A 68472-nucleotide genomic window follows, 5' to 3' on the forward strand; every position below is an offset into this window, starting at 1 on the left:
AGAGGTATCAAGTGAAATATTTGCATGTGCTCCTTCAAGGAGGTTTAGCCATAGCTCACCTATAGCAGTTAAGGTAGAGTTTTCAAATATAGTCACTCCTTGTCTTGTAAATTGATATTCAAGATTGATCAACTTTTTTTGTGTTGCTTTTTTAGGTTCTATGGTATCTCTAGCTCTAAAATTAATAAGTGGCGGAGTGCGGGCTCATAAGATAATAATTAATCATGGGGCTGCTGCGGCTGCAATAGTAGCCATTTCCGCGTCATTGTTGTCTTGCTCTTTGGCAATGCTGTCGGAGCCAATCCTTACTTTCGATTTACTTTAAATGAGTAAACTAGCCAAAGAAAAAAACACAAGGAGGAAAATTTCACTTTAACCCTATACTTTAGGATTTTAAACTTCCAAAAATAACAGGTTAAAACATGAATTTTCAAAATGCAATAAATCAAACCTTGAAGTCTATCAAACACTTGAGCAACTAAAATTGATTGCGTGCTTTGTCTATCAATTAGTTTCATTCCATTTAATTAGCAAAGCAGGACAATTTTTTCCTTTTCTTTTTGAGGACTAATATGTTCAAAAGAAAGATAATCAATTGAAAAAATGTCAATCAAAATACCACATCAACTTACTGTTAGCATCTGTCTATTGTAATGGGACAAACTAATGGATCTTATAAAATCAATTTAGATTTTCAAATCAGTAAAATGGATCTAGATCTTCATCATTGATGTTAGAAATTGGTGAAGCTAATGGAGGTTTATTTTTGATGCCTTCTCAAGCAAATGGAGGTTTTTCACTAAGTAAAGCTAAGTATTTCTTCTTCTTCGTTCAATCAAGTAAATAACATGCAAAATAGTTTAGATACAGTGAAGCAAATGGCATCATTTTGTTCTCTCTCTCTTCTTTTTTTTTTTTTTTTTTTTATCCAAACAAGATGATGATGTGGCATTTTTGACAAGTAGGATTAATATGTGCCAGGTGGCAAACCCATGTAGTGGTAACAGAGTTGGATGACATGATGCTTTCGAAAGTGGAACCAAGCATTAAGGGCCAAAATTAAAACAACTACAAAAACATTAAGGGCTAAATTAAAGTGAACTTTAGTCTTTATCAATACATCAATGTTTGATCATAGACTTAAACATGGCTCAGTTTCTTACAAGCCTTCTAAATCTTTATGTTAAAAATATTAAAAATTTTGAGGCTGAACAAGGCCTGTATATTGGTTCACATCGATAATTGCACATCACATGCATCATCGAAAAGTATGTACCATCAAATATAAAAATGGGAGTATGAGATGAGTAAATACAATATAACATTGTACCCTCAAAAAAGTTTCTTGGTTGTATTTTTTACCAAACTCTAATCTTTTCCTAATAAATTATCTATTTACTGGGGAAATGTACTAAAACGTTTTCTTTATATATTTTTTTGCTATTATTAAAAAACTAGTCGCAAATTCACACAATGCGTAGGAATAGATAATTATTTTGTATTATAATATAATGTATAATTTTTTTCTCTAAATTTTGTTAAAGATAATTTGTTCTTCCTAAAAATTAAACAATCTCTATTCGATCCAATTAGGTCTACCTTGGCCCCATTCGGTCCACTTAGGTCTACTTCAATCCAATTTGTTTCACTCAGTCCACTCAGTCAATTTCGGTTCACCTTCAATCCATTTTAGACTAATTGGGCATTAAATTGATTCCTTTTGTAGATTTTATTTTCAACTAAATCCATTTTTTTTCTTCATTTTTGGGTTGAAAAGTAAGAAATTTTATTATATTTGGGCTAAACTCTTTAGTTTTGAGTTAAAAAAATACAAAGAAAAATACTAAAATAGAAATTAGAAATTAGAAAATGAGCCCTAAAAATGAAATAAATTATAAATATTGAAAAGTCTTATTTGGCCCACACTGGTTCTATTCGGTCCATTATGTCCTCTTCGGTCCAATTTGGTCCTATTCAGTCCATTCGGTCCTATTCAGTCCATTCGGTCCTATTTAGTCCATTTTGTCTACTAAAGTTCTATTCAGTCCAATTCGGCTCATTCGGTCTTATTCAGTCCACTTCGGTCTAATTCACTTCATTCAGTCCACATTGGCCTTATTCGGTCCACATTGATCCTATTTTGTCCACTTCCATCCTATTCGGTCCATTATGTCCACTTTGGTCCTATTCAAACCATTATGTCTACTTTGATTCTATTTGGTCATATTCGGTCCATTCTTCAATTTTGATCCACTTCAGTTCAATTCGAGCCATTCCGTCTACTTTTGTCCTATTTGGTCCATTTTGTTCACTTTGGTTCTATTTGGTCCATTCTGTCCACTTTAGTCCTATCTAGTCCACATTACTTCTATTCAGTCCAGTCTGTCCACTTCAGTCCAATTTGGTCCATTTGGCCTATTCTGTTCACTTCAGTCCTATTCAGTCCACCATGTTCTTAATTGGTATATTTGGTCCTATTCTCTCCATTTGGTCCAATTCAATTCATTCAGATCACTTCGGTTCATTTTTGTCCACTTCGATCAATTTTTGTGCACATGGGAAAAGACATGTTTGGGTTGAAAGCACCTAATCTAAATCCAAATTTATTTAATATATATATATATATCTCAAAGTGATAAAGGGGTAGATGAAAAATGATATTAAGGTAAATAGTAGTGGATAAACGAAAAGATAAAAAGGAGGGGAAAAGTTTGAAAAAGTATAACAATAAATTGAGAAATTAATAAGAAAAAAAATTAAAAATAAGAGAGAGAATGTTAAAAATGGGTGGATGATATGGGTTAATAGGAGCATAACAATAATAAATGCTACGCTTCAGCTTTTAAATATATAATATATATAGATAATGTAATTGGGATAAATTCGTTATCTTGGTGTCATCCTATTGTTGCAATCTTTTATTTGTTTATTAATTGGCCCCAAGCTTGATTTAGAAACACTTTGAGCATTGATGCATGCACCATTTCACTTCCCCTTCCTCTATGTCTATGAAGGAAATGTTAGAATTGATGTATGATCCTGATTTATTTGTTTATTTTTCCTTTTGAATATTCACCAAGTGTAGGCAAAATGAATCAGTTTCTCATATGTTTTCATAATGCTGATAAATTGCACATATGGCAAGCAATAGTTACATAGACTAGAGTGACTTCTACAACAAATGGCCCAAAGAAAAAGGAGCTCTATTCAAATTTGAGAACAAGGATTCATGATTCCATTAAGCATCTTGCTCCATTGACAGTTAGAGATCAAGCATAAAGATCAAGCATGTATGAGACATAATATAGAAAGCAGAATATCTTAATAAAAGTAAAACAGAAATATAATGGTAATATTATTATTATTCAAATCTAGAAATCACATCTCATCAATGCACACCATATCAAACTCATCTGACCCTTTTGGAACCAACATCCACACCCCCACGTTGCACACCTAAATCCTCCTATGTATAAACTTCACAGAGTTTCCTCCATATATGGACCATTTCATATATAAGGCATATGGAAGAATGCTGACATGGCTCCAAGTACTTACATTGTCTACCTTCGAGATTTCAAACCCATCCAAAGCCTTACCTGAATCAAAAACATAATTAAACTAGAGAAATAGAACTAAATAGCATACCCAACCTTGAAACAATGCAACCTAAATTAAAAGGCACCCAAAAGGGCCAAAACTAAAACCCCTCTTCTAGTATCACTTCATTCATAAATTAAGCTCTATTCCTCAATCTTCTCAACTGGGACTTCAGTGCTAGGTTCCACTGCTGCTTCAGCTGGCTTCTCTTCCTCAACTGGTTTCTCTACCTCAGCTGGGGCTGCTGCTACTTCAGTGGCTTCAACAGTCTCTTCTTTGGTCTCCTCCTCAGTAACAGGTTCTGCTTTCACTTCTTGAGTCTCTTCCTCTGGCTTCTCTGCTGCTGGCTCCTCTGTCTCAACCTTGGTCTCCTCAACCACAATATCCTTGGTCTCAACCTCTACTGGAGCTTCTACAGATTCTGGAGCAGCTGGTTGCTCCGCTGCTGGGGCTTCAGGTGCTACTTCTTTTGGTTCTTCAGTGACTGGTTCTGGGGCAGCAGGTGCAGCCACTGGCTCTACCTTGATTATCTCCTCTGTCTTTGTCACCTCAGTTGTCTCATTGATCTCAGGCAATGCTGATGGAGCTGATGCTACCTGCAATACCCGATTTATCTTAAATGAACTAACCAATTGAAAAAGGATCTGAAACAACTCTGTGCTTAGTTTGATCAATTACTTACAATACCATTATAGCAAAAGATTTAGGATTAATACATTGAAGAGAAAGACAATGATTAGTAAGCAATAGATAATATAATGCAGCCAATTACATCATAAATTTTTTCTAATAAATCTGTTCAAATTAAATTTACCATTTTGTAATTGCTTAATTTTTAGGCCAAGTGGTAATTTATAATGGTAGTAGAGTATAGGTGATCATGAGTTCAAACTCACCTTTTCCTGATAATATAAGCCTTTGTGACAAATGATCATTTATCAAAATCATTGAAGCCAAAAAACAAAAACTTGGATTGATCAAATTAATGCTCTTGTTAATAAAGTTCATGAATTGATCTATCAAAAGAGCTAGATTTAATTAGTTTGATATAAAACATTGCCGAAGCTCAAAGATGGAGTTAGTGCTATAGCTCATGCACTAATATCATATATAAGGTGGCAAAAAACCTTTTTTTTTCCGTAGGCACCACAAAACTAGATGAAGATTGATTGATCTGTTACTCGTGAGAGACCTAGATTGTGTTCAGTAACAGACCAAAAGGATCATACTTTTTGTGTGATCGTTGTAAAAGCAAGAACAACCATTCCCATTTCTGACACTATATATATGGTCAGGTTAATCAGATGATGTAAACATAGACAAGGGACTCTACGTGCGAAAAAATATGGTTGTCAATGAGAAATGGCAAATGGGCTTGTTGAAAGCATCAAATATAACTCCACAAATACTTTAAGCTGTCAAAGATGGAATTGTAGAATCATCTATATCAGAAGATGCAAATGGGTTTTTCAAAAGCAAAGCAATAGACAAAATATCTAAGCAAAAGTGAAGAAGACATTAGTTGATGAATACCTCAACTGTGGCCATTTGGGATGCAAAAAGTGAAAGTAAAAGAAAACTTGAAGAGAGAAAATTGAAAGAGGTGAAATATATGGGTAACAAAGGAATGAGAAAGAGTGCTTGTGAGTGAGGAGCTGATCAATGAGAGAGCTATATATAGAGATGGTGCGGAGAATTCTAGAATTAATAAAAGGAAATGGGAGTGAGATTGGTGTGAGGGCATAAAAGAATCTTTGGCAAGAAGACGCCTCACGAGTCACGACACTGACACAAATTAAAAGAAATTGGTTAAGTCTAGCTGTGAATGTTTTTTTTTTTTTTTTTTTAAGTGTACATTTGGATACATTTTATTTTGCTGAAAATTGAAAACTAAAAACTGAAAATATTGTAATAAAATAATTTTTAAATGAGTGAATAGTACCGTGAGACCTATTTTTAATGAAAGTTTTGTTAAAAAAAAGATGTTTGTAGGTCTCATGAACAGTGCATAAGATCCCCTGAAAAAGCTGTAAAAAAATAAATAAATAAATAAAAAGACGTAGACGCGTGAACGTGGAACACAATCCAAACGGAGCTAAAGAATAAAAGTTTGGGATTCGCTTATTTTCGTGAACAGTGCATGAGATCCCCTGAAAAAGCTGTAAAAAAAAAAAAAAACAGATGTAGACGCGTGAACGTGGAACGCAATCCAAACGGAGCTAAAGAATAAAAGTTTGGGATTCGCTTATTTTTTTGAAACCAAAATTTTTTTGCTGAAAGTAAAATAAATAAAAGTAAAAGTTAGCTAAAATAATATAGTGAGATCTATGAATAGTATCAAAAAGTGTAGTGAGACCTATGAATAGTAGTAAAAATAAGCTAAATAGTAAAATAAGTTAGCAAAAATAATTTTTGCCAAACATACGCTTAGATAAGTATTTTTTTTTTCTTCATTATCAAAATTAGAAGAAAATTTTTGCCTAACTCTTCCAATGATCTGTATGAACTAATTGGAAGTCATTCTAGTTAATATCAAACGTGATAACACATTTTTTACTATGGTTTATTTATTTCTAATCTTTTTATTTAGCACTTTTTTTTTTACCTCTAAACTTTACCTCTTTTTACACTTTTTGAACTATCTGAATGTACACTTACTCTTCTCTAAATTATACATTTTTTTTACACTTATCTTCCTAAACTATACATTTTTACACTTACTCTCCTAAACTATACCATCTTTTACACTTACCTTCTTAAACTATAAGAATACACATTTACTTCCCTAAATAATTACGCATGGGATGGGTTATAAAGTATTTCACAAGTAATAGTTTAGGAGGATAAATGTGCATTCTCCAAATTTAGGGGGGCAAATGTTACATGCGTAATAGTTTAGGGGCGTTAAGTGTGCATTCTCATAATTTAAGGAGACTTTTTTGAAAGATTTTCAAAACATAAGGGAGATTATTTTAAAATTTTTGGAAAAAGGGCCATTACGACAGTATTTTTCAACAAGGAGGGAAAAAAATTGAAAAGGGTATGTGGATTTTGAAAATCGGGTATATTTTTCAGAAAGGTGAGAATTTTTTGAAAATGAGATTTTTTTGAAAAAGGGTTAAGAACTTTTGAAAAGATTTTTTTTTTTTTGAAAAATGGACGATATGACCACGTATTTTGAAAAACACATGCTTCTGAAAATGGTGAGTATTTTTTAAAAGAGAAATGATATGTCTACAACATTTTCACAACATTTTTACAACAAATCTTAAGTGACAGGTTGTTATTGGTTGTTATTGTTGGGGTAAAAAAGTAATCTTAGTGTTAGGTTCAAATTTGAACTAATAACAACTAACAACCTATGATTTGTTGTAAAAATGTTGTGAAAATGTTGTAAACGTAGCATCTTTCATTTGAAAAATATTTTTGGAAAAAGGGTATATTTTTTTATGGTTTTTTTGAAAAAAAATGCATGCATTTTTGGAAAAAAAAAAAATATATATATATATATATATATTGGGTGAAAATGTTATTCTATGAAAACAAGCATATATGCACTCGTATATACCTACATATATCAATATACACGCGCGCGCGCATACACACACACACACACACACACACACACATATATATATATATATATATATGTATGTATGTATGTATGTATATGGATATATGAGTGTATATATGGGTGTATATACTTTCTTTTTAAAGGTTCATTATTTTTTAAGGTTATGACACATGGATTTTGTAAAACTTACTCCTTTTTGGGTTTTTTCAAAACATGGGCTAAAGACAACACCAATATTTGGGGTTTTTGGTACATACGGAGATTAAATCTTAGATCTCTTGAAAATAGTTTTTTTTTCTTTTTACTTTTTTCTTTTTTCTTTTTTCTGGATTCCTCTTAGAAATGAGAGAAGGAAACCCCTCTTTTTTTTTTCTTTTTACAACACCAATATTTGAAAACGCATTTTCTTTTAACCTGGTAAAAATGTTTTTTGAAAACATATATATTTTTTGAAATAAAGCCATAAATTTCGGATTTTTAAAGAAAATATTTTTTGGTTTTGAAATTTTTTTTTTCTGAAAAAGAAGGGTTTTTTTTTTGTTTTTTTAATTTTAGAAAAGAACCTTAAAAGAAAACTTTCTCTCTTTTTTTTTTGAAAGGCTTCATCATTTAGAAAGAGGATAATTTTATTTTATTTTTAAACATTTTCTTAGAATAGTGTGTAAAGAAATGTTTTACCCAAGCATATTTATTTTATGGCAACTTTATTAATGAGAAAAGTAAAGGGACAATAATAATAAAGTGCAGAAAATGAATTTCAAGGAAAGTAAAGTGTAGAAATTTAAATGACATTAAAAGTAAAGGGCTGAAATTTAACTGACATAAAAGTAAAGAGCTGAAATTTAAATGACATAAAAGTAAAGAGCTGAAGTTTAAATGCCATAAAAGTAAGGAGCTGAGATATTGTAAAGGTTGATTTTTTTTTTTTTTTTTTAATGTCTCTTTTAAATAGATTTTAATCTCTTTCAAACCTTATGGGTTCTTTATCATAAAGAAATGGAAGTTCTAAGCCATCAATCATTCTTATAAGACATACCCATATTGTGTTTTATTTGAGTTTTAAGAACCGTTTAAGAGAGAGGGAATAAAAATCTTATTTATTTAGGTGTCTATATATATATATATATATATTGTGTAAGAGCCCAAAAATGCTAGGCTCACTTAGAATAGTGGAATTAGATTTACAAGCCCAGTGCAACTAATTTGTTAGAGTATGGACTTACAAGGTAAACTTTAATGCTCTTTTATGATCCAAATATTTGGTTAGTGGAGTTAGGGTTGAGTGAATATTAAAAAGAAGTACTAAGTGTGTGTTTGGCTCCAGCTTAAAAAGCTAGTTTATTTTATTATTCAGCTTCTTTTTGCTACTGTTCATAAACCCCATTACAATTTTTATACTATTCATGGGTCCCACTGTACTATTTTAGCTAGCTTTTAGTTTTACATTACAAGAAATCTGTACTATTGCGGCAGGTGCAAAAAGCGCTACTATATGTCACATATTGTGACTTTTTTGGGACCACCGTTATAGGTATAGTCTTTTGCGGCGTCCTATAGCGGTGGGACATAAAACCACCGCAATATGTGTGTATTAGCGGCGTTTACATAGATAAAGCGGTGCTCCAAAATCCCGCCGCAATAAACATATCATTTTCCGCAAATACTATAGTGGCGGTAGAGAAAAACGCCGCAATATTCGATCTATAGTGGCGTTTGTATGGCCGCCGCAATAGGGACTCCTTGTTGCGGCACTTTTGCTTAGTTATAGTGACAGGTTGGACCACCACTATAGACCTTCTAACTCCCCGCCTCTCCCCAAATCTTCCCTCTGTTTTTTTTTTGTACTTTTCATTTTAGCACCTCTTCATTTTTTGCAAAAAACATTGTTTCTCTCTATCTCTCTCATTCACTGTATCTATCTCATTCACTTTAGAGACCCAAAATCCTAGCTCTCTCTCTCTCTAGCTCTCACTCTCCCTCGCAGACCCAAAATCCCACCCAAACACTTTTTATCTCTCTCTCTCTCTCCCTTGCAAACCCAAAATCCCACCACCACCTCCACCTTCACAACAACCCCACCACCACCACCAAACCACGTCGACTCAGTGACCGCCACCTGGCAACCCCAATCCACCTCGTCGGCACCATGTAGCAACCCCAATTCACCTCGTCACCGCCACCTCATTTCAACCCACCTCGTGAGTTTTTTTTTTTTTTTTTTTTTATTAATGTTCAATGTGTTATGTTATTTGTTTTTTTTTGTTCAATGTGTTATCTATTTTGTTGTTGTTTGTTTGGTAATATATTAGGATGTTTTCTATTCAAAAACCAAATTAATTTATGAGCCAAAGCTGTTCAATTTCTCTCTCTGTGGGGAAATTGTGAGATTATCATAATGTTTAGAATATATTAAATCAGTCACGTAATTTGAGATGAATGGGGAGTGAATGTGCTTATAATCTTCTCAAACTAATATGACATTCAAAAGGTGGAAGCACTCTCCTTCAACTTAGAGCATTATAGTACATTTATCATAAATTATAGGGGTTTCTTTAGCTGCAAATTCTATTATGGGTCACTTGTTACTACTCTATTGTATTCTACAATCTATCTTGGGCATTGTGTTTTAAATTTATTGTAGAGATTTATGCCATTAACAGATTCACCATTAGTTGTCTATTTTCATAGAGATGGCTATGCAATTAGCAGAAAACATGGTCCCTAAATATTTAAGCTATTCCTGAAAGGAAAACAAATTGATTCATTGATTGTAGCAAACATTGATAACAATGGTTCTAGCAATCTAATTGTGTAAGCATGTTTAAACCATTTTCTGAAACATAGAAGCAACATAAGAAGTAGATTGAAGCTGAAAGTATTTTTGGGTTTGCTTTTAAACAAATCATTGGAGGACAGAATTTGCAATGTTTTAAAGCAAGAAAAGTTCTTTAAATAAAGTTGTTAACAGGATAGTACCCTATGTTAAGTGGTGCAAGCTGTAAGGAATTCAAATTGTTTTCAAAAAGGATAATGGTTCTTCTGTCTCCTTTTTGAAAGATTTGAGTGCTTGGGTTGGGGTGTGTATCTTGTTAATTGGAGGTATGGCTCTTGTGTACTCTTGTAGTCATTTCTGTTTCTATTTTTTAGTTCTTTATGTATAATTAGTTTGAATCTACTTAATTTCAGTAAAATCATCACTTATTGGAAAAGGATTTTTTCAACTCTTCACTTCTAACTATCCATCCATTTTATAATTTTCTGTTGGAGATATCATGTTCACTATTGGCAATTCTTGAGCATCTTCATAATACATATTTTATCAGGGATACTTTATTTCTATTAATCTGTCTATATCACCAAAATTTTCACCCTCATTTCTTTGTCATTTTCTTCACTTTCTTCAGCTTCAACCAAGCAACCAATTCCTCACAGTTGCTCGACATACCCCCACCACTACAAGGTAACAAATATTTGTCCTTGAACTATTTGTTTCGCTATATATTTTCTTTACAAAACAAATTTGGTGTTTGATATATATAAATAAATATATATATATATATATTAATTAAATTCTTTTGGTTTTATCTTAAAGGACTAAAATGTGATTTAGGTTTTGAATTTGATTAGCTTGGTTAATAGTTATGATGATACTTGTTTTTATTTTATACTTTGACAGTTGAAATGGCAAGGTGAAAAGCAAATTTGAGCGCGCGTTCCAAGAGCGTAACTGTGGAAAGAGCTTCTACAGAACATGTGGATCAAGAAACGAACCAAGAAATTCACAAAGCTTCTACGCAAGGTATGGGCTTACAACATAATATCAAATTTGCTATTAGTTTGCTTAAAAATTCTATTAAAAAAAAAGGGTGACTAGTGCATACAAGATACAATTCTGGCCTCATGCATACAAGATTTGCATATTGAGAGGCATATAAAATTTTATGAAAATGATTGCCTTTGGTGCTTTAGTTATTTTGTGTTGGGATTTAGATTTTGTTGATGAGTTTCTGTCAAAATGGGTGTCAACAAGGGTTGTAATTGTTGCATATTAGTTTAACTAAAGTGTTGAATTAGGAATTGCTTGAAGATCTAGAGTTGAAGTATATTAGGACTTAGACTCCCTAGCTAATTAAATTTCAAGCTCCTTATAATGAAGAAAGGAAAGCATCATTTGATCTGTACTCTTGCATGAGAAAACAAAAAAGCTTAACAATCAGAAAACACAAAGTTGCCTAGCTAACATGGGTCTCATGTTGCTCAAGAAAGTCAATCTTTTCTTCCTCATTATTTCAGCACCACTCTTATCAACTTGTCTTGCAGGTGGGTTTTTTTAACTCACTTGCTGCAGCCTTTGGTGCAAATTGTACTCACTGTCAGAGCTTTTATAAAGGAAAGTGTTCAACATTTATCAATAGCTAAAGTTTGCTTATTAGACATATAAAATTGAAGAACAAAAATCTAAATAGATTATGTTTCTATCTCTGACACCCACCATGTTAGGGTGTTAAGTTGTTCATAAAAAGTTTCATGGGCTTGATGCTAATCTTCTTTACATGACACTACAAAAAAACTGTTCATGAAAAGTTTCATTAAACACTTACTTTTTCTAGTAAGAATTCTAGCATAATATTAAACACTATCTCTTAGCAAAATACAACCTATAATATATTACTTCGTTTGCCACCTCACTTTCCTCTTTTTTTAAAATTTTTATTTAATTTCATATATATTTACTTACTTTAACGATATTGTTTCCTTTAAATTTCAAATGTGCAACCACCTATATGTGCCACTCGCGGGCCAAGCAAGTACTTGGATGTTTGGGATCTTCCTAACGATCAAGTAATTGATTTTTTGCTAAATAGTATGCATTAGCAAGTTGATGAAGGGGCGAGGGCTTTCACTGGTTTCTTGGGGACGATTGTGCGGAAACCCCTCATGTGGCCAATAAGATATCTGAATTGGAGGGACATGCCAAAAGAACTTAAAGAAGAGTGTTGACGTCTTGTAGAGGTAACCAGGAACTTATAATAATTGTAATTATGATATTTTAGCATGCTTCTTGTAGTTCTAATTCTAACTCAACTACTTGATTGTAATTTGCTAACTCAACTATTTGATTGTAGTGAAAATACGTCGTCCCTACTAATCCTATTGCATATGCGGGTTTGAAGACATTTACCTTACAAAAAATTGGGAAGGCTTAGAGGAATCACAAGTGTAGGCTGAAAATAGCTCATTACATACCGCATCCAAGAAACAAAGCACGAGTGAAGAGCAACCGACCCAAGGGATGCATACCAGAAGATTAGGATGTTCTTGTTGACCATTGGTATACTGAGGATGTAGTGGTATGTTCTTTTTAATTTTTAATTTTTTTTTATTTTTTTATGATGTGCTTAATCTGTGTTTTTGGTTTTCATTATTGCCATGTTGTAAATGTGATGGTTATTTCTACCCAAAGAACAAGTGGTACTTTACTAATTGTTGCTTGAAAGTTGTGACTCAACAAAGTTGGTGATCTGAGATAGGTCATGTATTATTCATGAAGTCACAAACTCTATTTTTTTTAAGTTTAAAATGTAATGTGAATAATGTTGAAGTTTTGTTGATTTTATAAAATATGAACAGTATACTTTCCTATCTAGTCATTGTTAGCATTGTCATGATTCATTAAGTTTCTCCAAATTATGCTTCGATTAATAACATGTCCTGATGGTCAAGTATTTTTAAACTGTCAACATGCACTTTCCTATTGGTGACCTCACACTTGCTAGCATATTTCAACTCCATACAAAGTTGTTCTGTCTCCACTTCTGAGGTCATTTTCTTCCTGACAAAGAAGCATCAGGCTACCCAAATTTAAGAACTATACTTTTTACAGATTTTTGACAACTCTACTTAAATCAATGTTCATTGTTTAATATTACAATACATTAGCAATTTCACTTCCACAGTCACAATTTACTGCTTTAACAAGGTCCCCTTTTCTTTGTTTTCCAATTCTTAAGTTTCTCTTGAATCCTATGCAACTGGTAGGAAAACATGTATGTAACAATCATTGACTCGAAACCTAGTGCCCCATTACATCTTATTAAATGATCATATTCTTCACCCAGACTTACCTTACAAAAACAAACTGAACCTCCAACTGCCTTACATGTCTTACCCTCTTTTTTTTTTTTTTTTTTTTTTTCTTTTTTTATAGTTATTTTTTCAAAACTGCCCTATTGAGCTTATGGGTTGAATCCCATGTAGCTGTGTGAGTTCTAGTGACCCATATAAACAAGTGTTTTCCTTTTCCTTTTATGTTAGTTTTTATTTTCCCAGTCCAAAAGATAATTTTGTCTTGCCCTTTGGCTTATCAAAGATTTTGTCTTGCAATTCTAATGGTATTCTCTGACTCCATAATTTTGTAGATAGAGTCAGAGAAGAATAGGGACCGTCATTCTAAACATGAGAACTTACATACTGCTGGTTCTTGCAACTTTGCCGTGCACACTACAACGAAGGTAATAAGTATTATGACTAATTTTTAAATAATTTGACTTATCTTAAGTTTATGTGGAACCAATATTCATCACTACATAAATATGCCGTTCATATTGCAGGCAAAAGCGGATGGACGTCTTGTAGAGCGTATAACATTATATTCAATACTGCATACTCGTAAAGATGGATCTGCAGTTAATCCTGTAGTGCAAGCAAAAATGGTGAGTAATCCATTTCTGGTTTCATTTTCATTGTCAATCATTACATTTACTTCAATAGAGTAATTTCACAATAACAACATTTGCTTTTTTACCCACCAATAGTAACCAATAATAACCTGCCACATAGTATTTGTTATAAAAATGTTGTGAAAACATTTCTTAATAAAAGGGTTTTTTTTTTTTTTTTTTTTTTTTTTTTTTTTTTTTTTTTTTTTAAGAGAGAAAGTGGATTTTTTTTTTTTTTTGAAAAAGTTAAATTGGCTTTTTATTTTTATTTTTATTCCGACTTGCCTTCAGTTTCTAGTAAAATGAGTTAACTGCTGAACTAGGTTTGGGTTTTGTTTGTATTTAATGTAAAAAAAAAAAAAAAAAAAAAGTCTATTACTTGCTGCCAAAAACTTCAATTTTTGACTCCCTTATAGTTGAGATGGTTTACAAACTTAGCTAGTTATACCTAATTTAGGAAAGCACTAATCCAACAGATGCACTTTGAATGCGCTGTTTTTTAAGGATTTTCAAGTAAGTTCTTTGTTGTGAGTTGCTATATTGGTAGATTAGGAGCTCCCACATATTAAAATAAAAAAGAAGGAAAGAAATAAACCAGAAAGCTAGAGAGAACTAGGAGGAACTTTTTTCTCATTCTTAATTCAGAATCTTGTAAAATAGTTCTCTGTTTGTAGTTTGTATACTATTGTTTGTTTTATACATTTAGATTATTGGTTGCATATAAACTATATTTGAGGAGCATCTCATAGGCCTTCTGTGTCAATGCTGTTGTTGGCAATTTTCTTGTATCAACAGAGGATTCATCTCATTATATAATTTGAAAGTTGTGTCATAACTTGTAAAATTAATGGGTACAGAACACAGCAAATAATCAATTTCATCTATTTTTTTGTGTACTTCTATCATATTTAGCCATTTCTAGTTCCATGGATTCAATGCTGAACTGGGTTTGGATTTTGTTTGTGTTTAATGTATTAAAGTTGACTACTTTTTGAAAAAAAAAAAAAAAAAAAAAAAAACAAAAAAAAAAACAAAAAACAAAAAAAAAAAGTAAATTATTATTTAGTTTTTGGGGTTTTTTTTTTTTAGAGGCACAACATCTCCTTGGGATAGGGTTAGAGTTGGACAGACTGGATCTATTCGATCTTATTGCTAGTGAGCACGAATTGCCTCAAGTGGGAGCTTAATTGTATATTCTTGATTCTACTACCATACCTGCTGTTGGAGCCTAATTGTATATTCTAAAAGTATCTGATAGAACTAGTATCAATCTCAGATTAATAAGGCGTGTTGTTGTCAATGAGCCCACTAGATTCCTAGTTTCTACCTTTGACAAGTTAAACTATGCATTGGTGACATAAGATGAAACCAAGAATCTAGTTATAAGTAGTAATTATGGTTTGTGCAATTTCTCTAATGTCTATGGTGGTGTTAGGTTCATAATTCATTCTAAAATTTTCACCAAATAAATTTGATTGGCCATGGGCTTAATGAGCTTTTGCAATAATATACTTAAAATTTTGGCCAGAATGCCAAATGCTGGTAAGCTACTTTCAAATGCTGGTGAGGTATATTTTCATTATAATTTTTGTTGTCTTCAATCAAATGATGTTGCTAATTTCTAATTATTTTGTTTTGTTCAAATCTAAATATTAGGATAAAATGAAGGAGTTGTTGGTTGAACCTTTGAATCAATTGCAATCAAATGACACAAGTGGTAGTATTGCATGGGCACTTGACGATGTGTTTGCCAAAGTGATGGGTAAGGAGCGCAAAGGTCGTATTCGTGGGGTAGGATTTGGTCCAAGCCCAAGTGGCCGAAGAAGCAAGAGTGCTCTCACAGTCCTTCAAATACAATCAAGTCAATCAAGGGACAATGAAGTTGCCCAACTAAAGGCTTCATTGGCTAAGATGTAGGAGAAATTGTCCTCTTTTGACGAAATGAAGGAAAGACTTAGCCAATTCGAAGAGATGGAGCAAAGAATGGCTCGCATGCTTCAACAAGTGCAACAAATAACTTCACAATGCATTCAGGTTGGCATTAATGATTTTGATTTTGGGGTTTCTAATGGTTAATTTGTGTTTTTGGGTTAATTTGTATTTGGATAGTAATAAGGTTTGTTTTGTGTTATCAACTAGGTAGTAAACAATGACAGTAAACAAAGTCTTTTTGGTCTTATCTTATTAGCTAGGCAGCCGTTTACTTTGATTTGAAGAAGCATATATTATGATGAATGAGACAGAACTAAGAAACATAAAACAGTCATAGATTTTGTTCCTTGCTTTAATGAGAGCTTTTGTTTACTGTCTACATGGAACGAAGTCTTAGGTTAATTAAGCTTTACTCCACGTTATTTCATTTAAGCCATTTGCACAGAAGTGTGCTCTTAGGAACCATTTGTAGTGTGTGATAATGAAAGTAGTGAAAGTGAAATACATGGATTTTGTTGGGAAGGAAGCACTTAATCATTCAGGCATCTAACAACTAAACTATGGTGCTTCTTTAGGTAATAGAATGGTGAAAATTACCCTTAGCTAAATATACATTTCTTCAAAGCATGAATTTGAGAATCCACTTGATGCTTTTCTTAGTGTTGTTTGATTCAATGTTTTTGTGCTACTCACAATTTGGATGGTATGGAATCAATGATTCACATATTTTGAGTTAGTACTATTCTAAGTTATTAAAGAAAAGAAAAAAGTTGATGGGTTATGAATCTTTTGCATAGAATCAGTATCTTATTAATAGTTTTAACTAATATCAATTTAGTACACAGACATGAAGGTGGAAATGAATGTGCTTGCGCGCATTCTCTGTGTTCTTGCTATTGGTGAGCACTATTAGTCACCAGTATCCTAGCTCCTTTGCCTTGAGAACTACTTCAAGATAGCTTCCTGATGTACCAACATTATGGAATCAGCTTTGGAATTGTTCTATCCCTTAAAGATTCTAGTCCTTGCTATATTTCAGGCTTTAAATGTGTCTCGTCCATTTATTCTTCTTGTGTCTTGCCCCTGCAACTTTGATATAATACTGCCATTATTATATTGACATTGACTTTGAAAGTCTAGTCTTTGAAAATTTGATGAGTAAGGAAAGGGGAAATAGAAAAAAAAAATGAAGGGAAAGGAGATGGAACAAGAGTTCATGTTGACAAATGTTATCATCTAAATGCCTCGTGAATAAGTAATTGTCATCCTTCCTAAGTTCCCATGTCAACTTTGTAATAGTGTTCTTTATCTGTGGGAGCTCTCCTCGTATATGGCAATGTGTGATGTTGAACATTGGAATGATTTCCAGTGAAGTACAATCATCACTCATCACTTGCCTGGTCCGAATAATGGACTAGCTAACTACTTTCAAAACCTTTGCAAAAGTGGGGTATTGTTTTTAGGTTTAAACTTAGATACAATTGTTTATGGATATTGTATCTTACACTCTCTTAATGAACTTAACTACATGATTGTATTAACCAGTGCAGTAAAAAAAAAGTTATCTTTTTCTAGGAAAATTAGATTCAACCTTGTGTTTCATTGATCAATGTAACCATGTGGTTGAATTTAACTAGGGAACTTAAGGTACAATATATGTGATTTCCATATTGTAGTTGCGGCCTTTTGAACTCCAAATTTCCCTTGTAATGCTCATGCATTAAGCAATTTTGAATTCCAATATTTGATATCGTTGATATCCCAATATTTTGTATGTAGGACGTTCCTTCGATCCTACAATCTCCAGCTCTCCAAAAATCATCAATTGCATCCCATCAACCAAGCAACTTATAAATTTTATGTTGGTGTTTGAGGACATTTTGTGTACAAAGAACCACATTTGAACAAACACATTTTTTGCATGTGTTGAAAAATATTTTGAAACACTTTGGAACTTTGATTATGGTATTAGTTTAATTTAAGTGTTGAAGGACTTTCTGTGTACAAAGGACCACATCTTTTCTTTTGTTATGTATTTGATAATATATTTCTATGTTAATATTACATTAATTTGGAGACATGTGTGGTGTTGTTAATTAGTTTCATTTGTGGGATTGTGTTAGTAGAGCTAAAACTATTACTTGTAACAGGTTTGTAAAAAAAAATAAAAAAAATAGTGGTCTTAAAACTTGCTAAAAAAAAAAAAAAAGACCTATAGCGGCAGTCAAAAAGTGCCGCTAAAGGTGCATATATTATGATTTAAATGAAGTCCTATAGCGGCATTTTTACCCCACCACTAAAAGGTTTACAGATATAGCGGCATTTCTCCCCACCGCTAAAAATGCAATGAGTTCGTTTTAATTGGTTCCCTATAGCGGCGGGCATAATCCGCTGCTAAAAGTCAATTGACACGAATTTTGACCTCATATGACAGCGGTTTTTGCCCGTTGCAAAAAACCAAAAAGGCCACTAAAAGGTGCATTTATAGCAGCGTTTTTTGTTATTGTCGCAATAGAGCTATTATGGCACCGCAAAGCTGGCGGGTAGAACTACCACAATAGGCCAAATGGACCTTTAGCGGCCGTTTTTTGGGCTTTTGCGGTGGTTTTGGCCTGCTGCAATAGTCCCTTTTTTTTTTTTTTTTGTTGTGTTATCTATAATACTTTCAATAAAAAGTTTTCAGTTTTAGCAAAATAAACAGTCTCAAACATATCCTAAATGTGGAAATAACACTTTCTCGGGTCTGGCCGAAGAGACAATGTTCTTAAAAAGTGTTCAAGTTCTTAATACAAGATGGTGTTCTATAGTTTCTATTCTTTTCACAATTTCTCGTACACTTCCTTGGAGGGATTTCTCTCCTTTATATAGTCCCTCCCATTGCATCTGAGACCTCCACCTATACGACTCAAAGCATTAGTTTGAATGTTTGTCCTATTAGGGCTCTGCTGGAGGTAGTAGAGTGTGCTGTAAGCTGTGAAATTACTATTTAGGGGTTATTTCTTCATTAATGCAACTAACTGAGTTGGTACAGTGCATTGAATGTGGAGGTAATGGCTACTTTACCTAGATATTTCCTCTCTTCTTTACTTGCACATCTTTAATGTCTTCCTCGGTATCCTATCCTTTCATGCAAGTGGCTAGCTGAAGAATTCTCGAGGATTGCTCGCTCTTCGTTCTCCTCGGATGATGGGCCTCTACGTCTTCCCTCCTCGGGTTCTTATTCACGTGTCCAACCCACACTGGTGTGCGAACGGGTTTTTTTCCATCCCCAAACTGGGCCCATGTTCTTTATTCTGTGTTTGGATCCTACCCTCACATACACACACACGCAAGTGCAATAAAGTATAGGGGGAAGGAGATTGTGCAAGAAATTAAAGGGATGACATAAATATAAACGGGAAAGGAGGTTACTTGGAAAATAAAATGGATGACATGAATAAAAAGGGAAGGGGATTGCTCGAAAAATAAAAAAGGATGACATAAATTAAAGGGAAAATGGTGTTGCTTGGAAAATAAAAGGGATGACATAAATTAAAGGGAAGAATAGTAAAAATCCCTAAATGCCTAGGTGGGATGAGATTTCTTCCCCCTAAGGGTACTTCCCATGTAAGTCCTAGGAGATGGTCCAATACCCATCTAGAGAAAAAAGCACAACAACATAAAACAAACAATAACAATATGAACATAAAGATAAAGAGAGAGATATATACACAAAAGTATAGGAAAATAAAGCAACAATGAACAATAAACAAGCTAAAGAAAATGAATTTATATATGGAAATGATGTTTACAAGATAATAAAAGAGGATGGGATGGGTGTACCCCATCCCTACAAGCTTACCCACAAAGATTACAAGCAAAACTAGATGAGGCTTTTTTGTGGTGGAATTTCTATAGAGAGAGAGAGAGAGAGAGAGAGAGAGAGAAACTCTTTTTTTTTTTTAATTTCTAGGGCTATTTTTTCCAGAATTTTCTCACTTTTTTATGACTTTCCTCATATTTTTTTTCTCCCTATTTCTCTATTTTTCACTCATTAAAAGTTCCTTATTTTTTACAAAAAATGAGGGGGTATTTATAGGGGGTGTGGAAAATGGGAGGCTAGCTTAGGTGTAAGCTTCCCATTTTTGCCACCTTATCAACCTATTTCATATTTTTCTGATTTCTGGACCACTTTCGTGTAGTTGTTTGGAGGCCTTCCTGAGCTCCGTTTTCTTCAAGCTTTATATTCTTGGAAAGATTTGGATGTCTAGTTTCCAAAGGTCCTATCCTCGCTTGATTTGGAGCTACAGTCATCAAGATATCATGCTTGGAAGGAAGGTGACGCAGTGCTGAAATATTCTGTGACGTTTTTTCTTAAAAAATTCATATCTTCCAATCCAGGGCAAATATTGTCGAGCCCTTTTGATGAAAAATAGCTAAGACCTTGTTCTTCAATATGGTCCAGCCTGTTCGTTCCATTTCTTTCCCAAACGATACAGTTTATTGCGCGAAGTTGGGTAAAAAACTGCCAGTTTTTCCTTTAAAAAAAAATGAAGATTTTATTAGGGTTTTCAATATTTTGGTGATATATCATCCGTTTTAACTCCAATTTTGGCAAATAAACTATCGTTTCAAAGGGAAAAATATTCCCTACAATATGGTCCAAAATTCAATATGATCCAATGGTCGGATCAAAAAGTCAACTTTTTTACCATACCTAGTTAGTGTATTGGTCTTAATTGTTGTAAAAATGGTTTTTAAATATTTTGACCTTTTGATCCACCATCCAATCATGTTGTATTTATTTTTTACTCGTTTTGGCTTTAAAATTCATGATTTTTCACCATTTTCAATTTTTTGATTTTTTTTTTTTTTTTTTGGTTGCGTGAATCGGGGCTTGACAAAATACAATATTGACAGGCGGCAGATTAGGGCTTGGGTTAGTGGTGAGTAGAGGAATAGATGGGTCGGCAGCTGTGCAGGGGAAGATGGATCGGCGAGGAGTGGAGGAAGAGAGAGAAAAAAATGAAAGGAAGAGGAGAAGAGAAAATTGAATGAACACGATGTGGGATGAAGAGGAAATAGGAAAAAGAAAAAATGAAAAGAGAAAATATTATTTAGTTGGAGGATGAAATAAAGTATTGATATTTTGGTGTAGTTTTGAGCTACAGTGCACTGCTATAGATGGCAGTTCATTGTAGCTCAAGTGGTAAAAATTTTAGCAATAACACCACTATTGTAACCTCATTTTTGTTATATTGGTTGTTAAAATATCAATTTAGCAATTTAACACCATCAATACTAATGCTTTTAAGTGCTAAAACTGAACTTTAGTCTTTACTCTTTATCAATACATCAATTGTTTCATCGTACACATAAACATAGTTCAGTTTCTTACAAGCCTTCTAAATCTTTATATTAAAAATTATTAAAATTTTTGAGGCTGAACAAGGCCTGTATATTGGTTCACATCGATAATTGCACATCACATGCATCATCGAAAAATATGTACCATCAAATATAAAAATGAGAGTATGAGATGAGTAAATACAATAAATCATTGTACCCTGAAAAAAAGTTTTTTTGTCGTATTTTTTACTAAACTCTAATCTTTTCCTAGTAAATTATCTATCTACTGGAGAAATGTACTAAAACGTTTCTTTATATATATTTTGCTATTATCAGAAAATAATGCAATTGGGATAAATTTTTTATCATGTCTTTTGTTCATATTGGTGTCTTCTTCTTTTTGCAATCTTTTATTTATGCTCCAACCTTAAGCAAAGAATAAATGGACTTGTAAGTTAATTAGAAAAACAAAAGAATGAACTTGTCATTGGAATATTCTAATTGGTTTTTGCATCGTAAAACCTACTAAACAGAACTCTTTGTAATGGGATCAACCAACCAACATACTGTATTGAGAATGATTTTACAAATTCTGATCATGTCCAAATTTTAAAATTTACTATTCCTATCATTTTAAATTTTCTACTAAAATTATAGCCAAACTAGGAAATTTATAAATGATGGGATTTCAATTGATGGGGATGCAAATCTTATCATTTGTAAAAAATTTGCTCATATGACAGTTTCTTCATCTAAACGCACAATAAATTTGGCAAGCCTGCATTATGAGCAACCACATGATTCAGAAACACTTTGAGCATTGATGTATGCACCATTTCATTTCCCCTTCCTCTATGAAGGAAATGTTAGAATTGATGTAGCAGCTGTCCACATTCCAATTTTTCATCAACTAGTGCAGACTTCCAAATATCATTGCCGTGTGCCTTGCTCGATCATGCTTTGCCGTCGGTTTAATTGAGCTGTATGATCCTGATTTATTTATTTATTTTTCCTTCTGAATATTCACTATAGTGTTGGCAAAATGAATCAGTTTTTTAATTGTTTTCATAATGTATATGGTTGATAAATTGCAATATGGCAAGCAATAGTAACATAGTTAATATGGTGACTTCTACAACAAATGGCCCAAAGAAAAAGGAACTCTATGTTCAAATTTGAGAACAAGGATTCATGATTCCACTAAGCATCTCGCTCCTTTGACAGGTTGGAAGTAAAGTTGATATCATCATAATATGTGTCCCATCTAATATTATTGATTAGTGTTGACAAATGATATATGTGCACCAAGGCTACTGCCCCAGTTAGAGATCAAGCATAAAGATCAAGCATGTATATATGAGACATAACATAGAAAACAGAAAGATAATAGTAATATTATTATTATTCAAATCTAGAAATCACATCTCATCAATGCACACCATATCAAACTCATCTGACCCTTTTGGAACCAACATCCACACCCCCCACCTTGCACACTTAAATCCTCCTATGTATAAACTTCACAGGGTTTCCTCCATATATGGACCATTTCATATATAAGGTATATGGAAGAATGCTGACATGGCTCCAAGTACTTACACTGTCTACCTTCGAGATTTCAAACCCATCCAAAGCCTTACCTGAATCATAAACATAATTAAACTAGAGAAATAGAACTAAATAGCATTCTCAACCTTGAAACAATGCAACCTAAATTGAAAGACACCCAAAAGGGCCAAAACTAAACGATCCCCTCTTCTAGTATCACTTCATTCATAAAGCTCTATTCCTCAATCTTCTCAACTGGGACTTCAGTGCTAGGCTCCACTGCTGCTTCAGCTGGCTTCTCTTCCTCAACTGGTTTCTCTACCTCAGCTGGGGCTGCTGCTACTTCAGTGGCTTCAACAGTCTCTTCTTTGGTCTCTTCCTCAGCAACGGGTTCTGCTTTCACTTCTTGAGTCTCTTCTGCTGGCTTCTCCACTGCTGGCTCCTCTGTCTCAACCTTGGTTTCCTCAACCACAATATCCTTGGTCTCAACTTCTACTGGAGCTTCTACAGATTCTGGAGCAGCTGGTTGCTCTGCTGCTGGGGCTTCAGGTGTCACTTCTTTTGGTTCTTCAGTGACGGGTTCTGGGGCAGCGGGTACAGCCACTGGCTCTACCTTTACTGTCTCCTCAGTCTTTGTCACCTCAGTTGTCTCATTGACCTCAGCCAATGCTGATGGAGCTGATGCTACCTGCAATACCCGATTTATCTTAAATGAACTAACCAATTGAAAAAGGATCTGAAACAACTCTGTGCTTTGTTTGATCAATCACTTATACTACCATTAACATATAGCAAGAGATTTAGGATTAATATATTGAAGAGAAAGACAATGATTAGTAAGCAATAGAAATATAATGCAGCCAATAACAAAATAATTTTTTTCTAATAAATCAGTTTGAATTAAATTTACCATTTTGTAATTGTTTAATTTTTAGGCCAAAGGGTAATTTATCATGGTAATAGAGTATCGGTGATCTTGAGTTCAAACTCACCTTTTCCTAATAATATAAGCCTTTGTGACAAATGATCATTTATCAAAATTATTCAAGCAAAAAATGAAAAACTTGGATTGATCAAATTAATGATCTTGTTAATGAAGTTGATGAATTGATCTATCAAAAGAGCTAGATTTAATTAGTTTGATATAAAACATTGCCGAAGCTCAAAGATAGAGTTAGTGTTATAGCACATGCACTGATATCATTTATAAGGTGGCACAAAACTCTTTTTTTTTTTTTAAGGCACCACAAAACTAGATGAAGATTGATTGATCTGTTACTCTCGTGAGAGAGCTAGATTGTGTTCAGTAACAGACCAAAAGGATCATGCTTTTTGTATGATCGTAGTAAAAGCAAGAACAATCATTCCCATTTCTAAAACTATATGGTCAGGTTCATCGGATGTTGTAAACATAGACAAGGGACTCTACGTGCAAAAAAAAACACGGTTTTCAATGAGAAATGGCAAATGGGCTTGTTGAAAACATCAAATATAACTCCACAAATACTTTGATCTTTCAAAGCTGGAATCGTTAGAATCATTTATATCAGAAGATGCAAATGGATTTTTCAAAAGCAAAGCACTAGACAAAAAATATATAAGCAAAAGTGAAGAAGAGATTAGTTGAATACCTCAACTGTGGCCATTTAGGACGCAAAAAGTGAAAAGTAAAAGAAAACTTGAAGAGAGAAAATTGAAAGAGGTGAAATATATGAGTAACAAAGGAATGAGAAAGAGTGCTTGTGAGTGAGTGAGTGAGTGAGGAGCTGATCAATGAGACAGCTATATATATAGAGATGGTGCGAAGAATGCTAGAATTAATAAAAGGAAATGGGAGTGAGATTAGTGTGAGCGCCTTTAGAATCTTTGGCAAGAAGACAACTCACGTCACTAACACAAATTAAAAGACATTTGGTAAGTCTAGCTGTGAATGTTTTTCTTTTGTTTTTTTTAAGAATAAAAGTATTTTTAGATAAGTATTTTTTTTTTCTTCATTATCAATAGCCTTTGTACACCATTATTTGTATAAGCCAAATGGTGGAGGCCATTACTCAAATCAGTATCATATCTTGTAAGTGGGTTTCTCTGTGTTTTTTAAGGTGGGGCATCATCAGTACTGGCTCTATATCATGCATCCATGTTCTAGGATTTATCTTTTCGCCATTGTTTTTGTGTTATCATAGACCCTACCATGAATAAGATTGCCAATCTATTTTTCCTCCCTGAATACGAATACACAACAACAACAACAACAAAGCTTTAATCTCAAATTTTTGGGTTAATTATAAATATTTAACTGACTATTCAAAATTGACAGGAAGTCGGAACGTTACGACTTGTATCTATAAATGTTTTATTCATATAATAAAATGATTAAATTATATGTTGGCCATTAACTTATCACAATCCTCCTTCTCTTTTTTGAGTTTGGATTTGTCTCTAAACAAAATATTAACACTAATTGGATTTAGAAATGCGAACACTATGATATGAATAATTACAATCTGCCTTTCTAGTAGCCATTAAATTAGACCATCATATGATTTTTGAATTTTAGGAGTTGTTGTACTGAACCTTTTATGGTAATGTGTATGTAACTATGGATAGAATTTTTTTTTTTTTTTTTTCCTTTCTATGATTTCGCTTGAATTCAGTGTTCTAATACATTGCACCGAATACAATCAAATCTAAAATTTGCTCATATCTGCATCGTGTCCAAACCACTGCATTAGACTGAAGTTTTGCCCATCCGATATGTTTTTCGTTTGCTGGTAGAATTTTTTACCTGTCATTTGAGTATATCTGACTATCGATAGCAATAAACTTATGTTGACACAAATTCTTGTACTTGAATCTGTTTTTTTTTTCCCACTGCATGCCAATAAAGCATGACTCCGGCTGGCAACGTACTATATCTGTGTAATAGTCCAAAATTGTATTATTCCATATGTGGAACAAAACATCAGGTACAAATTTAAGATTTTTTTTAAAAAAAGTACAAATTTAAATGACCATATTCTTTTTTAGAAATGTTCTCCTAATAACATTTTTACAACAAATTTTAGATGATGATAAATTATGTTATTTATTGTTATTTGTAGATAAGAAAATAAGTTTAGTGGTAAAATCAAATTAAAACCAATAAAAACCTGTTATATAAAATTTGTTGTAAAATTATTGTGAAGATGAAAAACTTCTTAAATTGTTATTATTATTTTTTGGGAAGAATGATGAGATTTTAATACTCTCTCAATATATCACACTCAGACATCCATACCATACATTATTGTTTTAGAAGAATAAAAAAAGAGAAAAAGACAGCCCTTCTGCAATTGTCAAAAAAAAAAAAAAAAGGTTCACTTTAGCTTTAGTAGTCACTTTAGTTTTTGGTCAAATTCTTTACCATTTTTAAGGTTTTTTTTTTTAAAAAATTTTCTTCGTTCACAAATCACAAATCCATCACAACTCTTTATTTTAAAGAGGAAGAAAAAACCAAAACACACAAGTATGGAGTGTAAGGACATTTAGCCAAACAAAAGGAAACAACGGCACAAAGGGCGGTGCTGAATTGGGACCCACATCACCAACTACGATCATTGCCATTCACTGAGCCCCACACAAAAAAATAAAATTGCTAGCGTGGCCACCTTTAACTTCCCTCATTCACCCCATTACGCCTGGCTTTGGGAAACCGCCCTTTCTAAAAGATGGGGCCATAGGGCCCCACTAGTTTATGCTTTCCAACTGGGACTCTCGTGACTTGGGGCCCACTCTTACAGCCGTCTGATTTTGCCACGCCGGATCGTATTCAGCGTTCTGATCATTACCTCGTAAAATACTAATATGTCACCATCCATCTCATCGAGTAACGCTATCAACACACAAGAAAATATAATTCTTAACTGTTGATTGTCAAAAGTATACCGGTCCATGGATACTATTCATGAAACACGTTAGAAAAATGTAAATTTAACTTTAAAATTAAGTTTTATAGTACAATTTATATATTTAAAAATTATTTTATTATAGTGTTTTTAATTTTCAACAATAAATAGTATCTAAACAAATCCTAATTAAGTTTTTTTTTTCCTCTAAAAAAAATAATTTTTTTATAATTTTTTTTTTAATGTATATAGACTTTCACATCTCAATAAGGTCTAACTTCTTAAAGTGACATGAAGAATTTTTTTTTTTTAATTTTTAAGATAAAGAGTGACATTAATAAGTGTACGTTTGTCTACCGCTTATTTGACTAACTTTTAGCTTATAGTTTTTATATACAACCGTACAACTAAGGATGCATAGATACTTTATTTGGTATGTCGTACTCGTATTATATCAGTGTCGTAATAGTGTTTTATTTGTCGTATTATGTTATAATTTTTTTAAATTAGTTTTGTCGTCGTATTGTACCCGTACCCAAGTTTGTGTAACCATGTCCGCGTCCATACATTGTAGAGTACAACTTTTTAAAATCTTACATTTTCTCACATTTTTAAAGCACAAGCATATTTTAATATACTTTCAACAAAAAACTAATTAAATCTATCCCAACCGAAAACGAAGTGTCTATTGGTTCTTTAGGTACTCCATAGTTTAAAAAATATATAGCTTTTTTTGTAATATTTTATTTATGTTAAATGTATGAAAAAAATCTAAAAATTAGATTATTTATAAATAAATAAAAACACTAAAAGTTGTATTATTTGCAAAAAGATGAGATAAAAAGTAAAACAAAAACTTTTTTCCTTTTTCCAAACACTTACCAAGATTTTACAAATTATTTATTATTAAAATAAAACTTTATAGTTTGATGTGTCAAACTGTCAGTTTTTCATAATGTAATGTGTACGCCTTTGCGCCAATTACAAAGTAAATCAAATAACAGATTTTATTCAAAGATTAAATCTTATTAGAACGGTCTAAGTCCACAATTCATCATTTTGAAATCATATTAGATTCCAAATTTAATGAAACAAGATGGTCATTTCTTAGCTTGGTATGATACTATGATCTATTACTTCTAAGCTGAAATGATATGTGGCCATGAAATAAGAATTAAGCGGCACAAGATTGATTGGGCGATAGAATTGTGGAATCACTTTTTTCTTCCATATTTTGGATCTTAATTTTGTGGAATAATATATATATTATATATTTATTAAAGGTGAAACAGGCTATAATAGAAATCTAATATCATTTTCTCAACCAAAAAAAAAAATCTAATATCAAAGCATTAGATAAATATGACATAACTACCTAAATAAAAGTTTTTTTTTTTTTTTAATGTGGATTCCAGTTAGCTAAATTGGTAAAGTCACTTATGGGTTCCCGTTAGATTAACTGGTAAAGTCTTTGATGGTTGAATAAGAGATCTGAGGTTCAATCTCTGCCTACATCAAAAAACTGATTTGGTGTCTTGGTCTAATGATAAAGAGAAATCATCAAAAACAATTGCCATAGGTTGAAACTTTCTATAAAAAAAAATTGGTAAAGTCTCTAATGGTTGAATAAGAGATCTGTGGTTTAATCTCTGCCTATACCAAAAACCAATTGTTGTTTTGGTATGATGATAAAGAGTTATTATTAAGAGCGGACGCTTTAGATTGAAACTTTCTATAAAAAAAAAAAAAAAAAAAAAAAAAATCTTTTTTTACAGGGCCTACCTAAATAAAAAGTACAACCAAATCTATAAAACTCCTATAATAAATAATAATAAAAAGCTATAAAACAAAATTATAATTAATTAATAATTTTTTTTAGTTTATCTTTTTTTTTTTTTTTGATAGGATTAGTTTATCTATTTATATTATCATTTTTTATCATGAATTACATTCATTTTCATGGTAGATTGTAAATTTTTAATAGTAAGATTGACATTATTTTTCAACATTTTTTTTTTTACAAATGGTTTCATAAACCATGATGAAACCAACCAACCCCTCACTATGCCTCCCAAATTACACAAAATTCAAGGGCAATTCCATAACTTGCTCGTAAGAAAACAAAGGAGGATGCAGATCATAATAATTTTATGGGAAATGTTAACGAGTGTCCTTAGGGCACTAGTTAAGAATCCAGTTATTGAAAGTTTTTATGGGAAAAGAAAAAAAATTAATGTTTTGACCATTTTTTTCATTTCCCATAAAAGTGATGTTAAAATATTCCTAAAATGAATTATTAACAAATATGCTAAAGACACTCATTAGCATGACTCTAATTTTATTATGTTTATTATTGTAGATCTCTATAGTTTACTAGTTAGTACATACACAGAAATTTTTTTTTCGATAATCGTACATTCACAGATGAAATTGAATTTTGGATTTTCACATAGAATGCATCGAGATCCGTGTCATCGTGAACCATATAAAGTGAATTCTCCTTCTCCACCGTGCCGTATCCAACATCTAAAAATACTCTATAATGTGTATTGGTTAGCGCAAGAGTTTTATATGCTACACAAAAAAGGACTTCACCGTCTTTACCATAAACGTTAATCTGTAAAGTGAAAAAAGGTTGATGGAAAGTTGGACGGTGGAGAGGTCCCCATTTGCATCATGGGCCCCTAGTACGACGACTACCTATCACTAGCATTACACGTGGAATTGCCAAACGTGGGACCACATAGTACATGCTAGAGGAGTAGAGGTAGACTAGACTTTCTGTTCTGTTACACCTACAACTTACAACTGTACATGGGGCCAAGGACTTGAACAGGATTTAAAATTGGACATATGTTTGCATCCTAACATATATAGTGAAATTGGTTACTGGACACAAGTTTTTCCTCACTTACACTATACACCACCAACAATGCTATGAGTGCACAAAGAATTTTACAACACGTTTACTGATTTTTATATAAAGGGTCATGTTAATGAGTATCTTTAGGGCAATAGTTAATAATCTATTTTAGGAAAATTTTGACATTACTTTTATGGAAAATGAAAAAACCTGTCAAAACATTAATTGTTTTTTTTTCTTATAAAAAACTTTCTTTAAATGGATTATTAATTATTACTCTATGAGCATCCATTAACATTTTCTTTATATAAATTTACTAACGAAATTACATTTTTATTTATCGTTAATAATCTATCACATTAATAAATATGAAATTTTTTTGTGTTCGAGAAAATCTAAAACTATACTTATTTTTTTTGGCAAAAATGCAAAACTAACCCTCTAACTTTGACTATATTTCATTTCAGTCCTCTAACTTTCAGTTTTGTTAATTCAGTCCTCAAACTTTCAATTTTTGTTAATTCAAGGTTCCATTACAACCCAGTTAGTGCTGCCATTAGATATGCTTGAAACGACACCATTTTGCTCTCTCTTTTTTTTAAATAAATTCGGAATTAAAAGAAAATAAGAAAAATCTATATATATATATAAATAAATAAATAAAACATTAAGGGAAAAAATCTGAAAAAACCACATCGTCAAACCGACCGAACCCTCTCGGTCCCCGATACCTAGTACATAGCAAGCTCCAATATTTAGGCCTATCAAAAACAGAGTACACTACCGGGTTTCAGATATACATCAATGCTCTGACCTTGAGAACGCCATCAGAAGCGGTCTTTTGGGAATATAAGGAGCTGAGGGAGAGAGATTTCGAGGTATCAGATCTAGTTCAGTTGAAAATTCAGTCACTGCCGTTAGAGAAATATCTGAATCGAAAGGGGAGGAAATCGGAGTGGGAGGCGGAGAAGTTGTGGGAGTGGGAGGATAAAGGGGGCTTGGGAACGACGTCGTTCCCTTACCGTTTTTTTTTTTTTTTTTATTCAAAATTTTCTTATTTTCTTTTAATTCCAATTAAAAAAAAAAGAAAAAAAAAAGAGCAAAACGGCGTCGTTTCAAGCATATTAATAAAACTGAAAGTTAGAAAACTGAAATGAAAAATAGTGAAAGTTAAAGGGTCAGTTTTGCATTTTTGTTTTTTTTTTTTTTTTACACAATTATGATGTGGTACCGTGAGTGATGGTGAAATAAAAAAAAAAGTTCCATACGGGAAAGTGACAGACAAGTCCGCCCATAAACTTCTGAATTCTGATGAATCATCACCTAAAAGGACTTTCACAGAGTTAGTCCAATAGCTGAATCATTTAGGAGTGTTTTTTTTTTTAGAACTAGTAATTTCTAACCTGCATGGGACCCATCAGTCAACGGATAGTCAAAATTCTTAATGATTCTCTTTTTTGTTTTTTTTGAATTTGATTCTTACTGATTCTTCGGAGTTTATGATTGATTTTAAAATGTCTCCCGCGTGTATACACGTAAAATCAGGCTGGCTTCTCACTCTCACTGTCTCACATCGGCACGGTAAAAACAGAAAATTGCAAAAGAAGTGATTAGGATTGTGATTTCTACTTTGATTACCAGTTCATTTGGATGCAACAGATGTCATTAAATCAGAGCCGGACTCAGAATTTTAGAATTTAGAGTTACGGGCAGCTTTACTGGTAGGTATGTGTAGCTGTTTCGGCTTTTATCACTGTTGCTGCTTATCCATTCATTTTTTAAAAGAATTTATTTTTGTGTTGTGTGTTTTTGATGTGGGTATGTTACTGGGTAAGAACAAAATTGTTTTGTTTAAAATTTTTTAAAGTGCAAAATTATTGTTTTGGGTCAAATTGGTTTATTGAAATTAATTTTTTTTAGATTTGTTATTGATAATTTTTTTGTTGTTGGGTTAATTTTTTTGAGCTTGTATATATCTTTTTGAGAATTTAAATTTTAAAAAAAAATGAGGAAAATGCTAGAGTTATAAACTTTTCAAATTGTTAATGTGGTGAGTGGTTATTGGTTAGCTTTGTATATTTTGTTTTAGATTCTAAATTTATTTATAAATTTTTTATGGTTTTTAAAATTAGGAAAATACTAGAGTTACAAATTTTTTTTACAAATTGCTGATTTGGTGAATTGTTTTTGGTAAGAAAAAAAAAAAATATAAGTGGTGGATCTAGATGCGAACCAATATAAATTTGCTACCTCAATAATATATAAGAATATTATAAAAAATTTTGTGATTATAATATTACTCTTAAAAAAAATCAATGATATTATTAAGGGAAGCAAATAGTATATTTTTATAAAATAAAATTGTTAAAATTAGTACTATATATATATTAATATTTTATAATATAAAAAATTGGGAATTGCCCCCCAGTACTATATATACATGTACACTAATATTTTATATTAAAAAAATTGGGGATTACCCCCGCCCCAAGTCCAACAGTGGTTCAATCTTTGTGCCCAACGAAAAAAATACAATTTTTCTCTTTCACAAATGTTGAGGTGAAATTTTATTACCGGTTTACGATAAAAACAATGTTAATAATGAGTGTGTAAAAGTGACATGGTATCAATAACAATTTATCAATTCAAAATTTTATAAAAACTTTACTCTCTTATACCTCTCATTTTAAAAAAATAAATAAAAATTTGGTCATTTCTTTCGTATGATAATAATAGATTTTATTGTAAAATTAGAGGATACACGGAGAGAGTCTTAATTTTTGGTCTTACAGGATTTAAGAATTTAAATGAAGAATGAATAACTATCATAATTCTTTAAGTAAATAGATTTTGCTACAATTTGGACTATAAATGAAGTCTGAATTGTTAATTTGTTATGAATACTCATGTCACATAATCTTATTGTGTGGATTTGATATGTATATCACTCGACCTTATGCTCTGAATTTGATGCATGAATCAAATGATTGATAAGTGTTTCAAATCACTCTTCATATTACTGTATATGATATTATGATTCACAGCAATTTATGAAAAAGTTCATATTCTCTAGAGTGATCTTAGCAGCTTGTGTCCGGCCATTTCCCATTATTGTATTTCCACAATATTTTAAGCTCCAGTAGTTCACGAAAAAAAAGAACTCAATTATTTAGGCTGGCCCGTCACCTAGCTTTTTGCCAACATGCCTTCCGTCTTAATTGCGACCGATTCATTTTCTTCTTTTCTATTTGTTCCTTTTTTTATCGTTAATCGAACACTCACTTTTGTCCTGTCAATTAAACATAGCAACATCCACGGTCCGTTGTAAAAGGGGCTGCTTATGAAAGTGGGCCTTCCACGGAAGATTGCAATCATCAATTAGAGGTTCGAAATATTCAAAGTTACAGCCACTTCGGAAGGTCGTTTGAATCTAAATTGCTTAGAATTTACTCAAGCTCCAACAATATTTGTATTGTAATCATTGCCAAAGTTCCTTATATTTCAATTTCTTGTAGGAACATTTTACTGAAACAAAAGACTAACAATTTGGTTTTCTCATCCGTACCAACTTAGAATGCAGCTTGCAGCTGAGTTCCAAGCAGAATATTTTCCAGAGCTTGAGCAATTTGGTTTCTTAATAACTTCGTATTAGATGTTTGTGAGGCAAGTGCGTCAATTCAAAACGTCAACGAGCCAAAGCCATAGCCATCAGAAATTGGGACCCAAAATCAATATGGATATAAGTTAATAACAGAGGTAAGTGACCTGAACGCCAGGGGTGGCAGGGCAGTGATTGGTGATTAGAGACCATGACGGCAACTTCAAAAAGAAAAGATGCTGAACTACAAGTACAAGATGTTAAAGCTATGGCTAAAATTGGATAAAATGTTAGGACATCAGATTGAAGGATATCTAACTTGAAGGTGACTCCCATTTAATAATGTGAAGCAGCCCAACTTGTCTCGCCTCTCGAGTGCTGAAAATGCTATCGAGGCGGCTCAGCAACAAGTGAATTTGTTTACAAGCTTGAGGAGTGAGGACCCCCCACATGGGAAGATAAGGAACCAATATGGACTTTCCAGATAGGTTCCATCATCTAGACGTAATCATATTTATTTAAAATCACAAATGCCAACGCATAATTCAGATGTAAACCAAATAGGCTTTCCTTAAGCAATGAGCTTTGTATCTTAAGGGGTATTTGGATGGCTTGTTTCCATAACTCAATTCTCTGATTTCATAACTCATAACTCATAACTCAAAAATGGTAAGACCCATAGCGAGAAGTCCGTTTGGCACTACCATCACTCTGTTTCCATAATTCTGTTTCCATCACTCGATTTTCTGATTTTTGAGTGATGAATTATGGAAACTGAAAACACATTTTAGCTGTTTTCAGTTTCCATAACTCATAACTCAATAGCATTTTTGTAATTAAACACACATGAGAGACCCACTAGTCATAACTCAACCGCACCTTTTGACCAATCTACCTTCTTTTTCTTCTTTTTTTTTTCCTTCTCCTGGGTTTGGTCCCAAGTGTCTACTTTTTTTTTTCTTGGGTTCGGTCTCAGGTGTCTTCCTTTTTTTTTTTTTTTTTTTTTTTTTTTTTTTTTCTTCTCTTGGGTTTGGTCTCGGGTGTTCTTGCTTTTTTTTTTTCTTTTTTTTCCACTTGGGTTCGGTCTCGAGTGTTCTTGCTTTTTTTTTTTTTTTTTTTTTTTTTTCCTTTCTTCTCCGGGTTCGGTCTTGGGTGATCTTCCTTTTCTTTTTTCTTTTTTTCACTAGGTTCGGTGATTTGGGTTTTTTTTTTTTCACTGGATTCGGGTGATCTAGGTTTTTTTTTTTTTTTTTCTTTCTTTCTTTCTGGTTCGGGTTTCTAGGTACTGAAGATATATATATATATATATATATATATATATATATATATATATATAAAAGAAGTTACATCGAGTGACAAGTATGAAACCCACAAATAGTGTGAAAAATATTGAGTGATGATAACTGAGTAATGGTGCCAAATGGGTGTAGTATTTTAAAGTAATAAATGATTAGTGACGGAAATTGAGTGATGAAAAATATGCATCCAAACATGGCCTTAGTAGCATTGTTTGGTTCTCCTCATGAGAACTTGGGTTCTTCACATTTTCTATTACTAAATGAAGAGTTACAGTCAAGATAAGACAAACCCTTAATAATTTTACAATGTTGTGAGAATTGAAAATTTTGGGAGGCCACCAAATATCTCTCGAAGGCATCCAACTAGAACAGATTAAAAAGGGGCTAAAAGTTTTGGGGGCATGGCCCCCCTTGGTACTCAAGATGTAGCTCAACACTGGAAAACAAGAACAAGTAGCAAAGAACCGTGCTGTGTATAACCCTGTCAAGCTGGGAATTAACAAATTCCATTCTTCAGCTGAGTATTTTTCTCAATACTGCTTCTGCACGCTGCTCAAATTTTGGTAGGGCCCAATCGTGCTGAACTATGTCAAGACTGTCTTTCTCAGCACCCAAACTCTGAAAGGAAAATAACATATAGCTGATAAGATTAGGAGTCATTCATGATGCAGAATGATGGCCATCTGATCTGACTACTCTACCATGATTCTTAAGAAAAGGACAAAATCGATTTTCATATATCAAAATGTCCCATTTTCCCATATTTACTCCTCACAGGGAACAGTACTATATGTATGTAGGGAAGAATAATGGTTGAAATCCCAGACAAAAGTTTCTTACAGTTGTGTATCGAACTCCTAAAACACGAGTCTTTTCATAATAATGAAAGAGAAAAAAAAAAAAAAGAAGGGGGGGGGGGGGGGGGGGGGCTCACTCACAAATTATGGGTACATGTTGAGCAATAAAAAAATGTGGGAAACTATCACAGAGAGCCTGCATGCATAATTAAGTGGGGCCAGTTCACTAGCAGGACCAGCAGCTGCTAAACAAAGGTACAACCCTGACAATGCATGCTGATCTCTCATTATATATAAACAAGGCAAATGGATTATGAGTTCGGAAATAAATGTGAACATGAGCATGATTTAGAAAATGGAAAGGAGGTGGAAGGGGTAAGAGGAGCAGGTTGTTTGATAAAATTGAGGTGTGCAATATAGCTGCATTCGCACATGAACCAACAAAGTACCCAAAATGTTTTAAACAAATAAAACATTAAACATTAAAGAGTGTAGAAGGATAAAATTTTTGAAGATTGATTTCATATTAAATAGTTCCAAACAATTCTTTTTTTAAACCTGTAGATTGTATTAGATTTTGATGTTAAAATTTTTAGTAAATATCAGAAGTACTGTAGTGAATATTATACTATGATTAACTCATTCTTCATGAGTATTGTAAAACAATGTATGAAAGCTTGAAGAGTTAAAACTTTCTTTAGCCTAATAAGGGCAACAGAAAACGACTAAGATTGTACCTTCGTTGGATCAAAGCCAAACCCACTCATTTGCATCATACGCTGGGTGTCATCTGTGGCTGCACCAGAAACAACATATCATAAATTCAGCGAGTGCATCTAGAAATCTCAGTATCAGAGGAAATCTGAGTTAAAGTAGCAGTGCTTCACAATCATTTGAAAACAATCAACACCACCTTTTTTTTTTTTAAACATTTAATATGCTCTAGATTAATACTAACCATTGTCTTCTCCCAATATGAGACTAAATAAACCTCTTAATCCAAACAGATTGAGAAAATACCTGAAAGAAATTATTTTGAATTATTAGAAATCCAAGGTAAATTCAGAAAGCTACCCAGTTGGACACATACCATGAGCGACTACTGACATAGCTAACATCCACAGTACTCAAGTCAATTCCATTCTGTAGCATTGACCTGAACCTCTGAGTCAACGGAAATGGTATTTTAGCTGCAGAAAACAGAGACATTTAGATAACCATAACATCAATAAATGAACATTTACAGAGGTAAAGACTGATAAAACTGCCTGAATTCTGAGAGGCCCTAAAAGTCAGAAAAGGAAAAGGAGGATGAAAACAAATATTTGCAAGAACAAAACACGAAAGAACAGGATTAATGACAGAAAAGGAAAACATTAATTTATGTTCCTAACAACTCTGCAGGATACCAAAAATAGCATGCAACTCAAGAACGTTTTCATATTATTTCAAGATAAAAATCTGAAATGAAGAAACAACGTGGGCATCAAGGTATTAACATGCTGGTATAGAAACAAACCTGCTACAAATCCCGAGAAGAAAAAGTTTACCCATGCGAAAGTAAGAGTCTGGCCAACAAGAAAGTATAAACACAATCAGTTATCTAAATTATGTAATTACAGCAATAAAGGTCAGGCAATTACACCACCACATTAAAGTTACATAATAAACAATCAGTGTCTTAACAAAGGAGAGAAAAGTGAAAACTATGCAATTTGCAATACCTGGGGAATAATCATTGAAAGGTTCTTCTTCATCATATCCATAGCCATGTTTGGATCAGAGAACATTTGTGCCTGGGGATTTGGAGCCTGACCCTTAGGAACATGCAATAGCCCATTTTCCTGCCATGTCGCAACAAATATATAACTTCTATATCAGTTAATTAGCAGCAACAAAATGAAGATTAACGAGCTTGTATGTGAATTCCCTTTATAGACAGCATCACACGCTAAAAACAATCGTTATAGGAAAGAGAAATCAGATTATATCAATATTTTTATACTCTTTAAAAAATACAAAAGATTGTTTAGAAAATGGCAATCTTAATTTGCTAATTGCCCAAAATGAAAAGCAAAAAAAATTCTGATAAAGAAGTTCCTTAGTAATTTATTTATTGGTGAGCTACAGATTCACCCAATGGATCTTGAACCCATGAACTCACCCTTCACCTAAGACTTGCAGGGGAAAGAGGGGCCAATTGAGTTATAACTCATTGGCGATATTCCTCAATAATATCTTCATGATTCTCGATCTCGAAGTCATGTGTAGTAGAATACCAAGCAAAATACAACAATTAGCAGGGGTCCTAAGCTAAGCTTTGGCTATACTTGGAAATCTTAAGGCCATAATGCCTTTCAAATCCTCCTAGCCATTATCCAACAACAATAATTATTGCTTAGAAGAATTCCCATGTTATGCCAATTCCACCCAGAAGGTAATGAGCTACTCCAACAGCACATCCTTGGACAATGCTCTCAAGGTTCTAGGTTGGCATGCTTATAACAAATAAAGCACCTGCAAATACTGGACAGCACATCGTGTTAATATAATTAGACCCACCAAACAATGGAGAAGAACACCACATCTCATCTTACATTCACAACTATTGTGAATTACAACAACAATGATAACCAAGCCTTAGTCCCAAATTTCTTGGGGTCAGCTATGGATACTCAATAGATTAGTCAAGGTTGGCCACATCTATTCTATATAAAGTCATACTCTCTATTACTTTCTTAATTAACATGTCCTTTTTTACCATTTCTACTAATGTTATTTTTGGTATTCCTCTAACCTTCTTCGTTCTCTCAACTAGGATCCACCCACTCTTTCTCATTGGTGCATCAATCACTATCCTTTGAACATGACCAAACCATCTCAAGTAACTCTCCCTCATCTTTTCAACAATAGGAGTCACCCTTATCTTTAAGCAAATTTACTCATTTCAAATCCTATTTTGCCATTTATCCATCTTAACATTCTCATTTCAGCTACTTATCAAAAAAAAAAAAATCTCATTTTAGCTATACTCATTTTATGAATACGTTGCTTCATAATAGCCCAACATTCAGTACCATAAAGCATAGTTGATCATATATAGCAGTCATATTAAAGTTTTTCCTTTAGCTTAATACATATTCTAGGATCACACAACACCCCTACTGCACTTTCCACGTCATCCAGCTAGCTCTAATCCTATGATTTACATCCTCTACAAACCCTTTATCTTGCTGAATTATTGATCCAGGCTATCGAAAACTGTCACCCTTTATATTCTAGAGTGTCTCGCCAAATTTCTAGCTTGGCATTGACTTCACTTCTAGTTTCATCCACTACAATTATATCATCTGTAAAAAACATACACCAAAGGGCTTTCTCTTAAATCAATTTAGTGGGCTCATTTATCACTATTACAAAGAGATATGGACTTAATGCTTATCCTTGACGCAAACCTGTAATGAGAGAAAACTCACTTGTGATGCCTCCACTTATTCTCATACAAGTTAACTCTCATACATATTCTTAATCAACTTAAATGCATAACCTCTCCAAGGACCCTATCATATGCTTTCTCTAGGTCAACAAAAAATATATGAAGATCTTTACATGCTTATCTATATTCAATCAGTCTCTCCCAAAGTTTCATAGCGCAACTAATAAGTATAACTGCATGCAGTTTTGAATATGCCGCGGTATTAAAACACCTGACTAGGTAAAACTTCAGAAACCCAAAATTGGAGCTTTAAGTTTGAATTCAATCAGCATAACAATTCTCTGAAGCCTTAGAAAAAATAATTTACTAACACTCTCACAGTCAAACAATTTAAGCTCAAACATCCCATTACTGAAATCATTATATACTTCAAATCATTCCCTAATCTAAATGTGCCTAATTACCAATTCCAATAATAATCACCAATCAAATACAAATGATTATAATTATACCTCATTGCTGAAATAGAATCTGCGAGTACGAAACGACCTGGGAGGAATAAAATTAGCACCGGAACGTAAATTCCGAGCCCTAACAATCAATTGCCTGAAAAAGAAGAAGAAAAAAAAACAAAAGTTTTAGCACCACAGAAGCTCAATTCCTATGAATCAAAATCATATAACATAAGGGAGAGAGTACAGATTAGGGTTTTATATTAGACTTGCCCTTCTTTGACGATTTTGGCATCGGGAACTTGGCTAGAGCGCATGAGTTTGGAGACGAAGTGTCGGAGGATCCCGATGAGGACCATGACCACGGAGAGAGGGATCAGGACCCAGTCTCTAATCGCCGTGTCTAGCACCAGATCTTCCGCCATTGTTGAAGCTGAGAGAAGCTTTTTAGATTTCAATTTCTGAAATCTCTTCTATTCCTCGTTTCTTTTAGATTGAGTTTTGTGTCATTGCGAGGAATAAAACTAGATTAAGGGGTGTTTATGTCTTTTTACCTTTTTCTCTTTTTTTTTTAGGGATAAGAAAAAACATTTTCAGGAAAACATTTTCGTTTGAGGGCGGAAAACACAAAGAAAATAAAAAAGTTTTCTGATTAATGGAAATCATTTTTAAAAGTGTAAAAACGCGTTTCAAATTTTTATTTTTATTTTACAAAATAAACATCACACGACGGTAAAACTTGTTGTTTAACCAAAGCCATTTTTGTTGTAACAAGCACAGAGCCCTTAAATCATCTTGGATTACTTTGTTGTTAGCTATTTTGTTTGATTAATAAATGTTTTAGTTTATTAAAAATATAAATAAATAAACTTTACATGATTATTTCAATAAAAAAAACTTCATAATCGTACCTTGTTCTCTCCCCTTTTTTTTTTTAGTCAAATATGTTATGCGTGAGATTTATTTAATTTTTAAATACTACATATTTTACGTACAAAATTTGGAAATGATTCTTTTTTTATAAAAAAAAAAAAAATGAAGGAAATTGAAAGATTAAATAAGATGAGAGTGTGAGTTCCAATTAACTCAACTGGTAAAATCTATGATGGTTGAATAAGAGATCTGAGATTTAACTTCCGCCTACATCAAAAACTGATTGATGTTTGGTTGTAGCCTTAAACTAATTTTGTAACTAAACTTTTCATTTTAAATTTAGGAACTAATTAATAGTTTGAAAGCTTTTATTCATATAAGATATACAAAACTCTTACAAAGAGACTCTTAAAAGTATTTGCACTATCCACGATTGAGTGATAGTGTGACAATTTAAAAGATACCTCTCCTACTCCAAAAGTTTACCAAACTAAAGGCTTTTTTACTTCCTTTAGGGCTTGTCTCCACTCAACCAACATCCTAGATTGAGGACTATGAGCCTTTAGCTTTGTCTTATGTAGCTTCTCAAAGTTCCAATTTTTCTTAACAATCACACCTCTATGTGAGAGGAGGGATACATGTACTCGGTGCATATAATACCATCTCCTTAAATAGAGGTTCTTAATGATGGTGTACACTACGAGAGTGATTCATATGTTTCCCATAGCTTAAATACCTAACACAGTTATAGAATACTTAAAAAGAGAGTTTGTGGCCAATCCTTTTAATAGAGAGTCTAAGTGCACAACAAAATCTCACAATATTTTCACAACATTCTTGGTTCTTAGTTGAGGTGGATCCCAATAAGTTTTTTTTTTTTTTTTTTTTTTTTTTAATTTTATTTAAACTTATGGTGAGTTGACACTTCACTTATTATGAAAATGTTATGACATTTTGTTGTTACAATTAAAAAGAAAAAAAAAATCATTTTTATATGGCTTGCTCTTGTGTTAGGTAAGGGGAGTGTTAGGAACCTAGTGGTTCCAAAGGGGATGGGTGGGAAGTGTATGGAAATGAATGACAATTGTGTATGAATTGACTTAATTTGATGTAGTCACCCTTCATAGAAAAATATTAAGAGATAAAGAAAATGCACTATAAGCAGAGAATTAGTTTATGCTTCAAGATAGTCCAAATGATGGTTACATGCATTATTTATACAACTCAAGCTCTCTTTCTATTGGTGACTCATGACTATTGGCTTAGCTTGTGCTCTCACCAATTAACCCCTGTAAATATTATAGTGTCACATGTACCAAGAGCTCTAATTAACTCCAGCCTAATCTCAACATGTGTAACTAACTGACTAACTCAAATTGAAGGGTGGAACTACAAGAATTATTAGGATATTGGGGTATTAAAACAAAAGTGGGGTTCGTAACATTGAGGACCTGACCATATATCCCCTTGGTTTAGCGTACTTGCATACCATAGCTTCAATCTCCAATTTCAAACATTTGAAAATGTTTTTTGCTTCTTTTAACAAAGATTCCTAACTTACTGTTGATGCATGGTCTATTTGCTTGATTCTTTTCTGTCATATTGCTCCAACTTTTCCTTTTGTACATACGTTTCGTCTAGCTATAAGATATGTGTAATGGCTTCCCTACTTCATACATGTTCATTCTCTCAACGTAGAAATGGCCTTGGTCTCTTTACCCACCATCAAATACAGCAGTAGATTTATCTCGCATTCCCCACATTCCCTTCCTTACATCTCTCTACCAAGCAAATTACAAAACCTTCCTCTTAGAGAACCACAAAAGAAGGCTTATGTTCCTAGTAATTCTCACTCTCCAATTTCACACCAAGCTTTGATTTACAGCAGCTTCTCTTCGAGACACACACGCTTAGCATTAGTGCCAATTAATGCTAAAAACTCAGGATCAGGAGAGGAAGATCATTCTGATGGTAAACATTCAGGATCAGGAGAGGAAGATCATCTTGATGCTAGACACTCAGGATCAAGAGAGGAAGATCATCGAGCTCTGGAGACTGTTAACAAGTTTTACGCCGCAATCAAGAACAAAAACATTAATCAGTTATCTGATATAATTGGAGATGAATGCAGATGCATCTGCAATTTCTCCTCTTTTTTCCAATCCTATGATGGGAAAATGGTATATGCACTTCAACTAAGAAAACATACATGAATTGTATTGTTCTTTATGCATGCTCAATGCCACTTTAATTACTCTGATACATTACAACATTATGGAACACATGACCAAACAAATATCTATGGTGTTTCTTTCTTTGCAGCAAGTGTTGGATTTTCTCTCTAATCTGATTAAAAGCTTTGGAAATAATTTTGAATTTATTGTAAAACCGACATTGCATGATGGTATGCATGTTGGCGTTTCATGGAGGATAGGTATGCCATATACTTTCTTTTTAGTCATGGTATTGTCTCTTTGTAGATGCGTGGAGTTATAATCTATTCGATCTTTTCCGTGGTGGTTTATCTGCAGAATGCAAGAATATTCGTGTGCCTCTAGGAAAGGGTTTCAGCTTCCATATTATGCAGTACTACCAGGGGAAGCTGTATTTAAGGTGTGACAAATTCATTTTTTTTTTCTTAAAGCCGTTTGATGAATTATCTACCCATCTATGATCTACTAAAGAATAGAGTAAATAAAGAATAGTTTCTCACTCATAAAATCTACTGACGTAACTTTGTGCATATACTGTTAATTTCGCAGTTGACAGTATAGTTATACTTTAAAAAATTGAGACTTTACACAATAACTAAATATGATTAAAAAAAATCCAAAAAAAAAGCATATATTAATTGTTGATAATCCCACTTTTTGGTATTTATGTATCATTTTATAACAATCCAGAAATGTGGAGATGTTCATGGAACCGCTTCTTCATATTGAACCTGTTAGACTGGTATGAGACTTTCCCTTTCCCTTTTATATGTTCTCTGTTTTTGCCATTTACCTCAGAATCATTGTGTACAATGTTAATTTGTGTTTTTATGCTCTCTCTCTCTCTCTCTCTCTCTCTCTCTCTCTCTCACAGAAATTGATTGCGTTTGTGATGAAACTAATAGACAAGATGGATATTCACATAGGATCCAAGAGTAAAGGCAAGAGAGTCATGTATTTTTTACTCGCTATGTTCCTCATTTTTGCCTGTGTACTTGTTTAAACTCATTTTGAATTAGCCTCAAGGCATGGACCACAATGACATGTAATTTAAATCCACGATCTACATAGAAAAAAGCAAGGTCCCTCGTGGCAATATGGGACAAATTCGATAAAGGGGGTGTGGGGGAACCATTGCAGAGTCGCAATTATCCTGTGCCCCCCCTCTCTCTCTCTCTCTCTCTCTCTCTCTCTCTCTCTCTCTCTCTCTCTCTCTCTCTCTCTCTCTCTCTCTCTCTCTCTCTCATTGTTTTACAGAAGTGGTTGCCACTTTAAAAAGGGTCAGTCAAAATGATTAATTTGACTTAAACTTGACTGTTTCGTTCTTATCAACAATTGAATAAAGTTAAAAGCTATGAAGTGCTCTCGAGCCTTAGGCCCGTGGAAGCAAGTATCGTCCCACAGTCACTTGTGGGAGTAAAGTGGCCTTCTGCTTTTGGGTAGTAAGGTCAGGTGTGAGGCTAGTTAAAGTGTTTACTTAGAAAATGGCAGAGGAGTTGGAGATACTATGGCAGAGATTGAAGGTTACGGAGGAAGAGGAGGAAAGTATCTTGTTGGGTGCTGAGTGTACTAGAGCAGCAGTGGAGAGAGGAAAGAAATGTGTAGTTATGAAGGTGTTGTCAAGGAAAGGCTTAATGGTAGAAGCACTGCGGAAGAATATCAGGATGCTCTGGAAACCAAATAAGAACATCCAGCTCTCTGTAATAGGGGAGGAACTGTTCCTGGTAGAGTTTGAAGATGAACGTGACAGAAGACGGGTCATGGAAATGAGGCCGTGGCACTACGAAAAACAGTTAGTGTTGTTTCAAGAGTTTGAAGGCGATAAAAATCCAAAGGATATCTTGCTGAAATGGTCTCCTTTTTGGGTGCAAATATACAATCTTCCTTTGAAGAGTCGAACAAAGGAGACGGGGAAAGCTATTGGTGAAAGCATTGGAAAATTTATCGAAGTTGATGTGGAAGACACCGGTGTTCAATGGGGCACCTGTCTAAGGGTACGGGTTGAGATAGATGTTACTAGGAAATTGATCAGGGGGCGGAAGATTAATATGGAGAATGGAGAAACAAGGTGGGTGCACTTCAAGTACGAGCGCCTCCCGAATTTCTGCTACAGGTGTGGGCTCTTGGAACACGATTTGAAGGATTGTATGGAAGATTCGGGGAATGACAGAGCAGTGGGGAAGGGTGAGCTCCAATATGGAGCTTGGTTGAGAGGAGAACCAATAAGAAAGGGAGGTTGGGAATTCGGTTTCGCAAGAAAGAAGCTCACCGGTGAAATGAAAAACAGAGTAAAGACTACAGAGGTTGGGCAGAACGGAATAGATGAAGCGACGAAAGGGGTGGCGCGTGAAACTCAAGATTTAGAAGCTATCTGCCTCGGGGATGGAATGCAGGAGAAGCAAGGTGACATGACGGGTGGGTGTGAGGTGACTACTGGGGAAAAGGTGGAAGTAGGCATGGCAGAGAGCATTGGGAAAAGCTATTTGGGAGAGCTAGTGGAGGTAGGAGAGAAAAACAGGGAAGCTGGGAAAAGGAATGGCGGGAGAAAGGCTAGTCTACACGAGGGGGCTGAAATATTAGAGAAGAGCATTCCAATTTTTGAGTTTGGGCAGGGCCAGGAGACGGTGAAGAAGGAAAGTTTGGTGGGCTTGGGCTTGGGCTTAGATGAGTGCAAGGAAGGCCCGATGGCCATGCAGTATGACCCAGAAGTGGGTTGGGTAGCAAATAAGTTAGGCCCGACAAGTGGGCACTGGAAGAGGAAAGCAAGGATTGGGCCGGATGAGGAAATGAAAGAAGCGATGGGCCCAGTGCAGAAAAAATGGGAAGGAGACTTAATACTAAGGGAGTTAGACCAGAATGTGGGTATTACAAAACGCAGAAAATGTGAGAGTCTGAGCAAGGAAGAAGCAGGGGAGTTGTGCACCAAGGATGGCGGAGTGGCGGTGGCTGCTAGACAGCACCGCCGAGCCAAATGACGGCACTAGCTTGGAACTGCCGGGGAATGGGATCAACTCCGGCGGTTCGAGCTCTCACCGACGAGGTGAAGAAAAGTGATCCGGTTTTGGTTTTTCTAGCAGAAACCAAAGCCTCTCAGAGAAGGATTAAAGGGCTACAACGCAAACTGGGTCTAACTCAGGGCATTACGGTGCCGTCTGATGGTCGGAGTGGGGGATTGGCAATGCTATGGAGAGAAGGGGCGGACGTGAGGCTAAAGAGCTGCTCAAATTCGCACATTGACGTGGTGGTGTGCGAGAGTAACGGAGCTATGCCGTGGCGAGCGACGGGTTTTTATGGCCACCCTGATGCAGGTATGAGACCCATCTCTTGGACTTTACTTGAATTTTTAAATAGACAGTGCAATATGCCTTGGGTTGTGTTTGGAGATTTTAATGAAATTGTGAATTCGGATGAAAAATTAGGATGGTTAGAGAGGGATGCTAGACAGATGGAATGTTTTAGGGAATGTTTAAGTAATTGTGGTTTGTTTGATTTGGGTTTTGTGGGTCAGAGATTTACTTGGTGTAATGGGAGAATTGGGGACCAACGTACTCTAGTTAGGTTGGACAGAATGGTAGCTAATGAGGCCTGGTTAAATTTGTTTCCGGAGGCGAAGGTAGTTCACAGATCAATGGCGGCCTCTGATCATTGTTTGTTGTCGTTATCGACTAGACGGAGAGAAATGAGAAAGGTAGCTAGGAAAAGATTTATGTTTGAAGAGATGTGGACTAGGGAGGAGGGCTGTAGAGAAGTAATTGAAAGGGCCTGGGATCCTTTGGACTGTAATCCGGATTTGTCGATCCAGAAACGTCTGAAATGCTGCCAGTCCCAACTCCAGAATTGGAACCAGAAAGTGTTTGGAAATGTCAACAAGTCTCTGAAGCAGAAACAGAACCGGTTACAACAATTGGAAGAGTTGAATTTACTTCACGAATCGGCGGAGGAAGTGCAAAAGCTGAAAAGGGAAATTAATGAAGTGATGCTTAGGGAGGAGATAATGTGGAATCAGAGGTCAAGGGCGTTGTGGATCAAATACGGGGATAGGAATACGAGGTTCTTTCATGCAACAGCGAATAATAGACAAAGGAAGAATAGAATTGAGGGAATAAATGATTCTGAGGGGAGGTGGAGAGAGAGCAAGGAGGAAGTTGAAGGAGTTATTCTGGATTATTTTAAGGAAATCTATAGTACGACTTTCCCCACGGAGTTTGGGGCGAGTTTGGGGGCAGTAGGCAGAAGGGTGACGGAGGCAATGAATGACGATCTTTTAAAGGAGTTTAAGGAAGAAGAAGTTTGGCAAGCTCTTATGCAAATGCATCCGACAAAATCTCCGGGCCCGGACGGTATGTCCCCAATATTCTTCCAAAAGTATTGGGATGTGGTTGGACCTCAAGTAGTTCAAAGTGTTATCCATACTCTTAGAACAGGGGTTATGCCTAATGGAATTAATGATACGTACATTTGTTTGATCCCCAAAGTAAAATGCCCTCAAAAAATTACAGAATACCGCCCAATTAGTTTATGTAATGTGACGTACAAGCTTGTATCCAAGGTTCTTGCTAATAGGTTGAAGAGGGTGCTTCCGGAGGTTGTTGATGAAGCTCAAAGTGCTTTCGTTCCTGGAAGGCAGATCACAGATAACGTTCTTGTAGCCTTTGAAGTTATGCATTGCATTAACCAAAGGAGGAAGGGAAAGGAAGGGTTAATGGCAATTAAACTAGATATGAGCAAGGCGTACGATCGGGTTGAATGGGGGTATTTGGAGGCGATGATGCGGAAAATGGGCTTTAGTGAAAGATGGATATCCCTAATGATGATGTGTGTGACTTCGGTATCTTTCTCGGTGTTAATTAATGGGGAACCAAAGGGAAGGATTGTCCCTACTAGAGGACTTAGGCAAGGAGATCCTATCTCTCCTTACCTTTTTCTTTTATGTGCGGAGGGCCTCTCGGCCATGTTGCAAAGAAATGGGGGAGGGGAGGCCATAAGTGGGGTTCAAGTGTGTAGAAGGGCGCCAAGGATTTCTCACCTCCTCTTTGCGGATGATTGCATTGTATTTGGTAAGGCGTCATTGGAAGAGGGCCTAAAAGTCTCCAAAATCCTTGAAGACTATGAAAGAGAGTCCGGGCAAAAGCTAAATAAGGAAAAGACTTCTCTCTTTTTTAGTAAGAACACCGCGGTGGAGGTTAAAGAAGTGGTGAAGGAGATGTTCGGGGCTGAAATAATCCATCAACACGAAAGGTATTTGGGGCTGCCTCCGTTAGTTGGCAGGGGTAAGAGGAAAGCTTTTAATCGGATAAAGGATCAAGTGGGGCGGAAAGTAGCAAGCTGGAAGGGTAGGTTACTGTCCAATGCAGGCCGGGAAATACTGATAAAGGCAGTGGCTCAGGCTACCCCGACGTATACGATGAATTGCTTTTTGCTTCCCAACTCCCTGTGCAGCGAGCTAAACTCTTTGGTTCGCAATTTCTGGTGGGGACAAAGGGATAAAGAAAAGAAGCTTGCTTGGGTCGCTTGGGGGAAAATGTGCAAACCAAAAGCTGATGGGGGGATGGGTTTCAAAGACTTGAAGGCCTTTAATCTGGCTTTGTTGGCGAAACAAGGATGGCGGCTCTCCCAAAACCCGTGCTCCCTTGCTCATAGAGTACTAAAAGCAAGGTACTTCCCAGGTAACAACTTCATGGAGGCACAGCTTGGTAATATGCCGTCTTACACTTGGAGAAGTTTGCTGGCAGCAAGGGTGATTCTGGAGAGGGGTTTGCGGTGGAGTATTGGAAATGGGCAAAAGGTGCGAATTTGGGCGGATAGATGGCTGCCAACCCCCCACTCTTTCAAGGTGATTAGTCCTAAACCACAAGAATTTGAAGGGGAAATGGTGGAGTCCTTAATTGATAAGATTGAGGGGGGCTGGGATAAAAATCTGGTAAGAAGTGTCTTTTTTCCCCACGAAGCGGAAACTATATTAGGAATTCCAATAAGCTTCTCTCTTCCTGAGGATGGGGTGACTTGGGCTTGGACTCCAAATGGGAGGTTCACGGTAAGTAGCGCATATAAGGTGGCTTGTAGCTGGCTGGGTGAAAGAAGCAAAACAGGGGAAATTTGTGAGGGGTCGGATCCAGGAAGGGGCAGAAAGTTTTGGAAGTTCCTCTGGCAGCTGAAGTGTCCTGGCAAGATAAAGCAATTTTTGTGGAGGGCGTGTAAGGATATTCTCCCTACGAACTACTGTTTAAAGCGTAGGAAAATTCCTGTTGAGGAGGCGTGCGGGGTTTGTGGATTGGTAGAGTCATCAGGGCATGCTTTATGGGACTGTGAGGCGGCGGGGGCTGTGTGGAGAGAATCAAACATGCTGCTGCCAAAATTCAGAAATGCACACCGTGACTTCATGGAAGTAGTGTGGAAGCTGTGGGAAGAGAGCAAGGAGTTGAATTGGGAGTGCTTTGCGACTACGGCGTGGTGCATTTGGAAAAATAGGAACTCATTAAAATTTGATGGGAGGGGCAAGGCAGGAAAGGTGATAGTCAAGGAGGCTGAGATGCTGGTGGAGGAATTTAAATCAGGGAATTTAAGGGAAAAGGCTCCTGTGGCGTTGAGACCTCAAGCTTGGAGTTTGCCTAGGGAGGGGTGGTATAAAGCTAACGTGGATGGAGCAGTTTTTAAGGAGACAAACAGCTGTGGTGTTGGAGTGGTGATTAGAAATGACCAAGGCCAAATCATGGGAGCCATGAGCAAGAAGCTGAATATTCCCTTAGGAGCTGCAGAAGTTGAAGCGAAGGCGTTTGAAGAGGGCTTAATGTTTGCAGGGGACCTCGGATTGAAGAAAGTAATCCTGGAAGGTGATGCTCAGGTTGTCACAAATGCGTTGCTGGGTAAGTGCTTGCCGCCAAGCTCAATACAGATGCTGATTTCTGGTGCCAGCTGCTGGAAGCAATGGGTTCGGGATTGGGAAGTAAGTTTTGTCCGTAGAACAGGAAATAGGGCTGCTCATGTTATGGCTCAAAATGCCAAAGCTATTAATGATTGTGTAGTGTGGGTTGAAGACACCCCACCGATGATTCAATGCCAAGTGCATAGAGATGTTATGTTGATGAACAATGTTTCAGTTTAATGAAGTTATTTGTGTTGACTATCAAAAAAAAAAAGAATAAAGTTAAAAGCTAAAACCTCAGTGAAAGTAAGGGCTGTTTGGTACATCATTTTAAATATATGTTTTCAATTTTTAAATAATATTATACATTTTATTATAACTTTTTTCACCCGCACGTATTTTCAAAAAAACTAAAAACTGTTGTTTAAACCTACATATATCACACGTAATTCTCTTAAATGAATTGCTCATGAACCATAGACCATTTGCCATATATATCCATACAATTCAAGCTAGTTGACCATCCAAATAAAAGCAATTGAAGAAGAAAAAAAGAAGCAATGACTCAACAAGATAAAACTAGTTAAATGCAACAAGAATTGCCGCCATCTAACAAGATACACATAATTATCCTCAAGGATGTACAGAGGATTTACCATTCTAACCAGTTTCTTTCAGTCAGTTCAGAGGTTAGCATTGGATGAAAAGGAAAGGCCACAAAATGAGAAAGAAAAACTAAATCCAGGGCAACGGCAATAACTACAAGACACTCCTTGCCCTTGGCCCATGGTTACATATTCATTGTCATAATAAATAGCAAATTAATATAAAACATGTCATCTAACCATGTCAATGCACCCAAAAGACGAGAAAAAGAAAACAATTCTTCACTATCTGTTCTACCATCAGAGAAGACCAGATGCCAAGGTCTCATGCACCTGCAAGATATAAGATAAAACTATTCCATCAATTGTTTAGAACAAAACCGAGGATAAGAAAAATATTTAATGGTCAACCATATCAAAATATATTGGTTGACATAAAGCCATAGAAGCACATCAATTTTAAATATATATTTACTTTATGTGCAAAATAATATTGGGAGTGTGCTGTTTGAGGTTTTCAAGTATAAAGAAATAATTAGAAGGTGATGCCAACATATATTTTTTCTGAAACTCGCAAAAAAAAAAATTCATCAAAATATTACCCATTAAAGAAAAAGAATAATAGAGAATTCCAACAGGAAGTGGAAAGTTGATAGACTTTTCAGACATGCTAAATATGAAACATACACTTGAAAGCATATGAAGGGAGATATGCAGAAATTCTAGAGACAGATCAATTGAATATGAAAACCAAAAGGGACAACATTTGCATGGAGTTAATAACAGTCAACATTACCAGGCATCATGACTGATTGAACAAATGATGGCGTGTTATCATCTCTGGTATCCCTAGTGCAGAAATACTTTCACATCCAAGAAGATCACGAAGCTTTGCATCACATAATATCACCATTGAATTTAAAGGATCCTACAATGATTCAAGTGAAGCTGCTAAGATTTAATTGCCAAATGAGAGAACTTGCCAAAATAAAGCAAGGTAACTTCTAGAAAGACTAATTTAAGTCGAAAATTTAGACAAGAAAGAGAGAGAAGAAATAGACATGTTCCCAATGCTACCTACCTCCAAACGGTTAACCTTAATGTACTCCCAAACACGTGTTATAGCCTCAGATTGGGGCATCTCCCTTCCCCCAGTGCCCAAGAATTTGGCAAGGGCTTCAGATATTACGACAGGAGATGATCCACGTTGAACACTTTCAGTTGTAGACTCAACATCTACCTTCAATCGTTTAGCTTGACTCGATTCCTCTGCACGAATTTACAAGTGGATTAAAATGACAAAATCAAAAGCATCACAGGACAAAAATGTATTGTGTTGTATGCCACATCACATACTCGTAGGTTCAAGTGCAATAATATGTTTGGCTAGCAACTTATTCATCTTGAACATGTCAGTACAGTCAGTCTCAAAGACCACACGCAGGGCATCATCACAGATAATCTTCCTCTTGTTACTTGGATCTTGGAGGTTGTTTTTCCTGATGTATGCCCACAGCTGCTTCACAATCTGTATCAAGCAAACCAGAGTTTTGTAAGTACTTATATCAAGACTACTACTTCATAAACATTAATGCTTCATAAATGTACGTAATAAAAGAGGCCAACAAAGAGAATTGTAGTAGATTTGGAGATAACAACCTCAGTCCTTGGCAATGCTGGCTCACCAACAATTGCCTGAAGTTCGGGTGAGACGCCACATACTTTGTTTAAACCCCCCGGCCCACCTCTCCTTTTGGCTCCCACAGGTGCACTGAAACAAAGCACATTTAATGCTTAGTAAGTAATAGTGCACTGACATAAAATACAACACACACAAATGCAACGGGTCATCCATCACACTTCATACTTCTATTGGTTACATGAAAAATTCGTTGCGCAATAAATAAATAAATTCCACACATAGATCATAAAAAAATGTCATCACCCAAAAGTTCAAATTTTGCATAATAGACACGGAATATCAACTTGTTCTCGCACAGTGACAAGATGGGGATTGTCATAAACAAGACAAATACAAATTCAATGTCCCTTTTTCAACTAGATTACTTTCCCAAAGCGAAAAGAACCTTTCATCTATCAAAATTCTAATACAGCAAAGCACCCGATAAGGCCTCCAATTTCAGCCAAAAAAAAAAAGATTAGTTAATAGCCTAACAGCTTAAAAAAAAAATTCCCAAAATATGCGTCAGGTTGACTTGAATGACTACTATTTTAACATACACACAGGCCTAACATAACATAATATTTTGACTAGAATTTGAATTTCAACACTCCCACAAAATAAAATTCAAAACTTCACCACCTTATGCTACGCTACTTCCAAAATTTCGTTCCACAACTACAGTTCTCATAACTCTAACTCTCAGACCTATCTAGAAGTGGTCAATTATTTTTTTTTTTTTTAAATGACCACTTATAATTAAAATATTTCAGTGATACACAATCCCCCCTTTGTTTTCTTCAACCTACACCAAAAGATAATTAGGCATGCAACAGTGACATAGATAATTCCTTTTTCTATCATTCTCAAAAAATAAAATAAAATAAATCCTTTTTCTATATACATACATATGTTTACATAAGCAAAAATAGATAATTTAAAATAAGCAACTTTTACTACAACATAAATAGAAAACCCTAATTCTGACAAATTAAGATAAAGTTTAAAACTTTAAAATTGAACCAAACAAAACCCTAAAAAAAGAACCTTTCTTTGGGTGTGTGAGGAGTGGCATTTTGAGCGAAAGCCTCGGGCTTTATAAGCTGCGCCGGAGGCTGAGGCTGAGGCGGAAGCAGAGGCTGGTGGTGTGGGCGGACGTGAGGGTGAGCGGCTTGGAGGGCAAAATGGGAAGTAAATTGTTGTTGTTGCTGTTGGTGGTGTTGTTGGTGGTGTTGTTGTTGTTGGAGTTGTTGTTGGTGTTGTTGGTGTTGGTGGTGGTGGGTGGCTTGGAATTGAGGGTGGTTGTGGAGGGCAAAATGGTCTCTTGGAGGTTGTTGTTGTTGTTGTTGAGGTGGTTGTTGTTGTTGTGGTGGTTGAGGTTGAGGTTGAGGTTGTTGTGGGTGAGAGCGGAGGAGGAAGTTGATCTGGTCTCGGATGAAGCCAGCCTTGTGAGAAAGGTCTAGACCTAGCTTCGCTTCCACTTGCTGAACGACGCCGTTTAACGAGTTCACGGCGTTTGGGTCTGACTGACGCAGCACCGACTCCACACCTTTCGCTATTTCTTGGTCCGACACCATGGTTTCTCCACCTTCATATAGTAACTGAAATAAACCAACTCTCTCTCTCTCTCTCTCTCTCTCTCTCTCTCAAATCGCTTCTCTCTCTTTCTCTCTCTTTCACTCCCTGCTCACACTCTCTCTGTCTCTCTCTACGTCTCTCTCTCTCTCTTTATAAGCCTGAAATGACCATAATACCCTCCATAACGCACACTGCAACAAATGGTAGATCTGTAATTCCACTAAAGCTTCCTTGTCCTTCTCATCCTCTAGTTGAATTGACTAAAATACCCGGTGCTGTTGAATTCAAGCCAGTGGAAAAAAGTTCGTCCAAATATGTAACTGGGTAGAGTCTGGATATAACGGTAATTCGAAAAAGTTGCAGTCGTGGTATCTCTTTTTAAAAAAATTTAAAGGGTAAAAAAGATAAAGAGGGTGAACTGAAATGATTTTTTTTTTTTTTTTGGAAACTGCATAGTGAGAGAGAGGGTGGGGCGGTGGGTAGGTGAATTTACTGAAATGGGCCCACTGGTTTTGCCTACTTTTTTGAAGATGGGAGGGGTGAAACGGGAATTTGGAAGGCGTGTATGGTGGGCATATTGGTCAGTGACATTAGGTTTGTTGTTTCTGACTTTAAACCGTTTGTATAGAGGATAGTAGTGGGGGGTTTGGTCAACAACTGTAGACTCCTGTTAGTGTTCGCCTGATGAAACGTCGCTTCATCCAACGGTTTCGTATGTATGTATAGTTTTATCGACATTGTCTAGCCATAAGGCCCATAACCGACATTCCTCTTGCTCCTAGCATATTTTCCGCTAAAAAAAGGTTATTTGTTTGTTAAAACTATTTTTTGTTTAATCTAATAGCAAGTATGTTTGTTTTGTTTCTTTAAAAAAAAAAATATATGATAGCAAGTAATACTATGTTTGTTTCGACGTAAAATATTTTTCAAATTTTTGATTGTTTAGTGCAGTGTAAGATGTTGATCCTATTGAAAAAAAAAATAAATAAATGGATTTGGAAAAAAAACACATTTGTATAAATGCTTGATGATAGAAAAAGTACCACATTTTAGTTAATTAGTCGCTAACCCATGTTATGCACGGGTACCTACTTATTTGTAAGGTAAACTAAAATAATTTTATAAAAAATTTAAGAAACTATACCATTGCATGATTTGCTCTTATATGACTTCAATTTGTATTACAATTTGATGAAGAAGCCATTGCTTAAACGTGCAATGTCTTACAAAAAATTTGTCGGACAGTTTCAGATGCTGCAAAAAAATAACTCAAAAATTCATACATTAAAACTTCTGAAACACTTATTGAATCAAAACAAAATATATATGACTAAACAATAGATAAATATAAGAGAAAAATGGGTTACATTCGAAAGAATAATTTCAATTATTGCAAGCTTTTTTATCTTGTAAAAAACGGCTAAAGAGAGTTTGGTGGTTCATATATGAAAATTACTATTTAAAAAATACATGACAAACCATTTTATATATATATATATATATATATATATATATATAACAAAATAGAGGAGAAAAAAATAATATAAGAAGAGCTCATACTTCTACTTGGCTTTAAAAAAACCCTTAACGCTTAAAGTGTTTCGCCATGATGCAATACTCAATCGGACCCCACTCTTCTGCTTCAAAGCAATTGCCAAGTGCAGCTTTATATAACTACCAACAAATCACAAACTCAAATATAACCACCAATAAATAAATAAAACCATATCAGATCAAAGATCAGTGCAATATCAATTTAAAACAACCATAACTCACATACGAAAACAACAAAGTACAAATCTCAAATCATACTATTATTTTCACAAACCTTAGCCGTGTCTGTTAAGAGTTCGGTTCTAGCTGGGTAAGATGCATAGAATTGGTCTACTCTAGAAAAAAATAAATTATTCCATTTAAGGGAGATATATTCCATTATTTTAGGTGATAATTTAGGTCTCTTTTAAGTATAGTGGTTGTATAGCACCAAACAACTAAATCAAATAAAAAAATATAAATTATCAACGTTTAAGTTTGAGTTTAAGTTGGACTTGTTACAAAGATAGAGTTTCACTTCTTGTTAAGTTTGAATTAAACAAAAATAATTTTGTTTAAAAAAAATGATAATGATGAGTTTGAATTTAAGTTGGACTTGTTAGAGAGATAAAATTTCACTCCTTGTTTAGTTTGGATTTTTTTTTTTTTTTTTTTTTTTTTGAAGATACTTGTTAAGTTTGGATTAAACAAAAATAATTTTATTTAAATATTGCGCTGACGTGGAAAATTGTGAGAGTTTCAGAGGTTTCAGTTATATATATATTAAGCCCAAAATTTACATCAGATCATGCAGAGTTATGTAAAAAATAGAAATACATAGTTACTACAATAATAGCATAAATTTACACTAGTAATCTGGCACTATTCATTTTGCATTTAGTTTTTTTTTTTTTTTTTTTTTTTTTTTTTTTTTTTTTTTTTTAATGTATCTCGATGATGAAGAAATAAAGTAGATAGTTGTTGTTGTGTATATAAAAATAAATAAATAAAAAAGAAACAATTTTTAAAAAATCAAGAAAATTGATATGTTAAGAGAAAAGTTAACGGGCATTAGTTTAAGGAATATTTTTAGAATATTTTTAAGAAAAAAGAAAAAATCAATTGATTTTTTTGATATCTTTTTCTATTTCCAATAAAAGTGGTATTAAAATTTTCCTAAAATGATCTATTAATAAATGCCCTAATGTAGCGTTTGGTACGGGGTAATGTTTTAGGATTCTCAAGAATGTTTAAAAATTCCCAAGTTTGGTTGCAAATCACGCCAGAAAATCAAATGTTAGTGGAATTTGAATTCCCTCTTTAAACCCCTCTCAGTAGGAATGTGGATTCCTTTTAAAATTGGTGAGTATCCAGATTCCCAAGCTTAAAAAAATTGTATTTTTTATAAATTGACAATTTTAATCCTTTTTACTTATCATTTAAGCAATTAAGATAAAATATAAAACAAATCATCAATATCTTTCCCCTTGTCTTTATTTTTTCCCGTCAAAATAACATAAACAGAATAGATAACTCTGTTGATATATTCTTTAACAAAGTTCTATTTAGGTTTCACGTGTGGAAAAAAAAAAAAAAAGGTTTGAAGGGGACCCTCCATTATTGCCAGGTATTCACTTTTACTGTTGTGTGTGTGTTGCTCAACAAATTATTAATAGTTTATATTTTGTTTTTCATTATTTATTTAGAGGAAGATTTTTTTGAAGGACTCGGTAGTTCACATTCAAATCTAAGGATAAAATGGGAAAAATAAATAATTCATTTTAGATTCCTGAGAGTAAACCAAACATTATCATCTCACATTCCTAAAAATCTTAAGAGATTCCCAATGAAACCAAACATGAGAATAGCTACATTCTTAGGCATCCAGATTGCAAGGAATCACATTCCTAGGAATCTGGATGCCAGATTTGGTGAGCAGTTTGAGCGATAACCCCAGTGGTACATATAATATTATCCATTACTATCATATGGCGTGAGATCAATGAGTTCACACCAGGGGCAGAGGGAAGGGGGGGCGAGGGGGGGCATATACCCCCCCCCCCCCCCCCCCCCCCACCGCGATGCTCCAAAAATTCTCAAGTAATATATAATACAATGTCTTATTTGCATACACAAAGACAATCAGCTTTTTTACATACATATTATACTTGTACTATGTATTAGTTCATTGTAGGAAAACAATTTCACATTGGGGCCACTGCAACTCTTTTAAAAAAAGTAAAGGGTCCTACCTTATAATAATATTATAATAAAATAAAACTACTTGTACAGCCTACTTCTCCACCACTATTTTGTTGAAAAAAAAAAAAAAAAAAAAAAAAAAAAAAAAAAAAAAAAAACCTACTTTGACTCACTAGTCATTACAGCACCTCAAAAAAAGTTAAGGACCACAAAATTTTTCATAACTTTTTATTACAACTTGCATGGCAGTGTGATTGTTGAAAAAAAAAATTTGTGAGTTTGTATGTTAGCATTTGTTAATTATTCATAATCTGTCATATCAAAGTTTTGGCAAAAACATTGTGAAATAATTTATGGTCTAGAACTACTCATAGCACCTCTATTACGTATAGCAATTTTTTCTTTCCACACCAACATTTTTCAGTCTCAAACCCAAGTTTTTTTTTACAAACCCAAATTTTAATTGTATATGACAATTACATTTGCATATAGTTGTTAATTTATTTTACTATTAATATCACTTAATACTTTTTCAAATTAATTTTACTCTCTTTTGATCTTGCCCCCCCTAATCTAAAATCTTGGCTCCGCCACTAGTTCACACTGAAGACCTCCTTTTTTTATACAGAAAATAAATAAAAAATATAAAAAATAAAAAAGGAAAACCGTTAAGACATTGTATGATGGTCAGAGGATATCCCGGTGTCATGGGAAGGGGAAAACTCAAACTAGAAGGAACTAAACTTACTGCCTTCTTCCAATAAATAGTCAATCACCAAAGCAGAAACTTCCTTCACTTTTTGCTTGTCTTTACCAACCTTCATCCATAATCAGAAGTCCACCAAGAAGTGAAGGAACAGCAACACTATAACCTTTACTACCACCAAGAAGTCATCCCCAATATGACTTCAAAATCACCCTAATGAAACCATAAAGAAATTCACTTTCCCAAACCAATTCCCAATTCCAAATTGTACTCCATCATTGATTGATTTCTTTGTTAGACCAGCTGGACTTTCTAAGTTTTGTGAAAATCCTCTACTACCCTTTTCCCAAACAGGGAATCCCACTTCCCACACCAAAATGCAGACTTGTAGATATGTTTAGTGGGATTTCTTCATTGTATAATTTCTAAATGTATCTAAGGACACATTGCTTAACACTTTATTGAAGAATATTTTAAAAACTAGAACAGTTATTCAAAATTCACCCGGTATTTACAATTTCATGATGGTGACAATAAATTCTTTGTTGTGCATTATTTGTTTTTCCTTATTATATTTTAATATACCATAAGTATTTAGTCATTTTTGTAAATTGTGATTGTATTCTTTAAGCAAAAATATCATTTTGGGTCACTGTTAATTTGGTTCATATATTTTTATAGTAGTCAATTTGGTCCATGTTATTTTTAACTTACAGTAAATTTCTATTAGTGAGTTGATGATAGGGACCAAATTGACAGAAACCTCAAAATAGTATTTTTGCCTATTCTTTATAAAAGATTGGATGTAATTTTTACAAAAAGTTTTAGTAGAACTCATTATTATTTCTATTTAGAAATTTATAATTTTGACAAAAATTCAAAAATAAATAGTCAAGCAATGAGGGAATTATGGTTAACTTGAGTACACAATTTTTTTTCTTAAGGTTAGTGAGGGAAGTCAAAAATTCAGTGTGAATAGAGGATCAAAGAAAGAAAAGAATGGAATCGATTGGTAAAGAAAAGAGGTTCAAGTGAAGCAGTCAATATCATATTGAGTTATGGTTCCACTATGTTGTTTGATATTAATTTCAATTCCCATCAATACAATTCGAGAAAATTTATTAACAAAAATTATTGATTTGGAAATGTTGTTATTTTTTCTAGTTAGCATAGAATACGGTTTTGTTATTAATCTGCTTTCAATATTTTTTTTTTCCAACCATGGGGGAAGGTGTAAAGTATAAAATGATAATTTTCTTTTAAGAATCATAGAACATTATTCTTTTTTTTTTTTATTATTCATTCTAATTCAAAATGGTACTTTTTTTTTTCTTTTTTTTGCATTTTTTGTTCACTCTAAGCACCATAATAGTAGAAAATCTCTTCATCATGCCCGTTAAAAGGCAAACGAAATACAAAAGAAGCTAACCAAGACAACACTCATCACCCCACTATCAAAAGAACAAAAAGTAGACATCTTAAATTAAATTATGGTCTCTCAACCAAAACAAAGCTAAAATAATAATATGATAATACTTTCGCTGAAAATTTGATAATCTAAATGAGATTAATCCCAGTACAAAGAGAATTGCAAAAAAATAATCAGAATAAATATGACAAACTTCAAAGAATCCATGCAATTGGTGAGGAGTATAATTATAAAGAAAGAGAGGTTTTTTTTTTTTCTTTTTTTTTTTGAGAAAAAGAAAAAGAGGTTAAGTCTAGAAAATTATTATAAACTCCGAGAATATATTTTCTCCCTCTCACATAGAGGTGGGTCCCATGGTAGGTGGGACCCACCCCTTTGTGAGAGAGAGGGAGTATACTCTTGGTATACGCAATAACATCATGTTAAGTCTAGGGCTATAGCCCAAACATAATCCCGATATCTTAGAGGTAAATCTATAAAATGAATGAAGTAAAATCTATACACATGAATCATTCCCCTAATATTCTCAATAAATGAAAACAAATTATAAATTTAAACTTCCACTATAATGACAATGGGAATATCTCTAATGACAATTCTGAAATTATGCAACCATTTAATTGATGGATCTGGGCCCTTAAACTTCCACTATAATCAATATGTCTGTTTAAGGGCCCTTTCCCCCTCTATTCCCTTAATCTATATATTATTTTTACATTTTTTTTTAAAAAAATTGCTTGATTGCATAAGAATTCCAGTTTCATAAATTCAACATTGTTTTTATGTTATGAATGAAACTAGAAATTAAACTAAAAGGTAATATTAATATTTTGTCAATATTTCCTAATGAAGTTGTGGAACTTTAGTTTCTCAACAAAAAAAAAAAAAGTTGTGGAACTTTAGTTGCGCATCCTCAATCTAATATGAACTTTTTTTTTTCATTCTTATCCAAACACCATTTCCTGTGCAGTTACAAACAATAACGATTTTTGATAGATAAAATAATATTTCAAACAATAATGATTGCTCTTTATCATTAGGCCAAAATAAAAAATTTTTAAAAAAAACGATTTTAAATTCGATGACATCCAAAAAACTTCCCTAGACTAAATATCTTCAAGCAAAAAATAAGTCTTGCCTTATTTAATATTTTATTGTGAAATCTAAGCTATGCTTAAGCACGCGCACCAGAAAAGTACTAGTGAATTTAATGGGAAAAAGAGGTATTTGCCCCTAATTTACAAATTATGTGGCAAAATGCCCTTGTTTTGAAATTATTTAGCAAAATGCTCCTGTTTTTTAAACTTGGTTTTAACAAAATTGAGTTATAGGTGGAACTCGACATTAGCAATGTCAAGTTCTATGCATATTTTGTCACTTAAATTTTTTTGAAAATTTAAGTGAAACTCGATATTGCTAATATCAAGTTCTACTTAAAAATATACATATAACTCAATTTTGAGGATATTGAGTTTTATATAGAATTCGATTTTGTTAAAATCGAGTTTCAAAAACAGAGACATTTTGATAAATGATTTCAAAATAGGAATATTTTGCTGCATAGTTTATAAATTATGAGCAAATGCCCATGTAAGGACACGGTTTGAATCCTAAGCCCAAATGATAAAAGGATTTAGGCCCAAAGAGGCCAGTACAATGAATTTGTAGAGAGTAGGTTGGAAAACTAGGTTCTAATGAGTTGGGTCACATTTACAATGGATCTAGTAGACAATAAAGTGAAAATAGACTGGATTTATCTAAGGAAAATCGTCCTCGGCACAGTCCGAGGAGATTAGTTCTTGTATATATTACTTGAAGTTGTTACAAATACAGTTTTGATTGCTACAATGTTTCTTTCTCAATTCTCCGATCCCCTTCTCTTAGGGTCTCTCTTCTATTTTATACTATTTTCCCCCTTCATCTCTACCCTCTACGTGCAGATCAGATCGTTGGTGTTGATCCTTATCCCATTAACACTTTCTTGAAGTCTTTGGGTAGTAGCTGTAAGGTTGAAAACTGCTATTCAGGTATCACTTTCTCATTAATGTGGCCAGAGAGTTTGCTGCAAAGCATTCAATGCGGTGGTAGTAGCCTTTCCTTAGATATTTCGTAGCCTTCCTCTGTTCTACTCCTTCCTGATACTTATCTTCATCCATGGAATGATCCGAAACGTTACTCTTGATGGCAGACCACACCCTCTGACCTCGGCTTTTCTCAGCCAAGGAGGCATTCCTCCTCAGACCATTCTCTTGGATGGTTTTGATCAGACTTCACTTCTTCACTTACTAACATGGATCCTTATGAAAGTGTTTACCCATCCTCGAATTATCTAACGTTCTCAGATTGGGCCCCTGGCCCAATATGTACATAGATATGGGCTCTTAGGCCTATTACCCCTACAACCCATTTTCCCTGAATTTTATACTATAACAAGTCTTAGGCTCAAATAGTATTTTGTGCTTGAGGTTTATAAATTATTAAAGTCACTAAACTCTTAATTGACAAGGATCTTATTCTAGATAATGTAATATATGCTTAAAAAATAGATCAATATACACCCTCAATAATACCACTTACTTCAAATAAAACTATACAAGTCGTCAACCGTGTATTTCCAACAGCATCAAACACAAGTGCAATCTCGACTAAAGAGTAAAGACATTCTAAAAGGAATAGCTTCTGTTAATTACCATCACCATGAGCAACTGGCAAGACTTTTGACAGATCGAATGAATGCAAAAACACACATGGCGCTAAAGTTTTGAGAATCCAAAAGAACATGTGGAGTAAGCAGTGAAGTAATAACAAGCAGGTCATCCATAGAAGCAACACGATTTTGACTTGAAAAATATATAATTCCCTTACAATGTCCATACACTATTATCCAATGATTTTTTTTTTTCTAATAATTGGAAAGTTTGAGAGAAGACCTCGGCTAACATAACGGTGTATATTATATTTTTTAATGCTAAAATATAAATTACACCCTCTAATTTTGGCTAAAATTCATTTTAAACCTCTAAGTTCAATTTCATTCATTTGAGTTCTTTAACTTTCAAACTTATTCAATTAAAGCATTCATTTATACTTTGTTAAAAAAAAAATGCTCTATTAATAAACCCTTGTTTTGCATATTGGATGATTTCTTTTTTTGGAAGTATTTTTTGTTGTCTATACTTGTCACTATTGGATTTAAGACTTCTCAATCCATCCCCACTGTCAACGTTATAAGAGCCTATTTCCACAAGAAAATAAGTTTTGTAGCATCCATTTTGCAAATCCAAAAAAATCAAGTGAGTTTACTTAATTTATATGTGTAAATATTATATATTTGTAATAGTTAGAGCCTAGAGGTCAGATCTTGGCACAATTACAAGTGTCTTTTATAAATTTAAAAAAAAAAGAAAAAGTGACAAGTTACAAGTTACAAGTTCAAGTCATTACTCATGCATTTGAAACAACTACTTCACCTTATTGGCATTTTCAAGTATTTTTTCCAGCATTTGAAAGAAGTAAATTATCAAACAAAAATTTGCTTTGTTTAATATTACTTCAAAATTGCATAAAGAACGACAAAATTTATATATCTTTACCTTTACCTTTTCATAAGCTAGCATTTCTTAAATATCAAGATTCACTAGATTAACCCATAACATTAACTCAATTATATATCAATAATATTTTCATCATAACATTACATAAAAATTCTATTATACATATGTTTATGTTTCCTATTTGAAAGCAAGCGACAAAGTTTGATTGGGAGGCAAAATGCACAAAACAACAAAAAGTGATAAACCAAAGAACTTTGTATAACAATGAAGTATAGACTAAAGAAAACAACTTCCCCAAACATAGCTAATATCTATCTCCTTCAAATCAAATTTCCATTTTTTAAAGAAAATCTTATATGTGAGATATTGCTACAAGGTAGAGTAACAGCTGCAAACAACCTCTAAATCTTAACAACCTTTGAAGAATTTCTGCTTGTTAATCTTTGAATCTTAACATAACTTTTAAAGCAATGTTTTAATATTTGACGGCCCACCAACAATCCTTTTGACCTTATCACAAGACAAATCAATAAAATAATCAAAATTTTCAACCACTAGTTAGGGCCTACTCTAACTTGGTTAAATTAGTGTTCAAGAAATGTGTCGGTGGATTGTACACCCATGTATAGTCGTTACTCATTAGCTCAACTTAAAAAAAGTCGTTACTCATTAGAAACCATTCTATTATTAATTTTTAGATTTATCCATAAGTTACTAGATAATTTAACAAGATTTTTTCTCAAATATCTTGATTACTTGTGGACTTATCTAAGTTCCTAGACTAAATTATTTTCTTTTCATTAAAAGCATAAGAGTAAATCAAAATAAGCAAAACTAGTTGAAGAAAGTCAGAGATAACCAAATATGTGCTTACAACTACTTCACCTTATTGGCATTTTTAAGTATTTTTTTTTTTCATCATTTGAAAGTAGCAAATTATCAAACCCAAATTTGTTTTTTTTTTTTTTTTTTTTTTTTTTTTTTTTTTTTTTTTTTTTAATTAATTCAAAATTGCATAATGAATGACAAAATTTATATGTAGACTTTTACCATTTCATAAGCTATCATTTCTCAAATATCAAGTCACTAAGTTAACCCATAACATTTACTCAATTATATATCAATAATTGAATATTTTCATCATAACATTACATAAGAATTCTCTAATACATATATGTATGTTTATGTTTATGAAATTCCTCAAAGAATCTCCTTACATGTGGTTTCTTGTTCTTTATATAGGTTTTCTTTCCTAATTGATTTTTTAGTCTTGTTTGCTTGTTAAAGTTTTTAGACTAAAATCTACACCAACTTAATCCCATCTCATGAGTAACAATTTAATCATTTGGGTTCTATATGTACTCCCTCTTATTATGTCATAGTAAGCCTTTCTAATTAAATTCATGGTAGGATCCTCCATTCATATGAGAGAAGTGAACATTACTCTCATAGTATTGATTAATTTTCTTTATCTCACAACTTCATATCCAATTTATCCAAAAAAAATTTACTAAGCAAGCTTAGTACTAGTGTTTTCATATTTACAGGCACTGCGTTAGAGTCTTAAAAGAATCGAGGAAATTGTCAATTCACTAAGAGTAATGAATTTGTTATAATTTGTCTATCTATCTCAGCATATTATGAAGAACTAGCTAGTGAGATTCAAAGTTGCAATGCTGTTAATACTGTATTTTTCCAAACTTCATTTTACTTGTAAATGTCCCTATTTGATTTCAAAAATTATATTTTTCACATTAATATTATTGGAATGAAAAAATAACTAAATTTGTTTCAATTGGATGTTGAAATAATTAATTGAATTAGTTAATGGTCAAAATTAAACATAAACGTAAACATCAATATAAGATAATTTATGTAATGATATGATGAAAATATACAATTATTGATATAGAATTGAGTACATGCTATGGTTTAACCTAGTTAAGCATTATATTTGAGAAATTCTAGTTTTTTTCTTCTTAAAACAAATACACACAAAGGAGAAGGAAATTTCCTTTAACACAAAGGCTCACCACAAAAGGTAAAAGCTATAGATATATAAATTTCATCATTCATTATGCAATTATGAAATAATATTAAACAAAGAAAATTTGTGTTTGATAATTTGTTACTTGCAAATGCTAGAAAAGTACTTGAAACTACCAATAAGGTGAAGTAGTTGTTTCAAATGTATGATTTGAACCTGTAACTGTCGATGCCTCACAACAGTTCGACCACCCATCACGGCGACGCTTGCGGGCTTGGGAAGCTTGGGTGCTGTGGAAGAAGGCAAGGACGGACCCAGGTTGGGGCCCAAGGGGGCGTGGGCCCCCTTGGGTCCAATATACTACCTCCGTCCCAGTTTGTTTGTCCTCTATTCCATTTTGAGATGTCCCAAAATATTGTCATGTTTCTAAAAATAAAAATTATTAGTTTACTAATGTTCCTATTATACCCCTACTTTATTTTTAAAACTATTTGAAAAGAAAACTAACTAATATTTAAAAAAAATCAATTTAATTGGGGCACCTTTTTAGCTGCCTCATTAAGAATAACTCTTTTTAAAAAAGCTAATAAATTTATTTAAGGGTAGTTTTGTAAACTTATACATTTTTATAAGGCAGACAAAACAATAAATGATGTTTCCTTAAAAAGTTTGACTTTTCAAACAAGACAAACAAATTGGAATGGAAGGAGTATATATATATATATATATATATATATATATAGAGTAATTATATATTTTATTTTTGTAGTTAGGCCCCCTTTCCAAAATATTAGGCCTCCCTTCTCCCCAATCAGCCTAGCTAGTCTAACCCAAATAGCAATTATTCAACCAAAAAACTTAACAAAAGAAATAAAAACATTCACAATGGTGATAGTACTTTAGCAAAAAAAACTATTTTACCACCAAAGAACTAAAAAATCATGTGTTATAGGAGAAGTTAAAGTAAAATTTTTTGCAACAACAGTAAACTAGTATAAATATTAATTGCCTGTAGCAAGTTCTTATAAATAAAATACAATATTTTATTAAAATTATATATCTTCCTTCAATTAAAAAACTTAAATTCTCTCTTCCTTTATTATTTTAATGGCATATTTATATTATTTTAAATGAAGTGATAAAAAATAGAACATTTTATATTGGGTATATTGTAAAGTAAGGTAATAAAATAGATAAAGTAGCCTTTTGAGGTTCTAAAAGCTAAAATTTTTAGCACCACTACTGTGAATACTCTAACTTTAACACACACAAAAAAAAAAAAAAAAAAAATCCTAGCCAACCTAGTATTAAAAAAAAAAACATTATTTTGTTTTGTTTTTGTCTTTGTTGGTAAATGATTGCATCTTAATGTATTTAGAAATAACGATTTTGTGTATTTATAATTTTTTAATACTATATGGATGCCTATTTGAAGTTTTTTTATTTTTTATTTTTAATCCTGGGTCCATCCCTGGAAGAAGGGTATACCTTTGGTGTGTGACTGGAAATGGAGTCAATTTTAATGGGGTTACCAAAGGTAAGTGAAGTCGCCACCAATCATTGAGTTTTGGGGCTTGAACGAAATTGGGCTTTGAGGTTTGGTTTCGAAAAGGGTGTGGTCTTGATTGATGTTTCCCTAGTGTGTTTGAAATCGTTGCCAAATTTCCACAATGAAAATTTGGTAGCATTTCGCCTTATTTTCATGGTGGAAATCTGGAAGTGCTTCGCCTCAGGTGCATCATAGCACACAAAACACTATTCTCACCAAGCTTTCACTGTGAGTATACGGTAACAGAGGTGCCCAATTTTCATAGCGAAAATCCGGTAGAGTTTCGCGTTTGATGTGTTATGGTGCATTGGCAGGATTTTATGCTTGTGTATACAATGCGTGCCAACATGCTCGTGATGGGATGAGCCAAAGGCCTTTAGAGTGCCAAGCATATTGATGCATGTCGCATACACGAGGAAACCGACGTCACTTGGTGACATAGATTGAGACAATCACACCGCAATGATTGGGCACATAATATAGCGTGAATATGCGCCTACAAGAATTGCCTTGGGCACATACCCACACTACAAGGTCTAGAGCACTCATGATTATGAGAGGGCCGCTCTCGTAATCATGAGAGTCCATCATACAAAGTGCATGATCACCCACAAATAGGCATATATATATACACATACATCATGCACAATGCTAGCATACAGAGCGAGAAAGTAAACAGACATTGCCAACGTTCCAAGGGTATGACCTAGCAAGGTACAGGAAATTGTAAAACAGATATTGCCGTACACAAGTAACGCGGCCCAAACAAAGTGAAGGAAAGATAAAGGGTACATGGAGAGAGAACCCTAATACATGATTCTAGGGAAAAGGCTAAGAGAGAAGGGAAGGGAGAAAACCGCTTTGAGAGGCTAGGCCTCCTAATCTACTGAACATTGCCCTTTTGGGCCTACGCCTTCTTGCTTGCATCCTTGCCCTTTTTGCTTGCATCTTAGAAGTCACGTCCTTGCTTCAAGCATTTACATGCAACAAACAAGGAAAGCAGCCAGCAAACATGCAAAAGAGAGAACCAAGAGGTAAAGAGAGCATGCAAAGAGACACACTATCAAATAGAGCCTTTTTTTTTTTTTTTTTAACCTACCATTGAAATTACTTTCCTACTCCACCAATAACAACCCGTAACAACCTGCCACATAAGATTTATTATGAAAATGTTGTGAACATAGCATTTCTCAAGAGAAAACTCGAACTAGAAGGAATTAACTTACTGCCTTCTTCCAATAAATAGTCAATCACCAAAGCAGAAACTTCACTTTTTGCTTGTCTTTACCAATCTTCATCCAATCAGAAGTCCACCAAGGAACAACAACACTATAACCTTTGCTACCACCAAGAAGTCATCCCCAATATGACTTCAAAATCAACCTAATGAAACCATAAAGAAATTCACTTTCCCAAACCAATTCCCAATTCCAATTTGTACTCCATCGTTGATTGATTTCTTTGTTAGACAAGTTGGACTTCCTAAGGTTTGTGAAGATCCTCTACCCTTTCCCCAAACAGGGAATCCTACTTCCCAGTTCCCACACCAAAATGCAGACTACTAGATATGTTTAGTGGGATTTCTTCATTGTATAATTTCTAAATGTATCCAAGGACACATTGCTTAACACTTTATTGAAGTATATTTTAAAAACTAGAACAGTTATTCAAAATTCATCCGGTATTTACAATTTATGATGGTAACAATAAATTCTTTGTTGTGCATTATTTGTTTTCCTTTATTATATTTCAATATACCACAAGTATTTAGTTATTTCTGTAAATTGTGTTTGTATTCTTTAAAGCAAAAATACCATTTGAGTTATTGTCAATTTGGTCCACACATTTTGATAATATTCAATTTGGTCCATGTTATCTTTTCTATTAGTAAATTAACGACAGAGACCAAATTAACTGTTATCAAAATGTAAGAATCAAATTGACGGTAATGCAAAATAATATTTTTGTCTATTCTTTATAAAAGATTGGATGTAATTTTTACAAAAAATTTTAGTAGAACTCATTATTATTTCTATTTAGAAATTTATAATTTTGACAAAAATTCAAAAATAAATAGTCAAGCAATAAGGAAATTATGGTTAACTTGTGTACACAATTTTTTTCTAAAGGTTAGTGAGGGAAGTCAAAAATTCAGTGTGAATAGAGAGGATTAAAGAAAGAAAAGAATGGAATCGATTGGTAAAGAAAAGAGGTTCAAGTGAAGCAGTCAATATTATTGTGGGGCCCGGCCCAAAAATGATGGGCTATTCCAAGCTCAGGCCCGTCCGAGGAGCGTCCTGTCCAACGAAAAGCCTCGTATGAAGCGCTATTCAACCCCAATAGCGTCAAGGAAACCTGTCCGAGGAGTAACTCCTCCTCGGACATCACGAAGCCCAGACGAGAAACTCTGCTCAGCCATTTCAGCTCACCCTCCCCAACATAAAAAACGAATTAAATTCAAAATATCTCACGGAAGGCTACCACCACATTAATTGCGCCCCAACCACCCTCTTGGCCGCATTAATGAGGAAAAGACCCCTGAACAGTACCGCCTTGGCCTCTGCAACTCACAAAGGGTCTGAGGAGGGCGTCTGATGGGATAGGTGCTCGAGTGGATGCTTGGATGACTAACAGGTGTAAGGCTGGGATGAAAAGGAGAGAAATATATAAT

At 33.9% G+C, this 68472-nt stretch overlaps 4 protein-coding genes across 6 annotated transcripts; 1 reads left to right on the plus strand and 3 right to left on the minus strand.

Annotated features, from left to right (window-relative positions):
- Positions 1 to 3331: 3331 nt before the first annotated feature.
- Positions 3332 to 24664, minus strand: LOC126726951 (major latex allergen Hev b 5-like). 3 transcript variants are annotated; one of them, XM_050432376.1, is made up of 2 exons: positions 24333 to 24664; positions 3332 to 4196 (listed from the first exon to the last, which is right to left on the minus strand). In XM_050432376.1, the coding sequence occupies exons 1-2, from the start codon at positions 24345 to 24347 to the stop codon at positions 3744 to 3746; spliced, it is 468 nt and encodes a 155-aa protein (XP_050288333.1). In that variant the 5' UTR covers positions 24348 to 24664; the 3' UTR covers positions 3332 to 3743. The 3 variants fall into 3 exon arrangements, with proteins under 3 accessions (XP_050288333.1, XP_050288334.1, XP_050288332.1); XM_050432377.1 differs by lacking the exon at positions 24333 to 24664 and adding an exon at positions 5134 to 5272; XM_050432375.1 differs by lacking the exon at positions 3332 to 4196 and adding an exon at positions 22525 to 23389 and having other exon boundaries at positions 24333 to 24604.
- A 9845-nt stretch (positions 24665 to 34509) lies between these two features.
- LOC126726952 (uncharacterized) lies at positions 34510 to 39538 on the minus strand. Its single transcript, XM_050432378.1, has 8 exons — positions 39303 to 39538; positions 39090 to 39183; positions 36866 to 36985; positions 36661 to 36709; positions 36232 to 36331; positions 36100 to 36161; positions 35879 to 35937; positions 34510 to 34962 (listed from the first exon to the last, which is right to left on the minus strand). The coding sequence occupies exons 1-8, from the start codon at positions 39452 to 39454 to the stop codon at positions 34858 to 34860; spliced, it is 741 nt and encodes a 246-aa protein (XP_050288335.1). The 5' UTR covers positions 39455 to 39538; the 3' UTR covers positions 34510 to 34857.
- Positions 39539 to 41209: 1671 nt separating this feature from the next.
- LOC126726953 (uncharacterized) lies at positions 41210 to 43252 on the plus strand. The gene is made up of 5 exons (XM_050432379.1): positions 41210 to 42082; positions 42225 to 42336; positions 42434 to 42515; positions 42806 to 42857; positions 42990 to 43252. The coding sequence occupies exons 1-5, from the start codon at positions 41603 to 41605 to the stop codon at positions 43116 to 43118; spliced, it is 855 nt and encodes a 284-aa protein (XP_050288336.1). The 5' UTR covers positions 41210 to 41602; the 3' UTR covers positions 43119 to 43252.
- Positions 43253 to 49538: 6286 nt separating this feature from the next.
- Positions 49539 to 52964, minus strand: LOC126726954 (MADS-box MEF2 type transcription factor MIG1). The gene is made up of 6 exons (XM_050432380.1): positions 52311 to 52964; positions 51242 to 51353; positions 50939 to 51110; positions 50664 to 50851; positions 50379 to 50510; positions 49539 to 49915 (listed from the first exon to the last, which is right to left on the minus strand). The coding sequence occupies exons 1-5, from the start codon at positions 52838 to 52840 to the stop codon at positions 50385 to 50387; spliced, it is 1128 nt and encodes a 375-aa protein (XP_050288337.1). The 5' UTR covers positions 52841 to 52964; the 3' UTR covers positions 49539 to 49915; positions 50379 to 50384.
- Positions 52965 to 68472: the final 15508 nt, after the last annotated feature.

This window comes from Quercus robur, chromosome 5 (assembly GCF_932294415.1).
Source record: "Quercus robur chromosome 5, dhQueRobu3.1, whole genome shotgun sequence".
Lineage (NCBI taxonomy): Eukaryota > Viridiplantae > Streptophyta > Magnoliopsida > Fagales > Fagaceae > Quercus > Quercus robur.

What these genes read in the sequence shown, in the direction of transcription:
- LOC126726952 (XM_050432378.1), bottom strand. Translation starts at nt 39,454, where the DNA reads ATGGCGGAAGATCTGGTGCTAGACACGGCGATTAGAGACTGGGTCCTG. An exon ending in TTTCAATGATTATTCCCCAG is followed by an intron (nt 36,710 to 36,865) that starts GTATTGCAAATT and finishes CTTGTTGGCCAG; the next exon opens with ACTCTTACTTTCGCATGGGT. An exon ending in TATGTCAGTAGTCGCTCATG is followed by an intron (nt 36,162 to 36,231) that starts GTATGTGTCCAA and finishes AATTTCTTTCAG; the next exon opens with GTATTTTCTCAATCTGTTTG.
- LOC126726953 (XM_050432379.1), top strand. Translation starts at nt 41,603, where the DNA reads ATGGCCTTGGTCTCTTTACCCACCATCAAATACAGCAGTAGATTTATC. An exon ending in AATCCTATGATGGGAAAATG is followed by an intron (nt 42,083 to 42,224) that starts GTATATGCACTT and finishes CTTTCTTTGCAG; the next exon opens with CAAGTGTTGGATTTTCTCTC. An exon ending in TGGCGTTTCATGGAGGATAG is followed by an intron (nt 42,337 to 42,433) that starts GTATGCCATATA and finishes GTTTATCTGCAG; the next exon opens with AATGCAAGAATATTCGTGTG.
- LOC126726954 (XM_050432380.1), bottom strand. Translation starts at nt 52,840, where the DNA reads ATGGTGTCGGACCAAGAAATAGCGAAAGGTGTGGAGTCGGTGCTGCGT. An exon ending in CCTCACACACCCAAAGAAAG is followed by an intron (nt 51,354 to 52,310) that starts GTTCTTTTTTTA and finishes GCTTTGTTTCAG; the next exon opens with TGCACCTGTGGGAGCCAAAA. An exon ending in TTAAGGTTAACCGTTTGGAG is followed by an intron (nt 50,511 to 50,663) that starts GTAGGTAGCATT and finishes GAATCATTGTAG; the next exon opens with GATCCTTTAAATTCAATGGT.